The sequence below is a fragment of the Barbus barbus genome (genome assembly GCF_936440315.1).
Source record: "Barbus barbus genome assembly, chromosome: 26".
NCBI classification, from domain to species: domain Eukaryota; kingdom Metazoa; phylum Chordata; class Actinopteri; order Cypriniformes; family Cyprinidae; genus Barbus; species Barbus barbus.
The window spans coordinates 14835400-14907488 of NC_136754.1; the positions used below are offsets into that span (position 1 = coordinate 14835400).

General features: G+C 38.5%; 1 protein-coding gene across 1 annotated transcript; it reads left to right on the forward strand.

Annotated features, from left to right (window-relative positions):
• The first annotated feature begins 19308 nt into the window (after positions 1-19308).
• LOC306846277 (cadherin-6-like) lies at positions 19309-49473 on the forward strand. Its single transcript, XM_079379534.1, has 12 exons — positions 19309-19409; positions 31593-31930; positions 33989-34283; positions 35475-35594; positions 37142-37315; positions 37882-38069; positions 38228-38478; positions 40136-40272; positions 40520-40650; positions 44697-44814; positions 45049-45300; positions 47265-49473. Exons 2-12 carry the CDS (start codon positions 31718-31720, stop codon positions 47768-47770), a joined length of 2385 nt encoding a protein of 794 aa, XP_079235660.1. The 5' UTR covers positions 19309-19409; positions 31593-31717; the 3' UTR covers positions 47771-49473.
• Positions 49474-72089: the final 22616 nt, after the last annotated feature.

Genomic DNA, 72089 nt, shown 5'->3' on the forward strand with positions numbered 1-72089 from the left:
TCTTAATATTTGTATACTTTATAATTGCATTGTCCTTGGAGCGGACCTGACCTACATTTCACTGCTGGTTATACTCTGTATAATTGTGTATGTGACAAATAAAACTCTTGAATCTTGAATATATTAAGCCTCATGTTCTGTTTGAGAACTCCAAGGCCCTTTTAATATATATATATATATATATATATATATATATATATATATATATATATATATATATATATAAATATAAAAACATAACATAAGTAAATGTTGATATATTATGACTGTGTACTCTGATGAGAAGGTAATTTCAACTTGATAAGCTTCAAAATTAAAAATATTTCATGTTGTATGTTTGGAGTCTCAGATAATAAAACATGAAGCATAAGGGAGGGAGCTTCAATATCATAAGCTTACTGGGTTTTGTTTACAGTACTTCGAGAATCTTATTAAAATAAATTTAATGAAAAAGAGGTTAATTTCAAAATTATTGTTATTATTATTACAATTACATTATTATGTCTGGGTATTAATAAAAAATTCCCAATTCAATTCAAATTCAGCTCTCAGTTTGATTGTATTACGATTTAGGATAGAATAATATTATTATTTTACATATGAAAGAAATGATCTGTCAGCTAATGCTTTACGTTATACAGGGAACCATCTAGCTTTGTACATTACTAAAATATTTATAGTAATTGTAAAAAAATTAAAGATTAGGTTGCAATATGACAGCAATATTATTTAATTATAAAATCATAAATACTTTAGCTACCGTATAAACTTCCATAGACAAGTGTAGAATTTTTTTTTTTTAATGATTCATTTAAAGGACCAGCTCAAAAGAGTCATTTATTCATGAATCAGACTGCAATTTATTCATAAACTGAACTATACTAGTCATGCTATGTTTCTGTGAGCAATAGAAAGACTTCTTGCCATTATGACATGTTACACATCATAGTTTTATCTCGTAAAACAATTTAATTGAGACTGCAAAATCAAATATAAAACGATATTTTATTTTGCAGTTGGGTTTATTTTAGTATCATTGAGATACTATTGTAGTTTTTTATTAATAGTTTAAATTGTCATATAAAATGTTTATTTCTGTTCATTTCTATGAATATTGGCCCGCCAGTTTCACCATCAGCAATCACTTTGTCTTGAACCTGTTCTAATCATAGGAGAGAATGTTAAATTAGAAGTAAAGCTGACACGAGAACAACAACAATAACAACAACATCTGTCAATAAAGCAGGGAGGCCTCAGAGATTCCCTAGAGCTGAGGAAAAGGGGTGCAAATGAGTGCCGTTCCAGAGGGAACCCTCCATTTGGGAGCTTGTGCAACTTATTAATGCAAACATCTTGTCTCATGCAGCGTTTTAAATGTCACAGTCAATTTAAAGCAGGAGTGAGAGGCAGAATTCATTTCATCCCTATGCTTCACCAAGACCCCTGAGCCAAACCCTAGTGTTTGCACACATATCTGTCTCCACTAAACGACAGGAGACAGCTGACGTGCTCTGCAGAATGTAACTATGTCTCTCGTGTACAGATAGTAATGGCTCGGGCTGAGACAGGTTTCTTAACATCGCCTCATCCGCCCCCAAAGCAGCAGCACTGATCAATTCTGCTTATACTTCTCCTTCAACATTGTTACCAGGCCTAACCGCATTCGAGGTTGTGTGAGGAAATTGACTTTTGCGGTGCTGTTTTCTTGGGTGGAGAAGAACAGACGGACCTCACCTGTGGTTCTGGGCCACTGGTGCATACTGTGGATAATGGCACAATGTGCATGACAGGAACAATGGGATCAGACAGGTGAGAGCATGAGCCGACAGAAGGAAGTGTGATAATTCTCTCTCTCGCTCACTTTCACTCTGTCTCCAGCTATGACGCGTCCTCTCTCTCTCTTTCTCTCACACACACCTTTCCTTTGCATGTAGGTCAGTGTCTCATCTTCAGGAATTTTATATGTCCTGGGTAATGGATTATGGCTTAAATTGGGCCGGAACAATCCGAAATAGTGTACCAGTACCTTAGATTCAATTTGTTTGTTAATCCATTCCATTTCTCTATGCACCATTTAGTTTGTGTACTCGGTCAGAACCACCTTTAAAGTTTACTACACTAAGCATGATGTTTCCTTCAAATCAGTAACTATGACAAAGACAAGATTATTGCCCAGACACAGTTCTGTACTCTACAGCAGCATGGCATTCTGTACTCTACAGCACCTCTCTAAAACCACATTCACAGCGTCAACTTTGTCTTTGCATGTCACCATTCGCTGTACTGGTTGGTCACTTTTAGGAATTCTTAGTACTGGCTGCCCTAGAAACAGTTAGGGACATCAACCACACTAAGCTGATACAGGATCTTAAGTATGTTTTTTCATATGTGTGTGTGTGTGTGTGTGTGTGTGTGTGTGTGTGTTTCTTATTTAATTAGCCAACAGGATCACGTGAGCTTTATTTTCTTCACATGTATTGCATCAAATATGTCTTTCATAAATGTAGACTACACATCAATATTTATATATATTTATAAACTCCTAACTTGGTTACATTTTATTTTGATAGTCCACTTTAGACATTCTGCTAACTATAAGTAACTTTGTAACTACATCTTAACTACATGTCAACTAATTCTTATTAATTTGCAACGACATATCTACTAACTCTCAGTAGGTTAGGTTTAGGGTTAGTAGAATAAGTTGACATATTTGTACAGTACTTGCAAAGTTTCTCATAGTCAGTATGTTGTATGTTGTGGACCCATCAAAATAAAGTGTTAGAAGATATTAAGCAGACAGTCTACTTATACTCCAATGACTGCTAGTTGACATGAAGTTCCAAAGTTACTTACAATTAGAAGAATGTCTAAAGTGGACTATCGAAATAAAGTGTTACCCAAAACTTTAAGTTCCATTGTTTAAAATGCTTTATTGACTGACGTTTCATAGACCTTCAGTTGTTACGCTTTCAAATTCCATGCCATTTGTAATTTAACAGTATTTTCTTCTCCTAAATTACTACACTTGTGAAGTCACAATTCTATATTGGTATGGTAGACTGAGTACAGTAGAGACACTTTCTGCTTTTTTCATCACTACACAAAAACTAGATGGTGAAATTAAGTGATTAAGTGATATTCCTTTTGCTTGTGTACTATAATATCATAAATTGATAATAGACATAAGCAGTTTATATTTTCCACAATTAGCTCATAAACATGAGGTGCATTTTTGTCTCAACTGTACCCTATGGTGCACAGTTGAAACAGTAGCATACTATTTCATACAGACACCCATTCTTAATGCTGTAAAGCTGGCTAGCCATCTATAGCAAATGTTATGAATTACAAAATTACAGTTTTAAATAATTATAGTTTATAAATACATTTATTTATTTGCTTTTTAATTCAGATTCAGTTAAGCAAAACAAATATTTAACACTATAGAAAATATGTAGCAAACAGTATAAATGTAAACATAACAGTAAAAATAACAATATGCATACAGTGCCCTCCATAAGTATTGGAACAATAAAGACAAAATTGCAGAATGTGACATTCTGTAGTTTTGTCTCATATTCATCTTTTAATCATATTTGTAAATGTCTTTACTCCACAGCCAACAGAGCAATTTTGTCTTTACTGTTCCAATACTTATGGAGGGAACTGTATATATATATATATATATATGTGATAAGATAAGATAAGATAAGATAAGATAAGATAAGATAAGATAAGATAAGATAAGGTAAGATAAGATAAGATAAGATAAGATAAGATAAGATAAGATAAGATAAGATAAGATAAGATAAGATAAGATAGACTATAATACTCTTATTCCTTTGCTGGGATCATGTAGAGACCTTGGAAGCTTCATTGAAACTGCAATTTGGACTTTAAACACATTGGAGTCTACTATATGGAGAAACATCCTGGAATGTTCTCCTCAAAAACTTTCATTTCTTTTGACTGAAGAAAGATACGGATGTCATGGGGGTGAGTAAATTATTATGATTGTATTATTATTATTATTATTATTATTATTATTATTATTATTATTATGGAAGTGAACTAATTTCTTTGTAATCAGGTGTTCAATTTAGTAACTTGGGTAACAAAGCTTGGTGAAATTATGTTTACTTGAAGAAAAGAAAAAATGGAACCCATGAATAACTTTTACAATAATGTGTAAAGATGCTTTTATATTACTTAATATTATTTGTACAAAAGAATGATTAATTCATCTCTAATTACGGTTCACTTCATTAAGTAACTACATAAAATATGCCACCTTTCCTTGTAGGTAGTTAGAGGGTGCTACAACAGCTCAGGCAGCTGTTATCCATGCAACAGTGGCAGCAGCTACTTTTAGCAATTAAGCCACTATGGTGACTGTAATCCAAGAAGAGACATAAAGAAAAATCCAATCAACTGGCCATTTAGCACTTAGCTCCTCAGTGGTTTATCATCATTTCATCAGAATTATCGCCCTTTTACCACGCCTGATATGACAGTAGATTTGTGTTGGGGGTGTCATTGTTGCAACTGTAGCTCCACAAATGACAAGCAGATAAGTGGAGGTTGGGAGGACATGTTCTCTGCGACCGTGTGTCAGAACCTGCATTGTGTGCAGCTTTATCAGCCACAATGTGATCCCTCTGGCAAGAGAAGACACACAATCACAGAGTACTGACAGTTCAATTTCACACTTCATTATTGGGCTGCAGAGTGGTTGGAGTCACTCAGAGAACTAGCATTGTTTTGCTTCAGTTCTGTGATGCTGTTCATTTTTCTCTCTAAATTGATCTGGAACACAATATTATCCACAAGCCTTTGAAGAATCTATTCCAAAAATAGAGCGCCTGTGCTTTTATTTAGCTTTATGCTTTGAATGTACACCTCTGGCATAGATGAGGCAGGGAGGGCTGGTTCTGTTCACTTGCTAACACAAGCTAATATGTTATGTGTCGATAGTTTTTGACAACATAAAATCAGGGGATACAAGTTTTAAAAAGTTTCTGCAATTGCTAGAGCACAATACTGAAATGCTGATACATTTCGGGGCCACACTCACATTCTATCTTACTATTTATGTTACAGTAATGGTATCATATATGTGGAACTTACATTTTTTGCAGTAGCTCTGTATATTTCTATGGCGTCGCTGATGGAGTGGGTTTACTTATTGTAAAGTTAATGAAAGTTATGAGTATTGCAATGTTTGAAGAGAATGTCATAACAAATGGCAGTAGACCAGAACGATTTTAAAACGAATGGTTCACTCATAATATGAGTGAACTAATATGAATGTGCACATGCAATTCTAAGACGACACAACATGAAGTCATTAAACATAATATATCTGTATTTCCTCTATAGCCATCATCTTGTGTCATTCACACATTTTTCCCACCTCAAACTGAGAAAGTGGGGGTACCACTTAAAAGAATTAACACATAAACACATACATGTGAAAGTATTAGATTTTTATTATTATTATTCCATGCTATACAGTTTTACTGACATTAAGCAGTTTTTTTTAAATGAAGGGTGACAAAAGAATTTGAACAAGTACCAAACGATTTCCCTTAAATGTCATGAAATTGAATGTAAAAATAGTTATGCAGCTTGATATTTCATGTCATTTTCATGTTTTAACACAAATTATTAAGAAGCATTCAACTACCACAGAATAGAGAACACTTATTCATGATTAACTTTCACTTTTCCCTCAATAAGTTCCTAATTTGCTGCCTATTAATAGTTAGCAAGGTATTTGTTAAATTTAAGTAGGATTAGGGATGTAGAATAAGGTTGTGTAGAATAAGGCAGTATGTGCTTAATTTGTACTAATAAATGGCTAATATTCTAGTAATATGCATGCTAATAAGCAACTAGTTAAGAGGCCCTAAAATAAGGTGTTACCAAACTGTTTAACTGAAAGCAATTATTCAGTTGTTTTGTAATATCAAATTCATTCAATCATTCATTAATTCATCTATTCATTTATTTGGCAGTAAAATGTCCAAAGGAAAGGAGGCCCATCCATAAACACATTATGCTAATACTAATAGAGTGCTAAAGCTACTAATACGTTTAGAATGACCTCTTTTTCACAAAACAAGATGTAAATCTTGTTATTTTTACCAAGCAACTGATGTAAAATATTGACCATAAAATTAACATCAGTAAAGTTTCTCTCCTGACAAGCAGCTTCCTAAGAGATGTGCTTGATTAAAGCGCACTCTCATTGAACCGTCTTTTTGAAGTTTCTTGAAAGTGCCGGCTCCATTTCTGATGCTGTTGGTGATTGGCCAGCGAACCCAGCTTAGATCTACCAAGACCATCTAAATCAAACTTGCTGCACTGAATACTTTGACAGAACAAATCACACACATTGCTTCTAAAATCTGCTGCCTGGGTTTGCATTAATCTGTTAAGGGTTTATTTGAGTTAAAGTTTATTTGCTACAAGAAGTCAAAGCAATACATGTAAATTAGTTTTAATATTGGTGGATATCTGGTTGATTTACCAGTAGGGTAAACTAGCTTTTTTGGCCTAAGTGGCTAAAAAAGTAGCATTACATGGCTAATGTTTAGGTCATCCAGAAGACTTACTCTTTAAACCATACCAAACAGCAGTTCAATTTAGCTTAGGATTCATTTGGATAGTGGAGAACCCCCTGCAGTCCTAACTGTGTTTCATCTATCTTCCCCATTTTAGGGCCCCATTGTTCAGTCATCAAGTGAAGATAAGTGAAACAATGCTAATCACCTGTCAGAGAACAAAAGTACACAGACATCAGAACGCCACTACTGATAATGGTGGACATCAGACACAGAGTGTCCTCACCCAGCCTGTCTCCCGGCCTCCGTATCTACATGTGTGCAGGTGGAGGGAAACAAGAGGATCTTTCTCTGGCTTTTCCTAAACCACCTAACAGCAGATTAATCAGCCTGTCTCAACCTGGTAAACAGAAAAAAAAAGTTTAGGTTCCAAGGTAACATCAGGAAAAAATAAATAAAAAGAGTACTGGTGTCAACAAAGGAAAGGTCCATTGCATTTAAATTTATGTAAAGCACAGTCAGTACAGTAGAGAAAACTTTGAACCGTTGAGCAGTGAATGTGGGTGTTCGAATATGAACCATATATACAAAGAAATATTATTAAATTATTAATGCACAAGGTACCAAGTTAGTTTAAATGCAGTAAAAACTGCAATATTGTGAAAAATTATTCCAGTTTAAAGGTGCCATAGAATGAAAAACTGTCTTTACCCTGGCATATTTAAATAATAACAGTTCTGTACATGGAAATGACATACATTGAGCCTCAAACACCATAGTTTCCTCCTTCATATGTAAATCTCGTGATTAAAAAAGACCACTGAAAAACAGGCGAATCAGAACATAACACCGACTGTGACGCAACAGTCGGGATCACTACGCCCCCAACATTTGCATAAACCCGCCCTTGTTCTAAGCCGGCCGAACCATCAGAAGCTCTGCAGGTATTGTAAATAAACAAGCGCGGACAACAGCGAAAATAACAAAATAAATTTTATGTTCCAGGCCGTGCAGGGGGTGTGAAGTGCAGGGATGGGTTGGTGTTTGTATTCAGAAAGGCACAGAAAGCAAATAACGCGAGCCACTAAAGGGACATGGTTAGCACCTTGCTAGCGGTAGCCTGTTACAGTACATACGATTTCACTCTCAGTAAGGAGAGATGAGGATGATGGCGAATGACTTACAGATCCTGAGCACCACTGACAAGCATCTGATCTTGTGAAATGTGTGGTAAGTACTGTTGCTCCATAATGTAAACATAGTTTGTGTGATCGCGTCTCTTGAAAGTGAAACTATAACGCGATCGATGGATCGTTCAAAAGCAGTTTCAATGCCTCGCATATTAATAACGGCTCCCTGATGCCCGCGTTTTATAATACAGTATAATTACCCGACGATATAACTGCGAGAGAAAGTATTTAAATATATATTTTCCTCCCTGTGCTTCCTTCTTGCTGATGAGCCGTACTGTGAAACAGCCAATCAGAGCAGAGCTCATTATTATTCATGACCCTGCCAAATAAGCCAATAACAGACCGTTTCATTCTAGGGAGAAATCCTAGGGTTGTAAATGGACGTGTAAAATCGTTTCTGGAGATTTTTTGCCCTTACCTAAGCCACATACCTTCTGTGTAGATATCAGAGAACAATTTAAAATACTGTATCAATGCATTCTATGGCACCTTTAAAATAACGTTTCTACTGTTATGTACGTATTTTAAAATGTAATGTATTCCTGCAATGGCAAAGCTGAATTTTCTGCAGCTAATACTCCAATCTTCAGTGTCAAATGATCCATCAGAAATTATTAAAGTATGCGATTTGCTGCTCAAAACACTTTTCTTATTATTATCAATGTTTAAAACTGTCACGGTTCACTCATTCATTGTTTCCTCCTTGTCCCGAGTATTGTCATGTGTGTGCGTGTAGTACATGTGTGGGCGTGGCCGAGCCATCACCATTCACTACATTCAGCTGAGCCTCGTTAGCAGCACCAGCTGCAGCTCCTTAACTCACCCATAAATACTCACCAGTTTCTCCTCTCCTTTGTCAGATCGTTGTGGATGTCTTCATGCGTTGTTTCAGTTCCTGTTCCTGTTTCTACTCGTCCGGTTTGCTGTTGGTGTCTAAGTCCGTCCTGTGTCGGTGTGCTGTGTACGTTTGTTCCTGTCTGGATTCCACGCTTCACCACGGATACTCTTCACCAACCTCCTGCCGTGTAGTCCATCCAGTTCCTGCGTCACCTGCCATCATTCCACTCCTGCACCTGTATTATCTGTTTTGGACAATAAATCTGACTTTCACCTGCAACTTGCTTCCTCAAATTACCCTCAGCCAAGGAGACAGCGTTGACAGTCGTAAACCACGTCTTTTGCTTACATGGCCTCCCGGTGGACGTGGTTTCCGACAGGGGACCCCAGTTTGTGTCCAAATTTTGGCGAGAGTTTTGTAAAATACTGAGAGCGACTGTTAGTCTGTCCTCAGGGTTTCATCCCTAGAGCAATGGCCAAACCGAGAGAGCCAACCAAGATTTGGAAAGGGCGTTGCGATGTTTGGTCTCCAAGAATCCTTCCTCTTGGAGTCAGCAACTGTCTATGGTGGAGTACGCCCACAATGTGTTACCAGTGTCGTCCACGGGCCTATCTCCGTTTGAATGTAGTTTAGGTTACCAGCCACCAATTTTTCCCAGTCTGGAATCCGAAGTCGCGGTCCCCTCCGCCCACGCCTTTGTCCAGAGGTGTCACCGCACTTGGACTAGAGCCCGTGAGACTCTACTCCAGGTGGGGGCGCGCACCAAGGCTAAAGCCGATCGCCACCGGTCGAAGCCTCCCGTTTACGTCGTTGGTCAAAAAGTGTGGCTTTCAACCAAGAACATTCCGCTCCGTTTCTAATAAACTTGCTCCCAAATTCATTGGCCCGTTCACTGTCCCCCCCGCCGCGACTCGTAGACGAGGAACCCACATTTTCGGTAAATCGTATACTGGACTCAAGGCGGAGGAGACGCAGATTTCAGTACTTGCTGGACTGGGAGGGTTACGGTCCGGAGGAGAGAAGTTGGGTACCTGCGAGAGACATACTGGACCACTCTCTGATCGATGATTACAATCGACAGGTAAGAGAACCAGGAGGCGTTCTTAGGGGAGGGGTACTGTCACGGTTCACTCATTCATTGTTTCCTCCTTGTCCCGAGTATTGTCATGTGTGGGCGTGGCCGCGCCATCACCATTCACTACATTCAGCTGAGCCTCGTTAGCAGCACCAGCTGCAGCTCCTTAACTCACCCATAAATACTCACCAGTTTCTCCTCTCCTTTGTCAGATCGTTGTGGATGTCTTCATGCGTTGTTTCAGTTCCTGTTCCTGTTTCTACTCATCCGGTTTGCTGTTGGTGTCTAAGTCCGTCCTGTGTCGGTGTGCTGTGTACGTTTGTTCCTGTCCGGATTCCACGCTTCACCACGGATACTCTTCACCAACCTCCTGCCGTGTAGTCCATCCAGTTCCTGCGTCACCTGCCATCATTCCACTCCTGCACCTGTATTATCTGTTTTGGACAATAAATCTGACTTTCACCTGCAACTTGCTTCCTCTTCTCTGTTCGCCATGACAAAAACAGCTGCTTAGTACTTTTTTGATTAATACAAAGTTAAAGAACACCATTTATATTATATAGAAATATTTAACATTATAAATTAACATTAAAAAGACCCATTTGTTATTGTCTCCCAGCTAAATAAAAAATTAATTGGTCACACTTTATTTTAAGGTCCAATTCTCGCTATTAGCAAGCCAATAACTACAATTTTGCCTCAATAAACTCCCAATTTGCTGCTTATTAATAGTTAGTAAGATAGTTATTAATTGTATGTATTGGTAGAATTAGGGATGTAGAATATGCTCAAGTTCTAATAAACATCCAATTTGTTAATAATATGCATGCTAATAAGCAACTAGTTAATAGTGAGAATTGGTCCCTATACTGAAGTGTTACCAATTTATTTATTTTAAAAAATAAAATAAAATCTCCATTTTAAACATAAAAATTGTTCTTTTGCCTCTTTAAACCTCTAAAACACTCGAGTTTAATTCATAAATACTGTAGTGAGACTTTATTTTACATCACCACCCCCATAAATGGCAGCCAGAAACAGATGTTACAAAGTGGTATGAAGAAAGTAAACCTCAGATGTCTTAAATTTTTAATGTGTACATGTCTTTTTCCATCTTAGGAGGTTTCTGCTATCTTTTGCATGTAATGAAAGGCTTACATCTCACAATCCCCTCTCGCCTTTTTCAGGCCCTAAAGTCTTTTCAGCAGAGAGGCACATGAGAGGGATTGTCTGCAGTGTGGTAACTGGTCCTAAACTAGTGCTCATTTGTAAGATGGCTGGCTCAGCATTGCTGATCACACTCTCACTAATGAGCAGAGCCACGCGAAAACTGTGGACTTTCTTTGTATTTTCCACACTGATTTGGGGGGAAGGGGGTCTGTGGGATGTATTTTAACACGGTAAAATCTGTTAAGCAGCTCAGAGTATTAGACAATTTTTGCTAGCTGCAAGCATAATCAAATTAGCCAAAATCTTTCATAAACAAACAGGGATGTGCAGAACTTTGTGAATGCCGGCTTTCCACATCTACAGATATATTTGTGGAGTTCTGCACGCTCACATTCCTGCGAGCCTGCTAATGAGGTACCAATCAAAGAAGAAATCCTTCAAACGGAATCCGAGCAAGTAAAATCAGACCATAACATGACATTAAAATCTTTTTAATTTCAGCGCAGAGTTTCTTAAATTGAGCTCACTGGTCATCTAGTGATGCTGGTCTTTTATTTAATGAGGTCTTGAGGATTTACATCTAATTCAAACCACAGGTGTCATTTCACTGCCATCACCATAATCATACTAATTATGCTGACTATGTGTTGAAAACATTTCAATTTACCCTGACCTGACCCTCCACATCTACAAAAATACACTATTGTTCAAAAGTCTGGGGTATATTTTGGGTTATATATATATAGTTTATATACACTATGCAGTAAACTATACTGTTTTTCACTTATGATCAACTTAATGTATCGTAGCAGAATAAAAGTATTCATTTTCATATAAGAAAATTAATACTTTTATTCAGCAACGATACATTAAGTTGATCATAAGTGAAAAACAGTATAGGCGTTTATAATGTTAGAAAATATTTTGGTAACACTTTATTTTAAGGACCTATTCTCGCTATTAACTAGTTGCTTATTAGCATGCATATTACTAGAATATTACTTAATCATACCCACACCTAAACTTAATAACTACCTTAATAACTATTAATAAGCAGCAAATTAGGAGTTTTTTGAGGGAAAAGTCATAGTTAATAGTGAATATGTGTTCCTTATTCTAAAGTGTTACCAAGATTTCTATCTTGAAAAAAAAATGTATCACAGTTTTCACAAATATATAAACGGCACAACTGTTTATAGTAACAAATGTTGTAAGATCTATTAAAATAGACAACAGTTATTAACAGTTATGTAATAATGCAATAATATTTGGCCTTGGTAAAATAAATTGGGCCTTGGTGAGCATAAATGACTTCTTTCAAAAACAAAACAAAGTTTTTTTGTTTTTTTTCCTGTACAGGTTATAATAATGACAAATAAAGGAAAATATAGCCACTAAAGACTAAATCACACTAGGCTAGCTCTTCCTCAAAATCCTCCTTCAGTGAAGCAATCTGTGCCTAATACAATTCAAGGAACAGAAAATAAATGAATAAGTGAAATCTACTGTTCCTCTTAAGATAATTTCATCTAACATTTTATTAATGCTCATCTTTGTACAACTTTAATGTGTTTTAGATACAAGAAGTGTGCTACAAATTGCATGGGCAAGTGTGGTTAGTCTGTATAAAAGCATTAATGCTGAAGGTCTATAGTCAGAGGCAGCTGCTGAAGTGCTGTGGCAAAAGAATTGGAGGGTCGAGTGCACTCTCCAACCAAAGGTTGCACCAAAGTTAATTACCGTAGACTGAAGTTATTTTGTGTTCCCCGTGGGATTTCCTCAGTGCAAAAATAAAGCAGTAACTTGTGAATTCATGCCATTTCCTGAAGCCTTCCACCTCATTTTAAAAATTACCAACCTCCAGTGAATGTTACCATAGGTTTCCAGCAGTCCCTGCTCCTGCTTATTGTTGCCCTCTACCTGAACACTATTTTTGACTAATCCTTACATTGTGTTCTCTTCTGTCAAGACAAAGGCTCTGTGGGTCATCACACAAACCTCAGACCTGGTCCTTACCAGTTAGAAAAAGCAGATTCCGGGCCACTTAAAAAAAAAAAGGATTACGTCAATTGGCTTTGTAAACCACCAACACCTGAAAAGGCCTTTAAACGGGCCACACTCTGGCTAAAGACTTTCTAATTTTTGCCTTGTTAATTTGAAGATGGATTTAAACATACCTCTTGGATTAATCGACTGAACAGTCTCTAAAGCTTTAAAAATGCCAAGTGCTTAAGGGTAGTCTTCAGACAGCCGGAACCGCACAAGTGTGAAAAGTGATTTTCCTGAGGAATGGAACGGAAATATCCTTATTTGCATTTAGAGAATGCATCAACTTTATGAAATGTTTAGCAACTGTGAAGCAGCGCTTGTGTTGATGTCACAGCACAATTTGGCTTTTAATAGGACCAGAGGCTTAAGCGCGGCATTACATCTTTCCTTCCTCTTGAAATTGTCACTCCGTAATCCCTTGGCAAAGAGTAATGCAGCTAGATTAGTGGGCCAACCCCAGATTGCTGAGCGATCGTCAGAGGACCCACAAAGAGATGGCTGGACCATCTAGCCCACAGTATATACAGTACGTCGCTCCGTGTTTTTCCATTTGAAATCTACAGAATGAATGCCAACGTTATATATATGTGATCTGATGTAGATGGGGGCTGTGAAATGTGTTGATGATTTGAGTACAAAACACTTCAGGATTTAATAACAGTGAACAGGCTCTGTCCATCTGGGCCAGCAGGGGGGGGGGGCTGATTAATCCGTGGCTCTGTGCAGTATGAGGGATATTAAGAATGGACAGTTGAAAAAGGACCTGTCTAAATACAAAGAAAGACGAGAGAACTGTTTTTATTTCACATGAAACAGCTTACGGCTCAAAATATGATTGATTTGATTGCCTTCCGCCCTTCAAATGGTAATTTCCTCAACCCACATGAGATGCCTTTTCAGAATATAAACAAGATTAGATTAGCTCAACACCTCAGCGGAAAATCTCATTCAAAATACTAATGTAATCGCCCGTTAATTCGCTTTTCAACAGCTTTTATCACCTGTCAGCATCTTTATCAATGCAAGACAATCAAGGGGTAATTGATGCTAATGTTACATACAAATCAAACATATTATTAAATGAACAATGAGAATAATTTTGACTGTCATCACCATTGACTTGGCTATTAATCGTCATTAGATCTGACTATATATTTATATCGCAATGTGATGTGTGTGAATGGAAAAATATGCAATGTAAATTTATTTTACTTTATTTTACACTGTTACTCTTTACACTTTGAAATAAGGTTTAATATTAGTTAATAATTTATGTATAATGAGCTACCATGGTTAACATTCATTTAAAATATACATATTTGTAAAAAAAAAACAATTATTTCATAATAATTATAAATTTTAAATATTTTTTATATATCAATAACAGTAATATATTTGTTTTGTGATTTATTTTATGTTAATTAATGTTTGTTTGCAATACATTCAAGTTACTTCATACATCTAGAAAAGTTAAAAATATATTATTATGTAGAAATGAATGAATCTAAAATGCTGTAAAATGTTGGTATTGTTAGTGTATTATACACTAGAAAATAGAGAAAATGTAGAAACAATTTCACTTACAAGTTGCTAGTAAATTTTATAATTACTTATAAAGAAAATGCATATAAGACATTGAATTAAATGTGAAATTCTGAAGTAGAAAGCAAAAACGGACTCCAAAAATATTCCAATTATTTACAACGAAAAATCTTTTTTACAGTTTGCCCAATGCATTCATTACTGTTAACACATTGTACATTATTGCAAAGTTACCGTAATTTTTTTTTTTATTATTATTTCAAAACACACCCATGTACTTGTATGTCCTTCTAGAATTCTTTAGGCCAGTGTTTGTCTCTTTCGCTCTTGTTTCCCCATGACAGTAGCGCTATAAATGCAACATGACAAAGTCTATTGAGAAGCATGTCTAATAAATTTCCCCCCCTGCTGTAGTGATGTTGCCCTGGGTCCTTGGGATATGCTCTCTTGCTGAGAGTGGAAATCACATTCCAGTGGCGGAGACGGGTCAACCCCTGCGATTTTCTATGCTCAGCAAGAGCGCTCGGGACTACTCTCTTAGGCCTCAACGACTCACATTTGAATCCTCAGGGAATAGATACTTAACAGCTCATCTCTTAACACACCAGCCTTACAGGACATGCAAATAAGATACCCTTGAAGTTTCCACATTCATTAAAAGAAATTCAGACATTTGCATTCGGAAACATGGAGATACAAAGTCTCGGATGTGACAAGAAGTCATCAGCATAATTATGTATGTTATACAAACTGCCGTTTGCTCCGTGCACATATTTTTTTCTTTGAAATACTGAAGGCATTGCATGACATATCTGGGCTGCTTATTATTTTACATTGCGCCCATTGCTCCTTGACTCTGTCTTGGGTGGTATAAGGTATAAGCCTGAGCCAATATGCTGTTACTGATTTAAAGCGGATTATCGTTTGCTGTCCTAAACCTCAGTGAAATCCTTTAAAATATTCATATTGGCAGACCTGGATTAGAAAACGAAACAACAGACCTCTTTCTTTTTTTTCTTTTTTTTTTTACCCTTGTAGATTGGGTATATGTATTTTTTTATTTATTTTTTAAATCTGCAAAAGTCATACGAATACGCTAGTTTGGATTAATCTCAGTTTTTTTTACAATCACCTTAATGCTATTTTCATAGTTAATGTGTGATGGAGTGTGTGTTGTGTCTATGCTAGATTAGATAGCGCTTAATGCAGCATAAACATAAACATCTGTGTGTGTGATTGGCTGTTAACATAAAGCATGTGCGCTATTGTTCCATCCTCCATCACCACATTTATACTCATTTTCACATTACAGCCATAATCTCTGTTAGCATGAGACTGGAGACAGCAAGGAGGAGAATTTTCAGTATCATGCTGGTTTATTGGAGTCAAGACCATTTGTATTGTTATCAATAGTCCATATATACTATATATACATTTTCTTTAATTCACATGCATGTACAGCTTTATCAGTATATGACAGGATATATGCACTTTTCCCATTTTTCAATTTTTTTCACACATACAGTACAAGTATTTGTAGGTTTATTCATGCTGACTTGAGCAAGACTTTCTGCTTTGTCAGCAGTCAAGTAGAATGTGCATCAGCCATGTCAAAGAATACATTTAGGTCATGTCAGGATTTCAACAGTTGGAAGTTTCAATTCAGCTGGTGGGTGTAAACGCGTGGCATTTCCAGAGTCGAGCATCATGCCTGTGAGCACTCTTGTCACATTCCCGGTAACTCGAATTATTAATGCGGTGTTGGTCATTATTTTATTATTATTTGTTTTCCTCTTTTTTTTAAAAAAAAAATTGCAAAGACAATTGTTAGAATTTCTTCTGTTGTCACTAAATGTCTCAGGGTCTTGTGAGCAAAGCAAAAAAAAATTCACATCATTCAAGTCTGCTCCTAAATGCTGAGTCATAAATCTGCTGAAACAATAACTTTATTCTGTGCCCCCACAAACAGACCCACTAATGAGGCACCATCAGGCCTAGAGGAATTCCCATTGTGTTTAGGAGTGGTTGGAGTCGACAGGAAGGGGGCTTGCTTCGTTAAAGTGTGACCAGGTTTCATGGGGTGTCTGTCTGATGAATGAACATGGTATGTGGCTTTTGCCTTTAGGGCTTGACTTTTAATACATAGCTAACTATTTAAGTTATCAAAGCAAACTCAATTCACAAGTTCTATCTAATCCAAGAGCCTCAAACTATTGGGCAGAATCTGACAGTATTTATTCATTTGTTTGTTTGTTCCTCTGAGTATTATTGATTTATCACTCAATACAGCCTGTAAATCAGTTTTCACTCTGCATTTAGGTCTGGCATTTAATGTTATCTATAGTTTTCTTAAGGTTTGCTAAACAGTAACTTATACCTCTGATGTGGGGTACACTGAAAAAAAAGTTGGTGTCACATTTATTCTTGGAAAAAAAATGTTCACTCAGAAATGGAAAATTTCACAAATATTACAAAGATACAGTAAACATTGAAACAAAACAACATTTTGAAGTAAGACATAAACATGCTTCAGTAATCTTTGTTTTATTTAAAGCACTGGCACCAGTGTATACGCGTTTCATAATTCATGTATAATGACTCTTTTATGCACATTTGGATATTGTCACAGTCATTAAGGCAGAATTATTGAAATATTATATGGAGATATAGTTGTATGTTGGTATACCCACCTAACATTAAACTTTTAAAATATACTTTTACAGTATATTGCAATAATTTCACATTCACAAGTTGCACAATTTACATTTATATATTCAGACATATAACTGTATATTCAGAGTTACATTTATATATTCAGACTTATAACTATATATTCAGATTTGCATTTATATATTCAGACTTATATATATATATTCAGATTAACTTCTATATTTTCACAATTTACATTTATATATTCAGACTTACAACTATATATTCAGATGTATAACTATATATTCAGATTTACTTCTATATATTCACAATTTACATTTATATATTCAGATTTATAACTATATATTCAGATTTACTTCTATATCTTCACAATTTATATTTATATATTCAGATTTATAACTATACATTCAGATTTACTTCTGTATACTCAGACGTATAACTATATATTCAGACTTATGAGTATATATTCAGATTTACAATTATATATTCAGTATTATAACTATATATTCAAATTTACTTCATATATTCACATTTTACATTTATATATTCAGATTTATAACTATATATTTAGATTTAGATCTATATATTGAGACTTATAACTATATATTCACACTTATGAGTATATATTCAGATTTACAATTATATATTCAGAATTTTAAGTATATTTAACAATATATTCACAATTTACATTTATATATTCAGGCTTATAACTATATATTCACAATTTTCATTTATATATTCAGATTTACATCTATATATTCAGATTTTTATATAATTATTTCCTGTTATTATTTATTATTTCCTATATATATGTGTGTGTGTGTGTGTGTGTACATATATATATATATATATATATATATATATATATATAGAAACAGTTATGCTGTTAATAGAATAAAAAAGTTATGAATAAGACTCCTTGTCTAGCTGACAACAACAAACAAGACTGTACACATACACACATGCCACTTTGTAAGCTAACTATCTATTGAAATGTGCCAATAACTTTGTATGGATCAAATTTATGGTTGTGAAATGTTTGGCTCCTGATGGACAACAGTATCCAGTTAGGTGTTTTGAGTTTGAGACCCCTGATCTAATCCTTGATAGTGGTACTATTAAAGTAAACTGATTTGGCTTGCTGTCCGTAATGGAGTGCTCAAGTGTTAAGTTTCCCCCATGAATTATATAATTTATAATATTCAGTAGCGATACAACAAAATAAAGGAGGCTGGAGAACAGTTGTCACGGTGCTGAGCTGATGTAGCTTCTGATGTAGGCGGCCTGATGCATTTCACTTTATTGTGGAGTCTAACTGTACAGCTGCTTCCATAACCAGAGATCATACATCAGTAATTCTTTTATCACTAGTCAGAAAAGTGCTAGTGCTAAAGAAGTCAGACGGGGGTCTTGAGGGGGTTTTGATTCTCAGCAGAAAAATATATGGACGGTAAAACTTCAGTGAAATAGATTCAATAGGTCAATAGATTTATGACACCGAGTCTTGAGTTTGCTTTGATAAAAAATTTACTAAAAAGCTTGTTCTCCATCTCGCATAACATGTTCAGAATCCTGAAGCCTTTCAATAAAGGGATAGTTCACCCAAAAAAGAAAACCCTGTCATGTGGGCCTACTCATCCTCATGTTGTTTCAAACCTTTCTTCAGTGGAACACAAAAGGAGATGTAAAAATGACAGCTTCAGTCACCATTCACTTTCACTGTATGGAAGAAAGAAAAAAAAAAAAGATGAAAGTGAATGATGCCTAAGGCTGTTAGTCCATAATATTCTGCCTATAAACATCTCTTTTTGAGCTCTTCGGAAAAGTCACACAGGTTTAAAATAGCATGAATATGGAGAATACTGTAAATGACAGAATTGAATAGAAATAAATATTCCTTTAAAAGCAACGTAAACACAAGTTTGGTTGTTTGGATTTTTTTGAAAGCAGCCTCTGCCTTTTTCCTCCACAGCCAAAAATAGATTAATGATAAACTGAATCAAAGTAGAGAGTTAATAGTAGTGACCCAAATCTCTGAACAGACGCGACGATATCATATAACGCAGGCTTAATTTTCAAACTACTTTCGCATCCCTTAATGTTCATGATCCCTCTCAGTCGCCGCACTGCGAGTGACAGCCAATCAGCGGCTCTGTCGTTACACCGCACGAAAGAGAGAAAGAGAGAGAGAGCTGTGATGCTGTGCACAGGGGAGGGGAGAGAGAGACACAGGGAGTCCATACAGTACAGTGTCTTCACAGCGCTCAGCGGATACACATCGAAAGCAGTTCCTCAGCATTGAGGTGAGTGTGGAAATTAACTAGACTTATCTCATTTTGGCGTTTAATTAAACAGAAATGCACTGAATATGCGTGCGCTATTTGACCCCAGACTGTGTGCTTATGCCGTAGACTGACTTTGGTGGATGCGCGAGGATGATGCCTGTCAAAATTGGACCGGATACTTTTTTAAACTATTAAGCAACATATAAGTGGTTTTTACCGTAGCAAAACATTTGTATGATGTTATTTCTACGTGTTTAATGTTTATGGTTCATGTAGGCAGCTTCCTGTTTTTCAGAGCGCGTGAGTTTTAAAAGGCTCGTTGTAATACAGGATAGTGTTTATTCTTGTTTTTAAAGCTTAAAGTAATATTCGAGTTTAAAATGTTAATACTGTTTCTTGAGGGAAGTTGAAGTATTGTAGTTGCCGTTTAAGCGGCGAAACCTGCTGTAAAAATGTTTTATTTTTTTTGTTTCCATCTATCCATATAACTTGCCACAATTATAACTTTTTAATAGTGTTTTTATGGTTTTTATCAGTAATTGAATTCCAAAATAAGTAAAAAGTGCACTAAGCGCATTGTGATGTGATGATTTTACTTAATGATTTAAGGTAGCAATTAAACTTAATTTTCAGTTTTAGTGGGTTGACAATGACATTTTAAGCACTGTCCATCTGTTGTGTGGCGTGACAGAAAGTGATGTCCTTAGTTATTTACATTTCAATGCCTTTTTTTCAGAGAGAACACTGAACAATAATAGATTTTTTCAGCATGCAACATCTATTTTTTGTCAGTGCTTATTTATATTACAGACTGTCTGTGCTGCTTTGTTGAACCTTGTTACCACATTCACGTGTATTTTAGTGTCAGGCCTGTTAAAACGGAGATGCTAACTTTATTATGTGTAAGATTTGCCTATACACAGATGTGGATATGAACTGAGCAGATCCAGAAAAGCAGTGCAAGATAAAATCTTCTTTTTTTTTCCTTATGTTAAAAAATTGTAACAATATATATTAAATATTTTAAAAATAATGGCTAGACATCACTCTTTGTGAGTGCAGACTCTATGAAATTATTTTAAGAAAATCCTTATCCAGTAATCAAGGATGACTGAAAAAGTAATGGAGAAGTCATGGAAATGCAATGATCAAAAGGTGTGGGAACATGTTCAGACTGTAGCTCTGTTTGAGTCCTTTTATGTCAGGCACCTGTAGATTTCTGGGTGGATTGATTAAAGTTGCTCTACATTATGTAAATTATTCATAAATTCAGGACTTCTCCTTCGGATTTTATTCTGAGGAAGAACCACAATAGTTGCAAGTGTTTCTAAAATGTGTGAGATGGTATTTTAATTTATCAATGTTATTATTTTGTCATATGAATACAAAACAATATTAATGTTTGTTCATTCCAGTCTTTGTGGCGATTGCAGTTTTTAATCCTATAAATTGCTGGATTTAAATTGCTGAATTTGACACACTGTAATATATCTAAATGTCATTGCACTGAGTCCGAAATTTTCGTCCGAAATTTTTGCACGTTAAAAAATAAATACAACCTCAGATTGTGTCAATTATGTTTACACACTGCCTCCGAAACTTTCGTCCATCATAAAAATTTTTTTTAAAAATCGGATCTGATTCGATTTTCTGCGTGTTCGTATTCGTAGCATGCATTTTGATAGGAAAGTTTCCGAAAAATTAGAGAAATTTCCGACTCAGTGTGCAATGACCTTCAGTCTTGTAAATATTGGTTGAGCAACTGTAGTCTTCGTTATATGGATTGTTTTGTAGTGTTCTGCTTGGAATTTGATTGGATTTTAGGCCATACACGTAACTCTTAGATATGATCCTTTTTGATAATGCTGATGTCAGGAATATTTTTTTGAGAAATGATAAGGAAACTGATAGATGGGTTTATTCAAATTGATTTTAGTTAATAGAATACTGGATGCAAAGGTATGAAATTTTCAGTTCTCCTTTTAAAGGAATAACACTTTATGTGGTTCTCTATGGATGTATGTTGGATTCTTAACAGTTGGGTGTTCACTAAAGACTTAAAGAAGCCTGATCCATAATTTCTAAAGGAAGATTTGATGCAAAACAGATTTTCGATGGAAGAAAATGTAGCTGCCTACCACATACAGCATGTTTTTAAAATCACAAACTTATCATTTAAATGTTAGCATATTGAGAAATATATCACCTAATAATCAAAGGGTTAGAAAATACATGCAATTCTGTTTGGGTTCAGAATAGTTTGCCAAAGTCTACAAGATAGTGAGGCCACATGACCTTTGACTCGCTGAAATTCTTTGACAACAAGCCACATCACAATTGAATGGAGAATATCGTGCATGTTTATTGTTATTTTATCATGGGCATTTTAATTAAATCTGAGAGGCTGCCTGAGAGGTTTTTTATTTATTTCAAAACATAAAACAAAAAAGCATTTTAATGGCAGTTGTCATAGTTGTCATGTTACATTCAAGCAAACTGATTTTAAAATATGATGTTTTAGCAAACAATAGACTTTCTCTTTTTATCAAAAGTTTCAGACTTTGACAGTTTTAATAGGTTGAGATCACTCAGATTGTGAGGATACCTGTATGCAAATGTTTCAGTAGGCTCTGTATGATAATTATATCAGAACTATCTGTCACCTGACATGACAATGGCCCAGCAAAAGCTGTGTTTGCTCGCAGGAGATGAAGCAGGAAAACATTGATTAGCACATACACGTGATTAATTTCACCCAAGAGTGATTTATGGAGCTCCATCTTGCTTTTACCTCAATAATGGAACCAACCCCTCATAAATATCGCCCAAAATTAAGCACTTTCAGACAACTGAACTGCAAAATAACATGATCAAGAAAAGCGCGACTGGAGTTTAAGCCTATTTTTCCAAGATATGGGTAATTTGCTGTTCTGATGTGTAGAACACTTACAAAATCCATAGAACAGTGTTTATCTATACCCGCTTTAGTCCAATACGAGGCGATTGATTTTCTATACCAATTCATCGTCTGCTATCTGTTTTCAGTTTCCTGGATTGTTCGTGTTCGTTCATGTTGTTTACTAATTCGTAAGGATGGGGATGGAGGGAGGCGTACGAATGAAAGTGTCTCCAGTGAATCTTTAAATGGGCCCACAAAGGAAAATACATTCTCCACGGTTTCGGTCTATGATAATTAGTTTACTTCTTACAGCAGGGTGTTGTTATTTTCTTTCATCCACACATCCCTATAGGAAATATCCTTGGTATATGAAAGCTCTGGACGTCCTCCATAGCATACTCCTCACATCGTTCAGTGTGTAAGATGACAGGGCAGATCACAGAGAGTTTGAGTTGGAGGGAATTTGGGGGGAAAAAATAGCATTGATGATGAAAAACAAACTTGAAACGGAATTCGCTATGCACAATGAATATTTCTACCATTCAGGCTGGTGCTTTAGAATAAATAAGGATCTTTTTGTGCCAAGTGCAGTGTGAAATAAGAATGCTGATGACAGAGACACCATGCTGGCAGTCCTGCCATGGCTGCGTTTACGTAAGATGATTTATTTAGTCAGCACATGACTGCTCTGACCTGTGACTCCCCTCCGTCTAAATCACTGTGACCCTGGTGAATCAGGTAAACTTCAGTTCAACTTCGAGTCTTCTGAGTGGGTATGGTTAGTCAAAAGGATGATGTGCGGTTTGAATCAGACTTGCATATGGACTTTAGTCATCGCTGGTCAGATTTTAAGACATTTGCTTTCATAAAACATTCACTGTGAAATCTGTAAAATGGCAACATTTTATGTTATACAGATTGGACTTCAATTTAAAGCAAAAAAAAAACCTTTATATTTCATTAATTTAAATTGAGTTACTATACCAAAATACTAAAACTTGTATTTAACTTTAGAATATAATGACAACCATGCTTCAGTTGGGAAAGAGAAACCACATGATGAAGTTCAAAGTTCATCACAAGTGCCTTTTCCATAAATGGAGGTATAGGGGCTTAAATGCTAATATAGAAGGTGCACAGTATAAAAGTTTGAAGTTCATTAATAAAATAAACAAAAAACAAAAGATAAATGAAACTGAGCACAACTACCAAGTAACAACAGGAAACAAAACCAAAGCTTTAATTTTAAAGTCCAAAATGTAGAATATGTGATAGCAGCACAAATGTTATAATCATTCATTTACCAACATAAGATGTAACATAAAACCTTAATTTACTGACTCGAAACAAATTAAGAAACAGTTATTTCAACAAAAAAAAACATCAAAACTGAAGTGTCACAAACATTTTGAATGTCAGTTTTTACATTTTTAATTGTAAATTATAAGAATGCTTGTTCTTTTCCACTTCTAAAAACTGAAAAATCACACAAAATGTCCCTTTACATCTTTGACAATTTTTTTTTTACGATACTTCCTATAGAGTAAGGAAACTTATTGTCAATCAGTTTGGCTAACAGTTTTTTTTTTTTTTTTTTTTTTACTATAGCATTTTTACAGTCATTTACTGTTAAAATTGCTTTCATATTTAGACTTGTAATTAGCACAGAAATGCAGCTCAAATCTGTTTTCACGAGAATGGAGAGCCTTTAATCGGAAATTCTCCTCAAAGTTTTTGATTTGTGTTTGAAGTGACTTTTGATTCATGTTTGCAGTGACTTGCTCAACTCGGCTGTCTCTGCTGATGTGATCTGCTCTGGCTGGTACATGTCGAAGCCGAGTTCTCCACCCATGTACGCAGGGATACACGAGTCCTCTCGATCAATTTTTTATAGTCATATTTAAGACATCTCTAACTGTCTCCAGATGTCCACCATGTTACACTAGGAGAGAACAAGCCCCAGTTGCATGGAAATTTGTGTGTGGCTGGTGTTTGAAATAGAGCCCATTGAACTCTAGCGCTCATGTATCTCCTTCAGCATAGCCTCTTGTAATACAGTCTAGATTTGCATAACTGAGGAGCATCCTCCCTTTGGAAGTTGAAACTGTGTCCACAATATATGGAGGCACCTAATTACTCACCAGAGCTGGGTTGTCAAAAATTGTCTATCTGCGCAGGCAGCATCCAATCATGCAGTCCACTTTCAGGCACAATAATAGGCCTAATATTATTAATGTTCCTCTCGGTTGTCATGGTTCTTTCTATTGATTGCTTTCTCCTATTACGTACGAGTCAGTCCAAAACGAGGCAGAATGTGTTACAGCTCTCCAATTTTCGAACCTGCCCTGGACGTGTGTGATATGAATTACACCAGCGCCGAAAATGTCCATTCTGTTGAGGAATCACGGTTGTCTCAAACCTAGATTGGTCAGACAATCTAGCCTGGATATTTTCCGCCGGTGACATCTCGCACCGAAACTGCGATACTGATATATTTACCCTTGGAAAAACAAACTATCATACAAGCAGCATGGCCCAAAAGCAAATAGTTATTACCTGGAAGACGACACAGTCAGAATGTTGTCGCCGAAAGGGCACAAGCTCCAGAGCAAAGTGCAAGAAATACAAACCACATATAGATTACTGTATGGCTGATGTATTTAATGGTAAATGGGATGCAGTCTGTTATGGAAAGGATAAACAAACTTCTTTTGTAATAGAAGTACTGTAGGTATACACAATATTTTGGTACTTAATCAATTATCAACTTATTTTCCTTGTATTGTTTTGTTTTTTAATTATTGGCCTATTGGGTTTTTATTGGATATTTGGTTGTGCATGCTCATTCATTTTTGTTTTGTTTTTTTTACATGTAAATTAAATTTGCCATCATCTAATTCTCATTTTAAGTTAATCTTTAGAAATATTACTTTGCATATCCACTTTTCATATTCATACTCAAGGTTTTGAATAATTTAGACAAGTAATTTAGACAAACTATATAGAATTTTAATATCAGACATTTTTTATATAATTAATTGTGCATTCTGAATTCTCAAACTTATTTATTTTAAGATCATCATTCATTCCATCATTTTCATACCATCATTTAACACTCACTTGAAGTTAATCTTTAAAAATGCTAATATTTTGCTAAAACTGCTAAGTGTGATCTTTAGCAAATCTTCATTGTTACACTATATTAATAAATTTACTTGTAGCATTAAAACAGTTTATTTTTTATTTATTTAGACAAACTATTGTAGCAGTTTTGTTGTTTTTGTCCATACCATAATATATATTTATTTATTATTGGCTTATCTTATCAACATTGAAAAATCCAGGGTCGATAGAGTTGTTTTTGAGCCAAGTCCAAAGAAAGAAAATATAGAAGAAAAGAAGTCAGTTTTAATCAACAGCCTTTAACCTTTGCTCTCTGTATGCCTTTGGCATATACGGTGGTTTTTAATGTGAAGAATTTTCCAGTTGCCGCTCACAGGGTTTATTTATTTGTGGTCACAGAGCGTTTGGATTTTCAATTGTATTGCTGCACTTGTTAATGTCAATAAATGTCATTATTGATTATTTCTGTTGATATATACTTTTTCTTTCCTTGTCGTGTGGGCCCTGAACTATAATATCAACAATGAAGCAGAATAAAATGTCAGAGTTTGTTGTGATTGTAATCAAGATGACTTCGCGTGACCTTTTGAAATAGAAGCATTGTTACCTTGATTGTAAAATCCTGTCTTTAAGGCTTCTTCTACAAAGCAAGGGTTAGGGGCATAAAACAACACAATGAATTACGACCCACACCAGGAACGGTTCCATTTAGATACCTTCATGTAAGTCCCTGCTGTAAATTGAAACGTAGTCTGGGGGTTAAACAAACAACGTCACAGTCTGTCTGGAACTCAAGTCTCTTGTGTTTACCGAGGTAAAGGTGCCACACTTACAAGATGTTGTGAGTCTGAGGATGAGTTAATGGCATTGTCAAGTTGTAAAAGGGCCTTCAGGGTAGAACACGCAATAAATATCAACTATGATATGAGAAACAGTCTGTTTGACTTTGACAGCCTCTGCAAACTCTATTTAGCACAGTGTTTGTGATTTGCGTATTTGTCAGTTGTGGAAGTGACAAGTAAACAAGCACGCACGTAAACGCGCGCACACAAAACAACCAGACGTGGAGACATTTGCATTGCAATGGGAGCTGCATTCCAGGGCTGAATCACAATGCTGAAGGGAGGCTGCTGTCTCGCAGGCTCCCGCGGTGCTCTTTACACAGGCTGTAAAACTGTGGTTCCCACGGCTTCTCCTGTTCCTCATGAGGGGAACCCTAAACAAGCACCCCACAACGCTTTTACGGGATTACAGGGAAACCTTTCCAGCTCCACAGTAAACGCTAGGTCCACACTGACACAAAGGTTAACAGGTGTTTTGTGCTATCTATTTGAACAGTCTGCACGAATCGACAAAGGAAGGGCAAGCTGCAGTCTATCACGCGACGTTCTTGAGAGCAAATGAATGGTACACGGCTAAATGGAGATTTGAGGAACATTTGATTTTAGCAGGTTTGGCTAAATTGCTTCAATTCACCACACAGTATGGTCTGCTCCAGGCAATTTGTGCAGCAAAAACACACGTTCTCACCGTCATTATGGCTGACCAGGAAAAGCAGATTCGAAGTCAGTGGCACAACATTGCTTCCAGATCACATTATGGCCTCTCTCGTTACGTAATTAAGAGGACCCATCTGGTACGGGCAGCGCTCCCTGACACTAATTGTGTTGGTGTGCACATGGCCGTCCCATTGAGCAAAAAAAAGACCTCGAACATTTGAATCCATTATCTCCTACTGTTCAGATTAAGGCGCACATGTTGCCGGAGGGATTATGGTGGAGGGTCGAGCGATGCTTTTGTCTTGTAGGGTCGAGGCTTGAGGATTAAGTCTGTGGTTTGGTAACCCTATTGGTTAAGTACTTCCAGCAATCTAGTCACATGTCGGGTGTGCTGTGTCTTAACAAGTGACTCCTTTTATGTGTAGAGATGATCGGTTTTGACCAATATTCATACTTTTCAATTTAATCATATAGGAGTTCTATAACATTGGGTCTAATTGACACGTCTCTATAGAATAGCACCCAACAGCAGATAATGAAATTTTATGTATTATTTGGATATTTTTTTTTTTCACTATATCAATCGATTGTGTGCTGTTATGTGATACTCCTGTCCTTTTGGTTGTGTCAGCTGTAAAAACAGTGAAGTATTTACCTTCTCATCAACGATTTATTCCACATCCTAGCCTTTTTGCCATCAGGTAAATGTGTTATTGCTTTTAAACATCAAGTGATGTGTATAAATAGCCTTGGCAAAATGTAGGGTAGGTCAGATATGGGAAAAAATGTATGTCTAAAATTAATAAATCAATCATCGCTTACAGCCGAGCTAGAGTGTTGCAGGATAAGTGATACCTTAGCATTCGAAAACCCAGCTGTCTAGACAGCCCTTTTCCCCCCAAACAGACAAATCAATATATATTGATTACCCACTATGCCCTGGGGAATGACACGGATACGCTGCTTGGCAGGCAAGTGCACTGAACGGACCGAAGAGGAGCTCGAATCTGTTTAAGTGTGCCACCCTGACTGAATTTGTGTTCACCTGATCTCGACTTTGCCTCTCATGCACTGTTGCTCAGCGGTAGGAAGAGAACCGCAATCAAACATGGCACATGTCTCCTACCATTTGCTCGAGCAAGATGAGTACTAGCTGGAGAGTTTTCTCTTAGTGTTTTCACTAAGATGTGATGTAGCCAGAAGCTACATGAGAATTTCTTAGTGGAGGCAAAAAATAAAAATAAATAAATAAATAAGAGATTCACGCAGCTCAGAAAAATCAAACATTTATGCGATCGCTATCATGAGACGCTATATCATGTACCTTGGCTATGCAAACAAGAATGACCTATTTAAGAGCCATGGCATCTAGTCTTTCTAGTGAATGGGAGGTGGTCCGGTGCCTTATTCATTTTAATAGAGAGCCCGGAGACAGTGTGTGGCATTAGCCAGCTCCGTTTCTCTCTGCTCTGCTGATCTGTGTTCCTGCAGCAAGACTTGTTACCTGTCGCCTCCCTCCTCGCTACCCGTGGCTGAGATTCTCCTTCTCTCACTCCTAATTGCCCCTGTGGGACTTATCAGGAGCTGCTGTGGCTGTCTGCAGTGTGACAGAGCTTTCAGCGAGGGCCGTGCTCGAGGCCCCGCCTCACTCGCTTTCTCTCTCTCCCACTTCCTGCCGCCTGACCGACTCCCCACGTCCTCCACAGGTGTCGCCGGTCTTCCTCTTCCTCCCTCACCTGTCAGCCCCCGCCTCACTCGTGTTCCTGAAGGGCTTCTGGGGGGACTGTGTCTTTGAAAGAAAAATTAAAACAAAACCAAAAAAAAAAATAGGACATCAGATGTCTCAAGGTCAGACTGCATAGTAAATTGCCTGATCTGAAAATAACAGCAGATAACGTTCAGGCAGACGTAAGTGAGGTGCTATTGTGGTTCATTTGTTTTGTCTGTGTTTTGGATAGCAGACAACTTGGCCCTGTTAATGGCAGGCGCCCGGTGAGTTAATTACTTTATCGTTGCATTAATTGAAACATGAAAAATGTAAACATGCTAGTGTAACACAGTCAGTTTAATGGTGATGTGTGTAATTTATTCTACAGTTTGTGGGTTGGGTTCTCAGAAACTCTGTGGTGTGTGGTGCTTTCAAAACGTTGGTTGTTTGTGCTTCCACACCAGCCTAACACAGCAACAGTGGCTCAGCCAATGGTAAACTTTTGACCAATCGATGACAGGGAGAATGTTTGGGAAAACTTTCATAATTTTTGCAGTTACGTTTTAGTGATGCCTAGTGACAGTGAAATTACACACTGCAGCTTTAGTTAATTTTGAAGTTTGCCAAAATCTGTTTATATTGTAATGAACATGAAAAATGAAATTAAAATGTTATTTTGAGTTTGATCATGTTCATGTTATAATAATAATAATAAAATAACCAGTGGTTAGTAACATCAAATTTTCTAAATCCCAGAACATAACTTACTCATGTTTTCCCCTTTTTCATTTTAAAATACACATAAAAATAAGTCCTATTTTTAGCACTACTTTCACCATGCTGTGCCACGCAAAGCATGCTGTAAAATGGAAACAAACTAGGTAAAGTTGTATTTTCAAATAAATGTTGGGGGTATTATCAAATTTGAATAAAATCAAGGAAATTCCAGTGTCAAATTATATTTTTCCATTATTGCCACACACTCATCAAGGGAAGCAAATATTAATTAACTATATATTATAGACTGTTTGTTCTGTAAATCACAAATGAAAATATTTTAAGGATTGTTGGGGTCAAATATTCACAACCCCCACACACCCCTTCTTTTGTATTATACATAAGAAAGACAGTTATGCAGAATGCGGTTAATAGGCATTTGGACTATCACCCTCTAGTGGCACCTTTACATTGTGGTAATGGTGGGTTTGAAGCTACAACAGAAGTTCAGTTATTCAGTTTACATTTTTAGTTATTTGTGTATATAAGTGTATATACTGTAAATGATGAAAGCTTTTTTCATTTTCATCTGAATTATCCTTTTAAGGTAATCAATCACGACTTTCACAGTATAAGACTGACATAAAGAGTCCGTAGTTGTGGATTAGCATGTATCAAAATGACACAACAGTGAGCCCGTAAAATGAAGTGCTGTGTGAAACCATAGTGTCCCATTGAGTTCTCCTAGCTTTGTGCTTATATTTAAGGACAGCAGGGGAATTTTCATCCTTCACTATCCATCTCCCTCTCAGCAGGATGGACTTGTAAATGAACGAGCAGACATTTTGTGCTGGAAACTGTGTCTGTTCACTCTGACACACCATGTAACAAAACCGCTTTAGATCCAGCTGAGTTCCCCCGGCAGGACTGTGTCAAGGGATTTGCCAGGTCACAGAGCTGAGCAAAATGGCTGCCTGAGTTTGACTAATGTGCTCCAGGAGCCCGCTCTCTTTGCCCAGGAGTTTTGGGTGACTGAAATTCATTAAAGTGCAGCATCCATAAACTACAATTGTTGGACATAACAGGGCCTGCTTTTCCCATTTCACTTTCCTGTTTGGACTGAAATACACAGATAGAGTCATGCGCACACTTATATTTATACATGCGTAGAGCTCCCATGATAATTTCTAGCTAATTGACTTTGACAGCAAATCAATATCCTGCCCTATCTATTGTTACCTAATTCAATTAGGCCAATTCATAAAGCAGAACAAAATGGAGCTAATGGAAAGCGCTATTAGGGGAATAGCAGCACCATTTAAGTCACGCACGGAACTACGAAAGTCAATTCGGCATTGCAATTGTGCATTTCCATCTGAATCGCTGGCCCTCAACTGCCGCTCTTCCCGGATGAAGGGCGATGTTGACCTGATGCATTTTTACACAGACGGAGAGAGGTGCGCGAATGTCGTAAGCAATATTGTAAATCAAAAAACCAGAGGTACTTAAACGCGATTCATTGAGAGCCCCGCGTCTCCCCTTCGCCACTTTGCGCAATCACATTTGCAATCTGCTTGATAAAGTGCGAGAGGGAGCGAGGGCAGGCGTTCAGTCGCAGACAAAGCCGCTGATTGATGTGGAAACAGGAAACGTGCTGATTATTATGTTGTGGCAGGATGCTTTTGTCTCCCAGACTGTCATTCCAGCAGGTCAGTTCAGAGCCAGCAGGCTATTGTGACCGCGCATGCTGATAAAACCCAACACACTTTGGTTGTTGGGGTTTTTTGAGGCCCGGCTGAATTCAATAGCACTGCGAGTGTTTAGATCTTTAAAGCAGGGCATTTAGAGAGCACGCGTATTGATTCATTGATTACAGATTTGCAAGGGCTCGCCCATTGGCCCACTTTGCAGTATTTTAAGAGTCGGAGGTTAATGGCTAGGTGGGAAAAAAAGCCTTTCTGCCTTTTATAGTGATGGCTGCAGCACTTTGAATGGCCTCTGGTTTTATACTTCATGAATGTGGGACGCCAATTATATAGATATCAGAGCCTCGGCCACAAAACTTGCAGTGGAATTGGTGGCTTATGGAGAATGTTTCAAAGATATCTTTAATAAGGGGATGGCTGTCGTATGATACAGGAGCTCAAGTTGCCTTTAATTAGAAAGGGAAGCATTGCCAGCAGCCTTGGGATAACACTGTGAAACTTTGCCCAATAACTGATTGTTTTTCAATTCTTTTCTCTTTCTTATTACAGGTACTGTGTGTGCTCGCTGGCAGCCGGAAGGACTATGAGGGTGGCTGCCACCTGCACTGCAGAGCTCTGTAACTTTGGCAGATAGGATCATTATCCCCCTGTAAGACACCCTAAGAGCGGAAAAGATGAGGACTTGGATTGTACTTCTTCTGTGGGCATGTGCACACCAGAGTGTGAATGCAGTATCCCTTTCAAGAGGGCCAGTTCGAAGGAAAACCAAAGAAATTGAAGGACGGCAAGACAAAGATTTGCTCAGACGTTCAAAGAGAGGATGGATGTGGAGACAGTTTTTTCTTCAAGAGGAGTACACAGGAACGGAGCACCAGTACATTGGCAAGGTATGAGATCGTGTTTCTTTTCCAGGGTATAAAGGTGGTGTGAGCAATGCTGGAATAATGTTGATGGAGTCGATTGCAGAGATAGATTTGGTTTCATCACTCCTGTCTTCTAAGGTTAATAAACAGAGATTGATCAAAACTATGGCTATGCCATATATAGGGATCTCCAGTCTAGAGCCTGCTGGATTTGAGATGAGGAGCAGGGTGAAATCTGACCTCCCTGGTACCTCACACTTCATCTGAAGCTCAGAGCTGCTGAGGATCAAAGATTAGAATAAAATATAACAGCTTGATACCGTTGCTTATAGCAGAAGATCTCAAACTGTGGCCCTCAGTTGGTAGGCGACACAACTCAGAATTTACAATACTAAAAATATAAAGTCATCAGTTTAACATGTTAATTCATTAAAATATATTGTAAAACATATTCACTGACTGCGTAAACAGAACGAGGGGGGCTCAAAAAGCATCACATTACTGAAAAAAACATGTCAACTATGTACATTTAAAAATTACATCATTATTAAAAATTTGACCAAGTCTATTGTAATTTTCATTTTAAGGCTAAAATAATTGTACAATATGAAAATTTGATATTAATAAGAATACATTTAACTGTGTTATTAAATTATTCATTTTATTAAATATTAGATGATGGCAGGAGAAATGAACGTTTCGCAATTAAATATCCAGTATCAACATACCAATATAAAGAAATAAAAGTAACAATAACCAATATATTAGATATATTATGCATCCCTAAATATATAGTAACATTTTTATTTTGAAATAAATTAATACTTTTATTCATCAGAGACACATTAAATGCAAAAAGTGACTTATTAGTGAAGATATAATGTTACAAAGTTTATATTTCCAAAAATTATGTTCTTTTGTATTTTGTATATTCATTAAAGAGTCCACAAAAACATTGTTAATAAAAAGAAATGTTTGAGCACCAAATTAACATATTAGAATGATCTCTAAAAAAACATGAAGAAATCTTATTGATACCAAAGACGATTTGTATATTATACAATATTAAGTAATAATGAGTTTGAAATGGATCCTTAAAGTTTGTCTTGTAAATGCTGTTCTGCATAAGGCCTGTGAAGGAATTGATAAGAGTTTTTACAAGAATATTAATACACAGTCATCAAGCTTGCACTCCAGAGAGGAGAATTTATTAGGTGGTACTTGGATGTTCTGATTTGATCAAAGGTGCTACTTGGCCTGAAAAATCTGAGAACCCCCTGACTTAGAGACTCGAAAGCTTTGCAAAGGATCACCGACCACTGGATTATTCATGTGGGATGTTGTAAGCGCAGAATTCACAAAGCTCTCATTGTTGCTATGGACATTATGTGTCTGGATCATGTAGCAGTCAATGTGGAGTAGAAGCAGCTATTTCTAAAATGTTCAGAGGGAAAATCACGAAGAGCAAAAGAGCCATTGTGTTTGAATGGTCTTTTGTATTTTACTACCCCATTTTACTATAACAAAGCGGCTCATTCAAGTGGAAAGAAATGTCAAATCATTCACTCACTCCTCTATCAGATGTCATTGTCAAAGCTAATCACGTCACACCTTCAGCTCTGAAGTGTGATGTTCCTATCAATCAGTTCCATCATTTATTCTAACAATAGTCAATATCACAAATTCAAAACAGCTCGACACATCTCTGAAAGACGAGAAGCAGAAAAGTTGATTTACCTTATGAATATCAGACAAAAGTGGTTGCACTAAGAGATACCATGTGGCAGCATCACTGTTAGCAATAGACGTGCATTCACCTTGATTGCACATTCAGCGTGTTGTACTTTCATCTGATATGCCATCAGAATTCAGTTCCGCGAGGACTCATTTTCACATATTTACCATGGAGTACCTGTCTCTTGCTACATTCCCCTTTAGTATTTCTTCATTGTTTTATTCCTTCAAAATCAACGGATATTGAATACATTCAGAATATTGAATGCAATACATATTCATGAGCCCTATCAACAGCAGAATGAGCGGAGGTGCTGATGAAATGCTTGAATTGCTTCCTCTCAACAGCTTCACTCAGATATGGATAGAGGAGACGGCACGGTGATGTACGTTCTCACAGGTGAAGGTGCGGGGTCGATCTTTGTGATAGATGCCAACTCAGGAGATCTGCATGCTACCAAGAGCCTGGACAGAGAAGAGAAACCTTTCTACACGCTCCGAGCCCAGGCTGTCAGCAAGAAGACTGGCCTCCCACTGGAGCCAGAGACAGAGTTTACTGTGAAACTACACGACATCAATGACAATGAGCCCAAGTTTGACAAGGAGGTTTATACAGCGTCCGTGCCTGAGAGGTCACACATAGGTAAGATTCAAAAACAAGCGTTGAAAGTTTTGTGGGCACACAGGAATTATATAAATATTGTAGAAGTAATACAAAACAATCTATTGTTTTATATAGCAGTACAAAACAAAATTGTTTAATCATATTTTAGTATGTATATCATCTTTTTAAGGAATAATTGTGTCCAAAATAAAAATATATATATATTATTTACTCTCCCTCATGTCATTCCACACTGAAAAATTGACACAAAAGTTCATTTTGTCCATACAGTTCAATTAATAGTTACTGGAACCTTTTAAGCTCTAAAAAGGATTTTGTGATTTCAGTCATTATTCACTAATCATTTTACCCTGGAAAACTGTTAACTGCTGCAACTGCCCTTGTGGAAAATAAATATACTAAAATGTATTTCAAATACATTTATTTCATACGAAGTATGCTACAAATATTGATGTGCTTAATAAAAATACCCTGCAATTGTAATTTTGGTATACTGAACTGGTATACTTAAAATCTGCTAAATTGGAACAACTAATTTTGTACTTAATGCACTTTTATTACGCGGAAGTATAGTGCTGAGGTCCAGCTGAAGACATATTGAGGTATATTTGATTATGCTAAAGTGGAACTATTGCAAGTATACTTCAGGTATACTTTAAGTATCTGACTGATATTAAACCGATATTATTCAGAGATCACACAATCCTCATCAATAGTGACATCAAAACACATTTTAAGCCTAATATTAAGGAATGTGCATTATGCGCAAGTAGTACTCCAAATAAAGTTTAATTATTTGTTTTATATATATATATATATATATATATATATATATATATCAGTAAGTCTCAAACGATATGTCAGTAAATATGTTAATAGATTTGAACTATACTTAGTATGAAATAAATGTATTTGAAATATAATACATTTTTTACTTGGATGGATTAATCAGTGAGTTGAGCTTGAAAACCAAACCAGCCAGATTCATGAAAAAATTGGTTCAATTTAATTTTGTAGTCTTTTTGTAGCTTGAAATTTTCAGTCCCAATTCATTAGTCATGAACGAGTAACAAGCACATTCATATTTTCTCCTTTTGTTTTCCACTAAAGAACGAAAGTCATTACAAACGTCATGTGAATGACTGCATAATGACAGGTTTTTTGGGTTTGTAGGTGAACTCTTCTCTGAACTGATTTCTTGTTTTTCAGGCACCTATGTCACTCAAGTTACCGCCCAGGATGCAGATGATGAAATGTTTGGCTACAGTGCAAAGCTGGCCTACAGCATCAGCCAGGGTCATCCATACTTCTCAGTAGAGCCAAATACAGGTTAGTCCTGTTGAACTGTTATATCATAGCCAGAGATGGTGAGATAAACCAAGAGACACAGAGAGAGTGTGTGTGTGTATTTGTATAATTTGATATGATGCAAGGGTTGTACTGCAGCACTGTCGTTCAAGTATTTTAGCCAAGCAAATTCGCCCAGCGAGTTTAATCATTGCTAATGTGTGCCCTGGAACACTTCCCGCAGAGGTCTTTGTTTAAACAAAAGAGAAATAGAAACACAAAAGCTCCCATGGCAGATTAGTGTCCAGCTTAACACTGATATGCTTTAGCCCAGATGGGACACGAACGATGATGTCCATGAGCACACAAAATCCTAAAACCGAAAAAGGGATATTCATTAGAGGTGGGGGTTAATCTGGGAACATTTGTGCCATTCAAAGAAGCAGCAGGGCCTGGGTTCTTCTCTACATGAATTACTGGATTTGCCTTTCGCCTTTTTGGGGTCTGACGAGACATCAGGCATATTCATGTTCAAAGTCAACGTGAATCACTTGCTTGAAAGCCATTTTACTTCTGTAATGTGACATAACAAGAATTTCAATGACAAAAAATTTAGGATGGGACTGAGGGCGTTACAAACCAAAAAGTGAGATTACTAAACAATCCCATAAAAGATATTTGGCTGTTGGTTAACATTATCCATTAGTTGAGTAGTCTTAAGAGTTTTTACATTAAGATTCTGATAAGAGTTAAAATAATGTGCAATGATCAAAAACATTCACAATAACAAAAGGAATTTATAATATTTTTTAATAATAATGATAATAATGATTATTATTGTATCATATATAAATGTACAATTAATAATACAAATAAAATGTAACAATTATGCATTTTTATGTATAATTAATGCTTATGATTACATGTTTAATGATTATGATTACATGATTAAATTTGAATTTTATTAATTTTTTTATTAGTTATTTGATAATGTATTTCAAATGTTTACATATCTTTACATCATGTCTTGTATGATACTATATTTCTTGCTGTTGATAAAAATTAAAGGGATAGTTCACCCAAAAATGAAAATTCTGTCATTAATTACCCACCCTCATGTCGTTCCAAATCCATAAGATTTTTGTTCATCTTTGGAACACAAATTAAGATATTTTTGATGAAATCTGAGATGAGTAATTAATGACAGAATTTTCATTTTTGGGTAAACTAGCCCTTTAACTTCACTTCTTTTGCAAAGAATTGCTGGTCCAAATCTGTCAAGCAAGTCTAAAACTGTCTTACTCTGAAATTGCTTGTGATCAAATTGGTTTAGTTTGTAAAACACCGGTTTTAATAATCCAAGGTCTTGTTTCTTCAGAACCCGCAGCAATCTCTCAATCAGCAGCTGCTGCCTATAATAATCTCTGCGGCAAAATGTCAGTCTCAATACATGTACACAATTAGTTCTGCACTGTTCAAACACAACCAAGACTCAGCTGCCACTGCAATCTAGAGTCGTCCATCTTCTAGAGAAAGGAACTGGGCTGGATCAGATGTTAATGAATTAAAATAAACCATCTTTCCCTCAGGTATAATCCGGACGGCTTTGGGACCTTCCGATATTGACAGAGAGCAGAGGGAGCACTACCAGGTGGTGATCGAAGCCAAGGACATGGCCGGCCAGAAGGGGGGCTTAACAGGCACCACCGCAGTAAACATTAGCCTCACCGATGTCAACGATAACCCCCCTCATTTCACGCAAAGTAAGCATGCATTCAATAAATAGAAAAATATGTATGTAAATGCAGAAATATCATCAGTCTGATATTTTCACAAGACATTTGTTCCATAATTCCAAAGATTTCTGATAGGACTCATGCAAATAACAAGAAATACTTTACAGAAGCTTCAAAAAAACAAAGATGGATACACTTGTTTATCTTTGTGTGAAAGAAAATGGTTAGCGGCAATGCTTTAGCAACTGTGTGAGGTCTGTGTGTTAATCCTGATTAAATGGACAGAGTGGGCTCAGCTCACTTACTCTTTTGTGTTTCTCTTAATCTATTTTTGTGTTTTCTCTTATAATCTATTCTTTTAGCCTTCATACTAAATACCTTTGCCATTTATTACAGTAAAGAGAACACAGAGACTATGCTTTAAAAACACTTTAATTGGCTACATTGTTAGATACGGGGATCAGATTTCTGAATTAAACAATTGTGGGTTAACTATAGTTGCCGTTTATATTATAGATCTTCTTTAAAGAAAAAAGTAGACTCGAGATTTCATGGTTTCAAGCACAACCTGACATTAACATTATGTTCCCCAGGTATATATCAGTTCAGTGTTCCAGAGATCACCAAGGTAGGATCATCGGTTGGCAGGATCAGGGCTGAGGATGCCGACGTCGGCAGAAATGCGGAGATGGACTACACCGTTGTTGGCGAAGACGGTCTGGATGTGTTCGACATCAGCACTGACAGGAACACCCAAGAAGCCATACTTAGTCTTAAGAAGGTACAGAGGACTTTTCATTTCACTCATACAAGTTTGAAAAGCTTTTTTTTTTTTTTTGAATAAATCTTTATGGTTTGTGAATAAAATGCAGGTTTTTGTGCTGAAAACCCTTCCCTGAGTGGGTTGTTTATTCCTGTGAATGTGTTTTTCCGTTGCAGCCTCTGGACTATGAAAAGAAGAAATCGTACATGCTTCAGATCCAGGTCCAAAACACACATCCAGACCCACGCTTTCTGAGCATGGACTCTAAAGACATGACGACCGTCAGGGTCAGTGTTGAGGATGTGGATGAGCCCCCTCAATTTGAGAAAATCAGCTATATTTTGGAGGTGAAAGAGGATGCGGCTGTGGGCACCCTGATAGGATCGGTCAGCGCTGTGGATCCTGACATACGCCGCAGTCCGGTCAAGTAAGTGCTTTGCATTAATATCGTCCCACATTGTTTCCATCATCTATATTTACAAGATTGTGGTAAATCTCTTTAAATGCACATTTCCCAACACACAATAGCTTGGCAGAAGCCTCTTAAACATCTGCCCGTTTCTTCCAGTAACCTTTTGATAATCCCGAAACCCTGATTAATCTGTCTGGAGCTATGGCGATATGAGCTTAGATGGACTGCTTCCTCAGAGCGTTCACAATTTAATTCACATTTAATTCTAGAGGTCCTTCAATCGCAGCATCTTTATGAGATAATTGTAATAAACTACAATTATGAGAATAAATGAGGATATTATCACTGTCCAAAGCTCCATAATGATAAAGCTGATGCGGAAGGCTCAGGAGGACAATAAATGGATGTTTTTCCCTCCGGAGACCACAGTAAATAAGAACGCAGAATGGAAGCGCAATTAAGAAGCCCTCTGCAGCAGAGAACAGGACTTCAGGGCTGGTAATTATCAGGGACATCAGAAGCACAAGCAACACTGTCGCTCTGAACATCAGGAGGCTAATTAGGAAATTGAACAATCCCACTGATTGATTGCATTTGAAAGAGCAATATTGTGATCTTCTGGTGAAAGAAGAACAAATGGGAATTGGGTGTGTGTGGGCTCAAGGCAGTGGGATTTCATGCAGTTATAGCTGTGGCTCAAGCTTGTGCTTGAAAAGCATCAAGCTTTTTCAAGTGTCTCCTGCTCTAAAGGATCAGTCGCGTTAACGTTTGTGCAAACCAGTGTTGAGGAAGCTGTTTTGCCAAGTTACAAGCTAAGTAGAATTTTAAGTGGTCAAACTAGTCAACGCACACTTTTGAAAAAGTAGTAACATTCATGTTTTTTCCTTTCACTGTGTAAGGATTTCAAAAAAAACAAAAAAACATTTAATAGTGATTAAAAAGCGATTACAAAGAATAGTTGAATGATCATAGCTGGTCATAACATAAAATTACATTATACAATACATAAAAAATGCATTGTCAAAAATATGTTTTTTTTTAAATGGTTAAAAAAAATGGCCATTTTCGGGCATTTCCAGGTTTTCTTTGACCGTAGAAACTGAATTAACTGATTAATTTATGCTAAATGCAACAACATTTAGTTATATTTTTGTTTAAATAAGGAAGACCTAAACAGCCACAGTGATTTTTGCAAAGGGACTCAAATTAGCGAGTCACTTTGATAGAATCAGTTCATGAACCATCAGTACAAACTGATTCTTCTTGAATGAATTAGACTTTCCAGCACTAAACATGAGAGTGAAAGAGGCAAGAACAGCAGTGCGGATCTGATTATTCTTCCCTACAAAGACAAAACAACAATTATGACAACACTGACAAAAAAAAAAAGATTTCCGTTTTTTTTCTCTGAATTTTTAATGATTTTCACGCTCCATCTTCTCTGAGCAAATGAGCCAAACCTGTTTATCCCAGGTCATGTCTTAATTTATAAGACCCAATTTCAGTTCAAAATGTGTAGAAATGTTGTTTTACCTTGTAACACATGACATGTTTTGTCATGCTAAAATAATAGCTAATTACTGGAAGAGCTGCACATTTTGAAAATAGCTTAACACTGTCTTGTAACATACAGGAACTGTTGAGCAATTGAGCGAAATGGTTTGAATTATAGGTACTCCATTGACCGGCACACAGATGTGGACCGGATTTTTGGTGTCTATGCTGGGAATGGATCTATATTCCTGCAGAAGCCTCTGGATCGAGAGGAATTCGCTTGGCACAACATCTCAGTGATCGCAACAGAGTTCAGTAAGTAACTCCACACGGCTCACAGCCGCAGTTAATTTGGAATGAATTTAGGCTGATAAGCTCAAGTCATCCAGCATTAAATTTCTCCAATAGGATTTACGCATTTTCATTTACCATGACAACTTATATTGACTAAATATATTAGTTTACTTTTTTAAATTAGAAATCCAGTTTCCTCCTGCGACTCCAATAATGTGAGTTTCTATCATCTCAAGTAGTCAACCATCATCTGCCACATCTTTTTAAGGACACTTAGACAACCCCGAGCAGACCAGCCGAGTGCCTGTGTACATCCGCATACTGGATGTCAACGATAACCCCCCTATGCTGGCATCCTTCTATGAGACCTTCGTCTGTGAAAACGCCAAAGGCAGTCAGGTAAAGAGCATTTTAGTATACGTTTCCCATTTTATCTGCAACATTGTCAATTTCGATGTAAGATAAGGGGGAATAAGTCCACTTCTCCTGTTCGGCCGGCGGATGGATGTGTCGATTTAAAGCAGCGGCGTCTGTTAAACAGTGTGTGACCTCTACAGAACTCACACCTCCGGAGTGAGATAGAGATCAGTGATGAGTATTTCTCCTTCATGGATTAGACGGCAGAGCCTTTTTCTGTCAGGCTTGATGAGATTATGTGTCATGGTGGATGACAGGGGCTGTCACATATCACAGGCACTTCATAATAACTGTCCACCTCTCCTCCATTTCCTGACTCTTCTTGTATTCCTCGTTGTCCGTCATCACCCACCTCACTGACCCGCCCACCTCAGCTCCTGGCAGAATTGTTCAACCTGGTGTGTGCCATGGTTATTACTGGGTATAAAAAGACTGTTTATTAAGAACATACTTTTTATAGGGTAAATGCAATTAAAATATATATATAAATGAAAAGTTTAACTATTATCAAAACTATTTCTAAATAAATACAACAAAACATTTTCTTGCGACCTCACATGAAGTATTATGATAAAATGCATTATGAAGAATTGGACCTGTTCTGCAGGTTCTTAGAGCTAATATTAGCATCATGCTACATAAGACAATTTATGAGATTAATAGTACACTTTTACTCAGAACTCACTTTAAACTACCATCGAGTGTTTGTAATAACTTCCTTTTGCGATCACATGTGTATACATACACATACACTTTGGGCAGCCACGGTACATTATAAAAGTAGCCCAAAAAACGCAACCCATGGCTCTGTAATTTTTCCCGTGACTGTATTTTCAAAATAGCCCAATTGTGCCGGAAAACCGCGACCCTGGCAACACTGGTTCACTGTACCTTTATCACATATTATAAGATATACATATATCTCGTGCACTGTCGCTCTCTCTTCTCAATTCAATTCAATTCAATTCAATATTGCTTTATTGGCATGACTGTAAAAAATACAATATTGCCAAAGCTTGAAATATATGTGGAGAAATATAATAACAATGAAAATATCAAAATAATAGAATAAAAAACATTATAACAATATTAACTTAAATAAACAGTGTAACAAATAAGAATTTGTGTGAACATTTCATACAGTGTTTAACATATAAACACACACAGGCTGAGGGTCACTGTGGTGGACAGTAGGGAAACACACTGAGGTCAGACATAATACACATATTGCACACATTATGTATATTCACCTGCTGTCTCTCAGGCTGTGGCACGTCCACACGTATCTCGCAGCCAGTGCTGCTGTCTGTCCCTCTCCTAGTATAATCTTTATTTGTTCCTCTTCAGTCATGGCTGTAAAGTTCTTTTGTGAATTTGTTGATGTATATGTCTCTGATTGATTTAAATTGGTAACAGTGAAGTAGGAAGTGTGTCTCTGTCTCGATCTCTCCTGTCTCACAGTGAGCACATACTCTTTGCTCTCTGGGTACCAGCTCTTTCTGTGTCTGCCGGTCTCGATGGCTAGTCTGTGCTCACTGAGCCTGTACTTGGTCAGGATCTGTCTCTGCTTTGTGTCTCTAAAACTCTGGAGATATTCTTCTAATTCATAATTTAATTTTATAGTTCAATAGAGTTGTAATTTACTTTGTTTTTTGAAATTCTTGATCCCAATGTCCCAGATTTATATTTTTAGATTGTTTGATAATTTGATTTATTTTGATGTTTGGGTGAGAAGCAGTGCTGGTCTGAGACTGGTTAGTGTTAGTAGAGTTAGTCAGGTTAGTAAGTCTCAGAACCAGCTGACTGAGTGAACTCTTTTCTGGGTTCAGTTCTTGGGTTTGTAGTGCTTTAAAATGTAGCGATTCTGTGGGACTTGATTTTAGATGCATCCAGAATTTGATCTTTTTTGTATATTTATAATCAATGGGAAACGGCCTAATTCTGCCCTACATGCATTACTGGGTGTTCTCCTTTGTAATTTTAGAATCATTTTGCAGAATTCTGTGTGTAGAGCTTCTGTTGGATGCCTGTCCCATCTAGTGTAGCTCTGATTACTGAGTGGACCCCACACCTCACTTCCATACAATGATATGGGCTGAATCACACTATCAAAGATTTTACACTAAATTGGAAGCAGTATTTCAATGTTTTGGAATTTTTTCTTGATTGTGTATAGAGCTCTTCGAGCTTTATCTTTGAGAACATTCACTGCCATACTGAAACTCCCCGATGCAGTGATAATCAGGCCAAGGTAAGTGTACTGCATCGTATGTTCTAGGGCAGTGCTACCTAGACTGAACTGGTATCTTCTCTCTCTCTCTCTCTCTCTTGGACACACTCTCTCTCTCTCTCTTCACTTTCACTTTGACAGCCCTAATATATATTTATAAATGGAACATGTTTGAAATATTGAAGTATTAAAGTAGTATGAAGTTGTTTATAAATCTAACAGTTTAGTGAGGTTATCTACAAAGTATCTAAAAAATATCGCTTCGCGTCGGGCAGTTCTTTGCCTCCATGTCATGCATTAAAATCCTTTAATGCATGTCTAGCCGTTGTTTATCCTTTACATAAATTGCACAGTTTAGAAACAAGCATGCATGCTATCAACTACATCTGTCAAAATTATAACTATAAGTTTAGTTCAGTGAAAGCGTTCTGTTGCATTTTTTTTTCCTGAAAACGGCTAAAAGAACTTACATTGCTCTGTCATTTTTTGTTGTACAGATAAGAATAATACATCATTAAACAATTTGCGTCTCCTATTTAAGTATGTACAAGTAAAAGAGTTTCAAAACAGCAGATTTGCATGATGAAACTAAACAATTAGTAATTATTATGATGTTTATTAGCTATATTTAAGCGACGGCAGTGTGAGATAAGCCTGGGATTCTGGTTCTGTTCAGCAGTTATATTCTAACAGACTGCAGTAAAGCCCAGAGGAAAGGGAAGCCAGCCAGCAACACAAGAAATCTGGCCAGTACGTAAGCCTGGTAGAGAAAAAACACCAAGCACACAATGGATGATTACATTTTTGTCACAGCGTGTTTGCCAGTGCACCCTTGAGACATGCATTTTAAACTAAAATTGCCCTTGGTGACAACTAAAGATAACCATGAGCCTCTATCACTGAGCCAACATCTTTCCTCGCTGTAAACATGCTTATAGTGTTTACATGTAAACACTTGTAAGGTCTGAAAGATGACATTGTGAATGGGTCAAAATATGCAAGTAATAGGGTATGTGCATCCTGGTCAAGCTTGTGCATTTAAATGTTATTCATTATAACTTCACATAATTTGAGAATTAACTGGAGGCCTAACTGAATGGAAATGCAGAGCAAAAGCTAGCTAAAATGAGTTAGAAGACTGTAAAAAAAATAAACAAATAGATAAATAAATCTAACAGGGTGGAAATTGAAATTGAAAAAAAAAAAATCTATCATTGCTAATTACACAATATCCCTAGAAATCTCTTTTTTATTAGGGAAAAAGGTTAGGCATTAAAAAATGTTTGTTTTTGATATTAGAAGTTGACAAAAATGGCAACATTGTATTTTAGTTAAATAAGCTAGAATAATTAAACTTAAACTAGATTAATTAAACTAAAACTAATATGATTTTTGTTTTTAAGGCAAGACATCCCAGGTGAATAGGATAAATAAATAAATAAATACAAATATATCACCATACTTCCCCAGTGTACTGATTATATTAAGAATTGCAAACATTTTGGTAAGTTTTCTGAAATGTTGTTTAAATATGCAAACTAAGCATTATCTAGTTAAATATGCAGTAATTTGCATACATTTCTAGAACAAAATCTGAATTCATAAATAATGAATGAATGAATGAATAAAAGAATAAATGAAACACTTCATTTCATTATGTTTATAATATAATATGATAATCATGTTAATAGAATAGAATAGAATAATCATGTTAATACATTTATGATGAGGTCATTTTTATATGTTCCTATATTTTGTTAAATATGTGATTGTCAGCATGATTTGCTTCTTTGCACAGAAAATCCAGACGATAAGCGCAGTGGATCCAGATGACCCGGTTGGTGGACATCGCTTCTTGTTCTCTTTAGCACCAGAGAGCTCAGTGCGAGCAAACTTCTCAGTCCGAGATAATGGAGGTGGGTGCCCTCTCACATTGTCTGGCCTTCTAACTAGCTCACTGTCTCTCCTCATGACAACACAGACCAATCAAACAGGAGAAATCTTTAAGACACATGGCCTCTCCACGTCTAGCTGTTTAAACTGAGGCGGCTCATTCTGCAGTAGCCATAACTTTAGGTCAGTCTGGGCCCGCTGCGGTCTGCAGAGAGGCCAGATCTTTCGTTTCTTAATAAGTGCTCAACTCTCCACAGATAACACAGCCGGGATCTTCACACGAGGTACCGGATTTGGCCGAATGCACAAGAACACTCATCTAGTGGCTGTGGTGATCTCAGACGGACACATTCCCATGCAAAGCAGCACGGGCACGATCACAATTCGGGTGTGCACGTGCGACCGAGACGGCAACATGGAGATGTGCAACGCCGAGGCTCTAAGCAGCTCCGCAGGGCTCAGCACGGGGGCGCTGGTGGCCATCCTGCTCTGCATCCTCATCCTACTCTGTAAGTAGCCTTCAATTCTCTCCTTTGACTTTAACAATCAGATCACTTCTCCTACATCCATCTGTCTGATGGCCGCTTCCTCCATCTGTCTGTCTGCTGTGAATCCAACTGTTCATCTTTCGAGCCCTTTGTTAGTGAGACTTTTCAGTTCATTTTCCCACCTGTCTTCCTGTCAGTTAGCGCTTTTGTCTGCCCTGCCATTTGATTAATTACAATTCCAGTGGTCTGAAGTGTGTACGCCTGATCTGCATGTAAAATAATTTGCAATTATGTGGGAGAAAAAGGAAAGTAAAGAAAAACAATTTCTGACATGCTCAGATGGCTGAACTGATAAAACTCACTTGTTGGTTATTTAATCAGGAAATTGGGTAACTAGGGCTAGATTTCAATTAAACTCAGTCCAACCTTGGTTTAATTCAACAAAAAAAGGAATATCGCATTTGAGTTTTAGACTTGATTTTAATTGAAACACTTGTGTCTTCAAACAACTAAGATGCTTTTGTAATTGATTGATTCATTATGGATTTTTTTTTTTGAAAATGCATTAGAACTGCATGAGGAAAACTTGCTTATTTGAGTTCTGAAAACTGTTAACATCAGCTAGATCTCACCTGTGAACTGCGCGCAGTGGCTCTCTTAACGACCTGACACTTACATTAGGTGTCACCCACAGGGTGAAAGAATGCATCATGTATGAAACTCTTCCTGCTGCACTACAGTGAAAGTTCACTGATAAAAGCAACTAAATGGCACTAAGGGGGGGTTACTAAAAACAAATTGCGGCCCACTGAAAGTGTGGTTTATTTGCACACGCTGTCTGAATCACTTCTTCAAAATGCCAAAAGCATACTTCACTACACAGCACATCTGGATATATGGCCGTTTATAATGCTCTTCTTCATCATTTGATGAATATCTGCTATAACGATCAGTAACAAATTACATTTCATTTACCACCTGCTATCTCTGGGTGGTTTATCTAACGCTATTTAGCAGCACTGAGTTATATATAAATATATATATATATATTTAAAGTCTGCATATTTCAGTGTAGTGTCATATTTCCAGCTGAAACGAATATTGTAAAGAGGGCATGGTTTTATTTTTGCGCTCCTCCTCTCTGTATCTCACTTATAGCAACTTGATTTCATGCGGATATATATATATTTATATATATATCCAGCACAGTGCTGGAAATGGGTGGCAGTTCAACGAGCTCGGCCTGCTTTACTGCAGAGCGTCGCATCACATGACAGCAGCTGTATGTGACAAAGGAAGTTGTATGTGTAATTATATATGCATAATAAGTATACACAGTACACACATATATAGTTTGTAAACAAACTTTTACTTAGATTTTTTTTTCTGTCAAATAAAAACTACTGTATGGGAATATGTTACCATTCAAAAGTTTAGTAAGTAAGATTTTTTGATGTTTTCTATTACATTCACCATGTCTGCATTTATTTGATCAAAAATTCAGTAAAAACTGTAATATTGTGAAATATTATTACAATTTAAAATAACAGTTATTTTAATATATTTTAAAATGTCATTTATTCCTGTGATGGAAAAGCTGAATTTTTAGCAGCATTTACTCTGGGTTTTAGTGTCACATGATCCATCAGAAATAATTCCAATACGCTGATTAGCTTCTCAAGAAACATGCATTATTATCAATATTGAAAACAGTTGTGCTGTTTAATATTTTTGTGGAAACCTTTTGTCATAATTCATTGATAAATACAAAGTTCAGAACTGCATTTATTTGAATATTTTGTGACATTATAAATGTACTGTCACTTTTTATAAATTAATATGTGTCCTTGCTGAACAAAAAAAATTAAATAAAATCTTACTGACCCAAAACCTTTGACACATTTATGAGTATAAATAGCATTTGCAAGGGTTTTTCATTCTGGTGCATCACTTGTAATTCAATTTTCCCATCTCTCATTCTGTAGCGACCGTGGTGTTGTTTGCTGCCCTGAAACGTCAGAAGAAGAAAGAGCCCCTGATCATCTCCAAGGAGGATGTGAGGGACAATGTGGTCAGCTACAACGACGAGGGCGGCGGCGAGGAGGACACGCAAGCCTTCGACATCGGAGCGCTTCGGCATCCCGAAGTGATGGAGGAGAACAAACTGCGGCGGGACATCCTGCCCTCCGAGTCCCTCTACCCTCCGCCGCCACTCAGAAGAACCATGGTGCCGTCCCGAGAGAACGCAGACGTGCGGGACTTTATCAACCAGCGCGTGCAGGAAAACGACGGCAACCCCACGGCTCCCCCTTACGACTCGCTGGCCACCTACGCATACGAAGGTAACGGATCGGTGGCAGAGTCGCTCAGTTCGCTGGGGTCTGTGTCCTCAGAAGGGGAGCAGGACTATAACTACCTCAGCGAGTGGGGGCCACGCTTCAGGAAGCTAGCAGACATGTACGGTGGCGAGGATAGCGACTGGGACTCCTAACGGACATACTGTGGAGCGAGACTCATTTGCTGATCTGCCTCTACATGAAGACTGGATTGGCAGAATGAGGCAGCCTAATTTCTTTTACAAAGTGCCCTTTTATCCTTCTCTTTGTCCTAAAATCAGGCAGCCGGATTCCCTGTCCTGATTGGCTGACGAACTTCACGCTCTGGCGAGGAGGACGTATCTGTGTGCTGACTTCTCATCAGAAAGAGCATCTGCGGTGACATCTTCCTGCATAATCCCAGATTGTTCTGGAGTTTTTCATATCCGTAACCATCGCTGAAAACGTTCCTTTGCCAAGTTGAGCATCTAATGCAGAAGCGCTCTTCATGTCCTACTGCAAAGAACAGTTTATCAGTTAACTGTGAGCCTGTGAAACACTTGAAGTGACACTCGAGCAGGTCATTGACTAAAAAAAAGGCCAAGGCCGAGGACTTTATGAAAGTAATGAAACCACCGCCAGACTCGAGCCTCTGAATTCACCATCAGACCTCAACGTGTAGCGGGGCAGCTCAGAATCAAACAGTTCAAGATCATAGGAGATGTCTAATAACATGGAGGAATTGTCAAACCCTTACTATTAACCATTTGCATAATTTTACTAATCTACTTACACACTCAAGAAAAGATGCGTTGTCTGTAACCCGAATCAAGACGGATTGTATGAAGCCCATCTAGAAAATGGGTCAGAAGATGTTTCACGGTTGGCACTGGTTTTCATCATCCACATGAAAAAAAAAAAAACCAAGAAGCTTACAATTATCTGCTATGTCATTGGACCTAAATGTGTTTTGCTTCCTTTAGCAGTCTGACAAACATTTAGTTGCATTCAGAACTGCTTAGTATGACTTTCAGACTTTCACACGGTCCCTTAATGACGTGCTGCAAATTTTACATTCCATACTATTACTTTTAATCACTGTATGTGAGTCTTTTCATTCAGATGAGACCTTGACATGAACCGCTATAGAGTCGAACCAGCCGAAAGAGAATGAAGCGTTAATATCCATACATAGAATTACAGCTTCGTGGACCAAGAGATCGAAAGCAAAATTGTTCATTAATCACAGTTTGAAGCTGCAATTCTCACCTTTCCTCTGACAAACTTCTGCTTTTAATAGCGAGCATCAAATAACCAGGGAAGTAATAAAAGCTCAACTGATTTATTCCTCGGCTGAATGTTACCCACAACAGTATTGTATTGAGGTGTGAGTCAAATCTTAAAGTAAATCACTGCAATGATTGCATACTCTCTTCAAACCACAAAATGAGTCTGAGATTGCCTTCACCTCTTCAGTTAGGAGGGAGAGGGGGGCAGCTCTGAACGGCACTCCAGCTGGTAAATATGTGTGTTTTTAGAAGCAGAATTTCCATTCTTTGTCATTGATATGCTGTAAATAGAAAAAATGAAGAAAATGATGGTAACTCATGCTGTAAAAACGTGGTTTAATAAACAGTGCTTTGTACCAGTGGCTTGGGAAAGTAGATTGTGTCCATGTACTACTTTGCTTTATATCTTGTGAAATTTTGTACCAAATATTTATATACCACAATGATGACTAAATATTCTTGAAATATGTACATTCAGTATTATTGTTTCCGTGTTTTCAAAGTGTTAAACTGTAAATGTGAGCTGGTTGCAGTTCATTTGATGATGTGCAAATGGAATCAGACTTTCATTAAAATAAATGTTCTCTTTTAAAGAAAACCTGAGCAATTCTTTGCACGCCCAGAAACACTTATAAATGCATTACGTTAAGCTTTTGACTTATCAGAAGCAATTTGTATTTATTTATTTATTTTGCAAATGACTGTTGGGCTGTTGCCCATTTTCCAAGCAAAGATAAGTTCAATCATAGAACCTAAAATAAATGTATTTAATATTTATTTAAATGTAATCATTTTTCATACATATATGAAATATGTTTTACATATGTATGTGTCTGTGTAAAAATACAAAAAAATATTTAAAAAATAATAAGAATAATATATAAACATATCTATGATATACTGTATATTTATACTGTATTTTATTTTATTTAATCCGAAATATTTTTTCTACATATATGATAGGATGTATCTAATAGTATTACTTCCTTTGATTCTCAATATATATGCATGACTTTAACATGATTCTTAGAGGCCAAATGTCATGATCGTTATCGGAAAATTTCCAGTGTCTGTCCCAGATCGTCAGCTCATTAGGCCAATCTATAATGAAGATCTCAAAGCTCACGACTGGATTTGGAGGGAGAGGAAACAGTATTCATTTTAAATTGATTGGGGATCAGCAGTTGTGAGGCAGATGATGACATTTCAAACAATGCCCATGTTAACTCAATCACCCTGCCATCAGAGCTCTCTGCAAATATGTACCTAGACACTAGTCTCATCTGGTTTTTCTGTGTGTCTGTACAAGGCCATTAAGGGCTTAAATATAAAGCAGCACTCCAGGATTCAGGTGCAGTAACCTCATTTAGAAGGGTCAGTATGCATGTATTGGAAAGAAGATGGAAATATTGTGCTCCAGCAGAAGTGCTTTTGCTTCTAAGAGAAACTGTTTGAGGTTTATGTAGACTACTATTCAAAAAGCAGACAAATGGATACATTTGAAAACTATACAAGGCATTGTTATTTTAAAGGAATAGTTAATTATCAATTAAACAACAAAAAAAAGGATTTACAAACCAACATGTCAATTCAAACCCATATACTGTTAAATATGCACACATACAAAAAGGTTTTTCTTTGTATATGAAAAAAAAAAGATGAGGGGAACACTTCTATGGTTACCCTGCTATCATTTTATAAAAAATGGTGCTATATAGCACTAAAAGTTGTTCTTTGGCTCATAATTATAGGGGAACCACTTTTGGTGCTGTATAGCACCAAATCTTGGTGCTTCAGTGGTTCTTCAGCGGTTCTTCAGTGGTTCTTTGGCATGACTGAGGGGCTATAAAGCACCGCTACCATATACAGAGCCTGTGCTTCTGTATGATTCTTTAGCAGTTCTTCAGCACCATTGCCATACAAAGAACCTGTTAAGCCCCTTTAAAGGTTCTTTACGAGCCAAAGAACCACTGTTGGTGCTGTTTAGCACCATTTTTGTTGAAGAAATACAATTGAATATGGCATTGGAATACTCGCACTTTATTTGACATCTTGTGGACTGTTGAAAAAAAACCACCTACCCACTACAATGATAACGCTTGGAAGAGCCAGGACAATTTTTAATATAACTCCGATTGGATTCGTCTGAAAGAAGAAAGTCATATACACCTAGGATGCCTCGAGGGTTTGTAAACCACAGCTAATTTTCTTTTTTGGGTGAACTAATTCTTTAAATGAGCCTGTAGTTGGCTGGTCTTAGCTGATTTAAGCTGTAAGTAGCTGATTTTAACTGGCCCTCAAGCCTAGCTAAAGGAGTGGTCAAAACCCTTGTACAACCAGCCCGAAAAGCAGCTCTGACCAGGCTGAAAGACCAGCTAAAACCAGCCAACCGGTTTCAGCTAGTTTTTTAGCAGGGAATGGGTGAACTTTGTTTAACAATACGTGCTCAGTCATCAGTATAATGTATAATGAAAGAGCCTGAACAAAACTTAAAGAGCTTTTACCTGATAGGCATAAAACATGAAGTTTTGCTGCACTAACATGTTGCAAACTCCCTCTAGACTTGAGTTCATTACAAGCGTATATCTCGAATCAAATACAGCTGGTAATCATAGGATAAGCCCCGAAGACAAGATTACATGAACTACGCAGTAATGAAAGCAAGGGCGGCACAAAGCAGAAGAAAAAAGTACACTCAAGTGTGTTTTAATCTCTGTAACGTTAAGCCGACTAAAGGTTAACTGTGCTTGAGGCCGGCGCTGGATGTATGCTGGGGATCCGTCGCTCTCACGGCTGACTCCGAGAAGGAGCCGGCTGAATCAAGGGCAGTCAACATGTCACCGCAGCAGTGCGGCTGCTGAGGGTTGTAACTCATCATGGCCGAGGCTTAAAACGCTGCGTCGCTTCCCATTAGCCTCGCCTGTCTCTTTAGCCTTAATCTTTAATGGGCATGTCATGTAAGGGGAAATGCTAAACACCAATCTACCTCATCTTGGGCTTTGATTTCCTTCTCTTTCTACCCAACGCTTCCATGAGGTGCCGTTGCCATCATCATCATTGACAGGCGAAGTTTTCATTGTTATTCACAAAACCATGTAAAATTTGTCAGATTAAACTTTACTCCAGAGAGTTCTAAAGCACCGTTCCCACTTTCTTTTGTGCCAAAAATGATGTTTATATTCAATCTGTCAAGCTGCAAATGTTGTGAAGTGCACTGAAAGGTCTGTTGTCTGTGTTATCTAAGAGCTCCTGATGTTGTTTTGAATGCGTTGTGTCATGGCCTATTTTCCAGTCATTCACCGAATGAGTCTCATTCACTTGTACACTCATTTTGGTTACTTGTTGTAGTTCTGACTCATTTAACAAGCAATAGGCTGTTTATTTGCCATACAAAAGACATTTAGCTATGGCTCAAAATAATCTCCCGAACAGCATGTTTAGTGATACGTACACCATCGTTCAACAGTTTAAGCAACAGTGACTGTTACAATTTTACGTAGACATCATTAGACTCTGATACAGTGAGTGCTTTTGATGGATTATTCTAATTAATATGGACTCTTGCGCTTTTCTTGGAATGGTACTGATGGGAAGTCTCTCATCCCAGAGTCCAATACATCTTGTGTTTCAAAAGTGTCCAAACTTTCTGAACTTCTCAGTCTAATACAGGCCTACATTGATTAAAATAAACTCCTTTGAGTCTCTGAAGTAAAAAATCTTGTCAGCATTAATGCAACATGATCTTTATCACCCACAGTATCCTTTTCTTTTTTACATAAAACTGATTAAATTAAAAGCTAGTGGGAGAAAACTGTACAGTATGTGACTCTGATGAATTGGTAAAAATTAAACCATTTAGAAAATGTATAATGAAAATATGACAGCTGTTGCCAGTGGTGGATAAAGTCATTTTATTTAAGTGCCTTTTTCAGGTCGCCTTTCCTTTATTACAGCATTTTCACTTTGGGAAAACTTCATTCCAAAATGTAATATCTTACTTTTGACTCATTTTGACTACATTTCTTGTTCTTTTGAACTAAAGCTCCAAGACAGGATAGCAATGTCTGATGTGAGCTGATTCTTTTAGACAAATCTATTAAATTGGTTCACAAATTGAGGTAGACGATTCATTTGCAAACTCATCGAATTACATCTGTTCTCTGTCAACAACTGATTCAGTGATCTGGATGAAGCGAGTCTCTAGTTAACCATTCTAACTTGAGGGTGCAGAGGATTTGGCTTATGGCACAAAAAGACACTAATGCTGAATTTAAGTGAATTTAAGTTGTTGTAAATTAAATTCATATTTTCATTGTAACATGACTAAGTTATATGTGGACTAAATCTGCTGTTAAGGGCAAACAACTTTGAAATTCTTGAATGTTGACAACTACAGTAGTTTTCTAGTAATTTTTCCATTCATTTATAAAAAATTATAATAATGTCAGATCCTATCCTATGTGTGTGTGTCTAGGACATTAGACTCCTCTCTCCTTAGGTATTTTGCAACCCAGTCTCACAGGAAAACCTATTTAACGAGGAAGCGATTTCATGTGAATTTTTACGATCTGAAGTTCTTTTTAAAAAATACCCATGAAGGTCCACCCCTAAACATAACCGTCAATGTGTTATGAGAAATTAATATGAATGAGGTTGAATTAGCCACCAGTTTGACCAAAACGCTAACAAATTAAGAATTGGCATGAAAATGTGTAAAAATAAAGTCCATAAAAATATCTGACCAATGTACTATGACAGAATTTCCACATTGATCTTCTGCAAGTGTTGTTGTTGGTTTTTATGTACTCATATTTTGAATCATGTATTGCACCATGTTGTGTTTAAGGTTGAGGGAAATATCTGTAAACTTAACAGAAAATGTACTGGTAACGGATAACATTATCCGTTTTTCTACAGATATACATATACTGGAGAGATTATTTATTAGGGTTTATCTGTACTTTTTGTGTACTTCATCTGCCACTGTGATTTGCAAACCAAAAGTCCTAGTACCAGACAATACTGTGGCATTAGACAATTCACAGAGCCTTCTATTTTTGTCCTTTCACCCTGCGTATGTTGGTACATGACAGGTATTTGGTAATCACTGTCTGCCCATCAGAACAACACAGGGCGTTGAAGAGTGAGTGGTATGGAAGACAGCCTATGTCAAAAAGGCCAGCAAAAATTCATTAGAGCTTGAAATATCGAACCTGTAAGGCACCAAGTAACAATCTCCCACCGGGTTTCATGTCTAGTTTTTCATGTCTGTAGTGAATGTGAAGCCATGCACAGAGGATCCAAATCTGTAAGGACACCCCCTGTATATGCACAGAAGGAATCGCAGTGCTTCTCTTTTGAACTTCTGAACCTTTGCAGCCACATTAGGCAAACGCTGTTTCCTGCTAGAAAGGACATGAAGGTTCGCTTCAAAACAACGTACATCTAAGGTGCTAACATCTCTCTCCAATGGGCCGGAAAATGCAGCCTTTACCGCACACCGGTGGAAAGAAGGAACATTTATTGGCCACACAATGTCCGTCAGCACGGACCAATTCACGAAAGCAAAGACGTCATTAAATTTTTACCCCAAGTTCCCATTTTCCCACAGCTTAGCGCTCACCTGCCTCCAAAAAGCACAGCTATTGCTTTGTCATCAGATGGTGGATTATCGGCAGAATTGTGAAGCTGTTGTCAAATTGAGATTTTCTAATATGCCTCCATCTGCCAAGTCTATGACTTTATGTTTACTCGGAGGGGGGAATGGAGGGGTCCGGAGGAGAAGAAATGAAAGATCATCGGGTCTGCCGCATCTCATCCGCTTCTCTACATTTCATTTCACCCTCAGTATTCATTTTCCTGCCCCTAAAATGATCAGAATAATTCATGTGCTCCAGCATTGCCTGTAGAATGTGATTTTCACCTCTCGGCCCTCTCAGCTGAACAACCCCATAGAGGCTTTGGACTTTGAGATCACTCGGATCCAGCATAGATGATGCCCATATCTATAATTCAATGGACAGGAAAAAAGGGATGAGTACAGATCACAGACTACTTAGAAGACATACGGTAGTGTGGAATCTCCCTCGTGTCCACAAGATTGGACCCACATTCCGATGGGGGCATCTAAAAGCAAAGTCCATTAGCAGGAACCCTTTCTTTAAAATATTCCTGCCCTCTGAAATGTTTGTTTTGGCCCTTTTAACTGAACTTTTAGTTTTAGTCTATTTTAGGGTCTTGCTCGTTCCTGTTTTTTTTCAAATGTAAGTGTATTTGCGTTCTCAGTTCAATCGCCCAGATGTCACTGAATCCACTTTAGTTGCTAACACATGGCAATATGAAAATGGTTCCATTTTCATCTCAGATGCACTTAGCTTTACCAAGTTTAAAACTCCTGTGTCCTAAACAGACTTTTTGCTCAGAAATGGGAGACATAAAAATTGCACTAGTTCAAACAGGATTACAGACCTTTTCATGTGGAGTGCTAGTCCTTTCAAGTTCGATCACAAGTGGCCATTAGGTCTTCTTGCATAGCTTCCTTCTCAAGCACTTCATTGATTTAGCTCAAGGGCCTCTCTTAACCAGTCCAGTTACCTATTAATAATCCCTGTTGCGAACGAAGAACGACACAAGCGCTTCTGTAGAGTATCAACGCATTGTAAAGACCTTATATGACAGATAGAATTAAATACTGTGCCATGTGGGTACTGCCAATCATCTCTGCCCTTGAAATAGAAATAAATACAGTTTACTGAAAAAGAGATGCCTTGATACAACAACAACTGCAGCTCTTCATTGTGGATCTGAAGCGAGATTGAGTCATTGATACGATCTATATGATCTATGTTTTTAACAAACCAATTTTCTTCACTTTGCAACCGCATGATGCATATAATTGCATAAATTATGCAAAAATTGCATAAAATGGCAATAGAATGGTTAATAATGAAGCAGAATGAACCAGTAAAAGCTTTTCTTGGTCACAGTACATCCTCTAGTCAATGTAATCTCATTTTCTGGCACGATTCACCATGCAGCACATTGGTGCTCTGAAGAATTGCTCTCAGAAAAGCATTTTATTGACTTTCTACTAATTTTAGAGTCATACATTTGTATGTAATGATTAACGGCTTGAAAGTGTTTGCAATAGATACATCATTGTGCATTAACGGAGAAGTGGATGCAGCTATTTGTATTTGTAATTAACTATCTACCTTTTCACAATTTATAAAGTCAAAGTTAAAAAACTGCTATATTTTGGGCGTTGAAATAGAAATAGAATAGAAATCACTCACTATACACAATTATATTAATAATAACCCCAGGGAAAGATACCTAAACAGGGCCCTCCAAACATTTTTATTTTATTTTATTTTTGATGATAGTAATGAGTAATGAGGTCTATTTCTAATTTCTTTTACTTACCATTCCAGGCAGTTTGAGTTTCTCACATTTAGATCTACGGTTCATTTTGAGTGTCAGTGATCTAATCACTGGCACTCTCCACGCTCACCTTCATTCATGATTATTTCAAATATTGAGGGCCCTCTAAATCATCCATGGTACTTCAGCCACTTCTGCTTTGTTCTGGAGGATAGGTGTTCCTTCTCATCTTCTCCACACCACTCATTCTCAGAGGCTCTAAGACACTCTCAGACATGGGGCCGACGGCTCCTCCCGCATCACTTCAAATGAGGCCACCATTCTTTGTCTTAAGGGCTTTTAAGAAAGAGAGCGCATTTTGCTTTGTGTTCAATGAGTGCAGAATAAAATTTATTGTTTCAAGGGTTAAGTCACATGGGGTGACTATTCTCTAAATCATTATCTACATTTTTTTTTTCATCTGTGTTTGTCAAATTTAATAATATATCAGTTTTAAAAAAAAATGCTTATAGTTGACAGCAATGACATGGAGGAAGCCTAATAAAGTAGTCTGCTTCATGTGCGTATCACATCCCATCGGGAAAGGCCATAAGTGGAAAATACATTGAAATTGGCTGCCATAAAGCACGGCTGTCCCACTTTCTTGGGCACATTGTGTTAGGCTCAACATTTGAATTTTCAACTCTCGAAAGACACACACCTCATTAGGCATGCTGTGATGCCAAGAAAAGGAATGAATGGAATAAGTCCGCTAATACATGAAAACTCCCCTGATAAAACATCACCATTAGATAGCTTACAAAAATATTTTATTTTAGAGGACTTGTATGATTATTTAAGCGAGCAACCAGAAGCGCATTCTCACTGTTGAGCTCTGCTATTTTTATATTGATCATTTTATTCTGGAGAACATATACATCTATCTAAACAGGCTGGACAGACGGGCAGCTGCTTCTATATGCTGTTAACCTTATCTGGAGCAAAAAAGAAAAAAACAGATTTTCTGTTTCAGAGTAGTCCTATATCATAAATCCAGGGTAAATGATAAAATCCCAGGTGTTTTGATGAGCTGATGGACTGTTAAAAGACAGCAAAAGCCCTGAAGGGAAATCAGGCTTAAATCAACTTTAGCTGCCTCAAGTTACAGTAAATCACGGACAATTCATGAAACTGTCCAGCAATGAGACATCAAAAAGAGCAGCATGCCATGTCTGTAGTTGTGGAATACGTTGAAACACTGTTTCCAACTAAACACATGGGTAAAAAAATGCATCATATCAGTGATATGTTCAGTTGTATTTATGTCAGACAAGTCTGCTTGTTTTATGTCAGCATGTGGATAGTGCATGAACCAGGCATGTGATCAGCTAAAGACAAAAAGGACAGCATTTTCTTTTTTGAATTCAGTTTGATATGTTTCTATAATAATAATATATTTTTTTATTCAATTATAAAAATTTAAATAAATCAATAAATAAATACAATAAATTAAATAAAATATTTTATGTTCCCTTCCAGGAACTTCGAGCTACGTCCGAAGACGCTATGGGAACGCCATCAGCGTAACCGGTGCTCTGAATATTTTATACAACAGTCTAATGGATGGGCGAGGCGTCACGGGTGGGGTGACGTCACGACCAGGAAGTATATAAGCACGTGCGGCGGAGCCGGCATCAGCTTTCTGTCATTCAGCAAGCGCTCTGTGTATTGTCAGTCTGATTTGTGTCTTGTGAGTCTTATTTGGTGTTGTCTGTCTTAGAAACCCAAGAGAGTATGCCTAAAGCCAAGGCAAAGACTAGGGGCGATCCCAGATCGCGTTTCAGGTTGTGTGTTAGTCCCTGCCCTCGTTACATCACGAGTGGGGACACACACAACCTGTGCGTGGTCTGTTTGGGTGCGGAGCATGCGGCGTTGGCTCTCGAGGGAGCCGATTGCCCGCACTGTGAGCGGCTCCCGCTGCGCACACTCCGCACCCGGAAGGCTCTCTTTGAGAAGGGAGCCTTCGCGAGCCTCCCACGCGGTGCTGGCCCCGCTGCTGCCGAGGCAGAGCGGCTGATACACTCGTGGGGCTCGCAGGCTGATCTGGCTGGCGGGAGTGAGACGGGCATGTCTCTATCTCCTCCCGTATCCGCCAGATCTGGTGTCCCGTCTCTCGGGGAAGCGGTTACTTCCCCCAGAGATGAGGACTCAGCGCTTCGTCTATCTTCCTCCGAGGAGGTTGATGTGATGAGCGTTGAAGGGGTTGCGCCGCCTCTCTCGCCCCAATATGAGGAGCTTTTAGAGGTGGTAACTCGGGCAGCGGCCAAGCTTGACATCAGTTGGCCCCCCGAGAAAACAGCTGTGCCGCAGTCCAGCCTGCTGGACGAGCGTTTCCTGCGCTCGCGGCCGCCACCTCTACGCAGGAGCCTTCCTTTTTTCCCCGATCTCCACACCGAGGTGTCGAGATCCTGGGCGAAACCGTATACATCCCGCCCTTTCGTTCCCGCGTCAGATTACTACGGTAATGTGCGGGAATTGGACGGGCGTGGATACAGGGCGATGCCCCGGATTGAGCAGACGCTTGCGGGCTATCTGTCTCCTTCCACGGCGTCGTCCTTGAAGGCTCCTACCTTGCCCACTAGGCCTCTGCGCACCACATCATCCCTAGTGGGCAAGGGGTATGCGGCAGCAGGACAGGCTGGTGCGTGTCTGCACACGATGGCTGTGTTGCAGGCGTACCAGGCCGAACTGCTGAAGGAGTTAGATGAGTTCGGGGATATCAGAGCCGACGATATCTCAGAGCTCAGGAGAACCGCCGACTTGTCTCTCCGCGCCACCAAGGAGTCGGCCCGTGCAATCGGCCGCTCCATGGCAGCTATGGTGGCAGCGGAGAGGCATTTGTGGCTGACCCTGTCCGACATCAAGGAGAAGGACAGGGTCTGCCTCCTCGACGCCCCGCTTCAGCCTTCTGGCCTGTTCGGCGACGCTGTGAGCACCGTCGTCGACAGGTTTCAGGAGGCCCGCAGGCAAGCGGAGGCGTTTCGGCGGTTCCTTCCCCGCCGCTCTCTAACTCTGGAGGCTGCTGGGCGGGAGCAGCCTCCTCCGCATACCAGCTCCTCGCACAGGGCTGCGCAGAAAGAGAGCGTCGCCTCTCGTGCTCCCCCGAGACGGAGCCGAGGGCAGCGGCGCTCCGCGCCGGGGACTTCAAGGCCCAAGACAGACCTGAGGGATGTCTTGGCGGCCAAGAGGTCCGCGGCAAGGAAGTCCTGATGGGCGAGCCCCAGGACTTCGGAGGACGACCCCTACTGGGGTGGAGCGGCTCACACCGCGGCTCACGGTGACCGTCTCCCCTCGGTGCCCTCCGGGGATTTGTCTGCCAACCCTGCAGTTCCAGGGCACAGCAGGTCCCAGCGAGCGTTATTCTCAGGTTCTACCGCCTGTGATTTCAGCGGGCCTGAGAGACTCGCCTCAGCCGCCAGATTACGCGTCTCCTGTCGGTGCGCCGCAGCAAGACAGCGGTCTGGCCGCTTCTCTAACACCAGAGGTCAGTCTCGAGAGACTGATTCCCTTAGTAGATCGTTTGGCAGCCTGGCAACGGCTGCCGAACGTGTCTCTCTGGGTCCTGCGGACAGTACAGGCTGGCTATTCCATCCAGTTCGATGGGCCACCCCCACGGTTCAACGGGGTCTGTGTGACTACGGTCCGCCCCGAGCAGGCTCTGGTCCTGGAACAGGAAGTCAACACTTTGCTGAAAAAGGAAGCCATAGAGTTGGTTCCACCTCACGAAGTGTACACCGGCTTCTACAGCCGATACTTCATTGTTCCGAAGAGGGACGGAGGGCTGAGGCCCATACTGGACTTGCGTCTCTTGAACCTCTCAGTCAGATCGCTGAAGTTCAGGATGCTGACGGTCAAGCAGATCGTATCTCAAATCAGGTCCGAGGACTGGTTTGTCATGATAGACCTCAAAGACGCCTATTTCCATGTGTCCATCCTTCCCTCTCACAGGAAGTTCCTGAGGTTCGCTTTCGGGGGCAAAGCGTACCAATATCGGGTTCTTCCCTTCGGCCTAGCACTCTCACCCCGCACCTTCACCAAGTGTGTGGATGCGGTCCTGGTCCCGTTGCGACTGCAAGGCATCCGCATACTAAATTATATCGACGATTGGTTGATCCTTGCTCAATCAGAGCAGTTGGCTGTTCGGCATCGAGATGTCGTTCTTGCCCACATGAAAGATTTGGGGTTAAGACTAAACGCCAAAAAGAGTGTGCTTTCTCCAGCTCAGAGAACCACTTATCTAGGCGTGGTGTGGGATTCGACCACGATGCAGGCTCGTTTGACCCCTGCTCGGATCGAGTCGATCCTCACGGCAGTTAGGAGAGTGCGAGAAGGCCAGCCATTCACTGTCAAGCAGTTTCAGAGGCTGCTTGGGCTCATGGCAGCTGCGTCCAGTGTGATCCCTTCTGGCCTGCTGTACATGAGGCCCCTACAGTGGTGGCTCAATACCAGGGGGGTCTCCCTGAGGGGAAACTCGCTCCGCGCTGTCAAGGTATCACGGCGCTGCATCCGTGCCTTAAACATGTGGAGGAAACCCTGGTTCTTGTCCCAGGGCCCGGTGCTGGGAGCTCCTTGTCGCCGCTTCTCGCTAGCGACGGACGCTTCCCTCACCGGTTGGGGTGCAGTCATGAGTGGCCACCCTGCCCGCGGTCTGTGGAGTGGTCGCCACCTGACGTGGCATATCAACTGGCTAGAGATCCTAGCTGTGTTCCGTGCTCTCAAGCACTTCCTCCCAGACCTGAGAGATCGCCACGTGCTGGTCCGCACCGACAGCACGGCAGTGGTCTCTTACATCAACCACCAAGGAGGTCTGCGATCGCGCCCCTTGTACAAGCTGGCACACCAGATCCTTGTGTGGTCCCAGGGCAAGCTCCTATCTTTGAGAGCTGTGCACATCCCTGGGTATCTCAACATCGGAGCAGACGTCCTGTCGAGACAGGGGTCGAGGCCCGGGGAATGGATGCTTCACCCCCAGGTGGTGAAGCAGATCTGGAAGGTTTTTGGCCAAGCACAGGTGGACCTCTTTGCGACTCGAGAGTCGACGCAATGTCCCCTTTGGTTCTCTCTAGCTCCTCCAGCGCCTCTGGGACTGGATGCTATGGTACAGACCTGGCCGAGGCTTCGTCTGTACGCCTTCCCCCCGATCGCTCTGCTCCCGGGAGTTTTGGCGAGAGTGCGCCGGGACGTGGTAAGCCTACTGTTAGTAGCACCGTTCTGGCCGGGCCGAGTATGGTTCTCGGATCTGATTTCCCTCCTCGACGGCACCCCGTGGCCGGTACCGATCAGGAGCGATCTCCTCTCACAGGCCGGGGGCACCCTTGTGCACCCCCGCCCGGAGTGCTGGAGGCTGTGGGTGTGGCCCCTGAGGGGGCACAACTCATAGCTTCCGGTCTGTCAACCGAGGTTGTCGAGACCATCCTCCAATCCAGAGCTTCCTCTACGAGGAAACTGTACGCCTTGAAGTGGAAACTCTTCACTTCATGGCGCGGGGACCGCCAGCTCGACCCAGTCAACTGCCCGATCCGCGCAGTTCTGGAGTTCCTGCAGGCCCGCTTCTCCGCAGGGTTAACCCACTCCACTACTAAGGTCTACGTGGCAGCTATCTCGTCGTACCACGCCCTTATCGGTGGCCAGTCAGTGGGCAGACACCCCCTGGTTACACGTTTCCTCCGCTGTGCGCTGAGGCTGAGGCCGCCTGTACGACCCCGTGTCCCCACGTGGGACCTGGCTGTGGTACTAGAGGCTCTGGGCAGAGCACCCTTCGAGCCTCTCGGGGAGATAACTGATAGACTCCTCACGATCAAGACCGTCTTTCTGCTGGCTATCACCTCTCTGAGGAGGGTGAGTGACCTCCAGGCCCTATCTGTGGCCCCTTCGCATATCGACTTTGCGCCCGGTTCGGCGAAAGTCTTCCTCTACCCCCGTACGGGGTACATACCGAAGGTTCTGACGGTCGTACCACAGCCGGTCGTACTCCAGGCCTTTTGTCCTCCTCCCTTCAGGGAGCCCGACCAGGAAAGGCACAACTGTGTGTGTCCAGTGCGAGCACTGGACGCATACATCCACAGAGCTGCCCTGTGGAGAAAGACGGACCAATTGCTCGTGTGCTTTGGTCCGCCTAAGAGGGGTCTTCCAGCTTCGAAGCCCACTCTTAGCAGGTGGATAGTGGATGCCATCAATCTGGCATACGAGACCTCTGACCTTCCCCCGCCGTTGGGAGTCAGAGCACACTCGACCCGAGGTGTGGCGGCCTCCAAGGCCTTCTGGGCAGGTGTCTCCATGCAAGACATCTGCAACGCTGCTGGGTGGTCCACGCCCCTGACATTCGCCAGGTTTTACAACCTCGACATCAGAGCCACTCCAGGCTCCTCCGTCCTTTCAGCCTGACACCAGGCAGGGACTTGTCAGTCTGGCGGCGTTGGTATTGCGTTCCCATAGCGTCTTCGGACGTAGCTCGAAGTTCCTGGAAGGGAACGTACCAGGTTACGTATGTAACCCAGGTTCCCTGAAGGGAACGAGAGCTACGTCCCGAGCCACACTTCCGGCATCCCTGCCAGCGCTTGCTTCATGACTTGAAGCTGATGCCGGCTCCGCCGCACGTGCTTATATACTTCCTGGTCGTGACGTCACCCCGCCCGTGACGCCTCGCCCATCCATTAGACTGTTGTATAAAATATTCAGAGCGCCGGTTACGCTGATGGCGTTCCCATAGCGTCTTCGGACGTAGCTCTCGTTCCCTTCAGGGAACCTGGGTTACATACATAACCTGGTACGTTTTTTTAATGTTAAGATTTATGTAGTTCATACTTTTTCAGGCCATGATGGGGAAATCTGTATAAATAAGAAAAAATATCGCAATTTGTTTTCATTGAATCAAAGACTCACTGAAATGGAAGCTGCACTGAGACCTGTGTAGTCAAAAGACTGGAATCCTCACATGGTGGGGAGTTACCAATCTGAAACACCAAATCACAGTGAGTTCAGCGACTGAATCCACACATATTCACTGAACTGCAATTTCCATGCCAATATAACTGCCACAAAGAAAGCAAAAATACAGAGTATTCCCTCTTTATCTGTATAATTCAGTCTTGTGTATTCTCATTTTATTGCTTATCATAGGACTCCATGCAGTGAAACTGATAACTACTGATAAGTAAAATCTTACTTTTTCCTATATTTCACTCTAAAAGTTTAGGGAGCTACCCTTACGGAAATTTACCATGGTTTTATTGTAATAACAGTGTAGTAAACATGTTTTGGGGGGTTTGATTACCATTTGTGACCCTGGACCACAAAACCAGTCATAAGGGTGAATTTTTTAAAATTGAGATTTATACATCATTTGAAAGCTGAATAAGTAGGCTTTCCATTGATGTGTGGTTTGTTAGGATAGGGCAATATTTGGCCAAGATACAACTATTTGAAAATCTGGAATCTGAGGGTGCAAAAAAATCTAAATATTGAGAAAATCGCCTTTAAAGTTGTCCAAATTAATTTATTATCAATGCATATTACTAATAAAAAATTAAGTTTTGATATTTACGGTACGAAATTTAATACATGAATATCTTAATGGAACAGGATCTTTCTCTTAATATCCCAATGATTTTTGGCATAAAAGAAAAATCGGGAATTTTGACCCATGAAATGTATTTTTGGCTATTGCTACAAGTATACCCATGCTACTTATGATTGGTTTTATGGTCCACGGACACATTTGTATAACTACAAATTGACTACAAATACAATGGTTAAACTACTGTTAGTGTAGTAAAACCATGGTTTCATTTTCGTAAGGGCATTGCTCAACACCAAGTGTTTTCAAAAATAATAAATTATTATTGCTATTAGTTTGTAATGTAAAAACAAACAATGTGGATTTATCAGCCTGATTTTTACAATGCTACAATACAATGAAGATGTCTGAGTTACTTAATTATGCTATTTCAAAAGACATGCATTTGTCCATTACTAACCCTTCATGACCCTGCACCTACAATTCACTCCCTTCCATATAAACGTACACAGCATTGCCAGAGTTTTATTTACATCCTCGTCTGCCATCATTGAATTCAATTTGAGGTCGGATACCGGTAACGGATAGCTTAATAAACCCGCTCCTCTCCCAGTGCATCGCTGCTATGGGCCCGTACGAGCAAAAGAGGGGAATGAGGAAAAAATCTTCTCTCTCTCTATTACCCCGGAGGACCACTTAAAACATCTCCTATAGTAGAGGAAATAAATGAGGGCACCAATCTCTCATCTCCACAAAAGCTCAATGCACAGGCAGGGCTACGGAGCCTGGGGTAACGGGGGGGTTGGCGAGGTGGAGGCTCAAAGACAGCAGAGGAGCACCTATCAATCTACTCTGACAACCTGTCCTGTTTTCTTCCTTTATGCCAAGCCAGAGAGCATCCCTCATCCGTGTCCACTCCACCCTGGCTCCTATACTTTTACTTCCCTCCTCTATGCCGTTCAGTCTCTTTCTCTCACCCAGAAGGGATTCTGTCATCTACTATCGGCTCTGTCGTTAACAAGAAAGGAACACATCAAAGTGAAGCTGAAACCTCAGGAGGGGAGAGATCAAAGTTTGGCTCTAATCTCATCAGGAATGAGGCAGATTGATGAAGATTTGAAGAAGGGTGGTGGTCTGCTCAAAGACAGGAGCGCGGTGGAAGGAGGCCGAGGTGGGGAACCGGAGATCTGTCTTTCAATCAGCCAGATGCTTTATATGGACACCGAATACTGTCAGGAAACGAGACTGTGTCCTAAAGTTTTCCTGCTCTTTGATTATTTTATTACCATTTCAAAAGAATATATGAATGACTGCAGGTGAACCGAGAAGCAAAAAGTCAATTTAACCTGCATCACCTTTTATATCGCAATCTTTATACTCCTCCAGAAGCCTCAATCTAGTTTTCCATCGTCTGTGCCAAACTGTTTCGTGACATTTGTGAGGGTTAGCACAGCTCAGTTGTGACTACGCTGCTCTCTGAAAGCGTCTTTTGCAGCAATGATATTTGCAACTCAATGATATCTCTATATGATTGTAGCACACTCTGCTGGCTACTGCCGCAACGTGTTGACACACAAGCAAGTGTGAGATACAGCTTATCAGCCTTTAGCCAATATATCAACCACCTTAAAACTAAGAATAAATACAAATTCAAAATATGCAGATCTTAGTCTGTATATTTCATGATATCATGATATAATCATGCAGCTAACCATGATGGCATGTGACATTTAGTCTTAACGAGTCATATATAAGCCCATGCGCCTTTTCTCAAGCTGTTTAAAGTCAACTTAGAGGTGCTGAACTGTAAAGAAGGGGTTAACGTACTGTCAGGGGTAAAGGGTTTGTGCCAACAGGCAAATTGAAAGGCCTCATGTTGTCCTAGCAACAGATGCAAAACCTCAAAATGCATGAGAACATGCAGGAGAACATGATTGACACATCTTTTTAGTGCACTCATAAAAATTCAGGAATATCAAACATGCCTTTCTCAGTGAACGCTGAAGTGGATGCTGTGTACCGTGTACAAATAAATCTAGAAAGGAATGATTATATTGTGATCTGTGGCATTGAAATCTATTGTGCAAAAAAACATTGTTTGTCTTCATCGGAATTTATTTCTAATGCAAATCAAATCTTTATTTGGACTTTGTATATTTTCATGAACATATTTGGTGAATGTACTGTACTGTAGGTCACTCTGGATAAAAGAGTTTCATACATGTTTTGAATTGTTTGTTTTACATGTTTTCAGTTCCTCAGAATGGTGCTTGGTGTAAAAAATACAATTACAGCAATTACAGTTATTGCTAACATTCATATAATCAAAGAAACTTTTCAAATATTTTAAAAACGGGACATTCTAAATGTAAAATTTGAAAGAAAAAAAAAATATATATATATATTTTTTTTTTAACTCAGTAAGTTATATATATATAACTTACTGAGAATGTCAGAACAACATTCATAGAAATTGTTTGCTGAAATGTAATTTAGGGATGAACCATTTCTGGCTGATTACAGATAAATAGCCTATATTAAAATTCTTGTTCAACCAAAAAAGGAAATTCTGTCATCATTTACTCAAAATGTAAGTTTTATCGCAGATCCTGCGCATGAATTTCTTTCTTCTGCTGAACACAGGAAAATATATTTTGAGGAATGCTGGTAACCACACTGCTGATGGTAGCCATTGACTTCCTTAGTATGGAAAAATACTATGGAAGTCTTGGTTATTATGAACTGTTTGGTATTTTCACTCAGAAATGACTTGTAAATTTTAAAAACAATTACAAAGAAATGGCAAATAACACACTGAATTTTAATACAGTTGTATTCTCTTTTAAAACAAACTGTATTAATCCTTGTTTTATTTACACCTTTGACAAATTATTTTAACAGTGTATAATTTACTGTATGGAATTTTTAGGTTTTTTTTTTTTTAATATAAATTAAATTAAAATGTTATGTTCATTTTGAGATTTGCTAATGATACTTTTAAGAGTTATTATATTATATATTTTTAAGTTAGATCATTATATGGTATAGCAAAGGTAATCTAAAAGTAAAAATAGGGGAAATTATCATTTAAAAAAAATTTAATTAAACAAAACGATACTGATACATTAATAAAATCTATATTATTGGCCAATAGTACTGATGCATCCCTAATTTATTTGCCGTGTTTTAAATTCAATTCTGTTTTATCTGTTGACACTCTCCCCTAACAATTACAATGAGAAACAGATCACAGACTGTCGCTGAGCCAAAAACGCTGCATGTGGCACTCATTTGTCATCTGTTGATTTGTGCACAGCCCTCAATAAAAGGCTATGACTTCTGGGATTAGATAAAGAGGGATGAGCATGGGTGGTCACCCGCAGATGACCATGCCAAACACTAACACCCCTTATTTCTCTCTGTACATTGCTACCTGAACCTGCTGTTGCTCACATCTCCCCCTCCATCACTGTCCGGATGTTGGTCCACCCCCAAAGCCTCATCCATCAGGACCCTCACATATCCTCTACGGGGCTAAATGTGCTCTTGGCATCACATTCGCGTGTTTTTATCATCTCCGCAATCTATCATCAGCAGCCCAGTGCAGTTCAGATGCCCTCTGTTCTTGTTGGGATAACGCAAGGCTTGGACAAAAGGATGTTGGATACTCACACGGTCTGAGTCACCCATCACCTGGATTCATGAATCCACTCTGGGTTGGTGAAACAAGATAAAGTGTGTCCTTACGGATAGCCTTGAGTGACAAAACCGCATCTTTCAATAGTAGAACCCCCATCAAATAAACATCTCGTATAGCCATTGAGTGTGAAATGACCACTCAGTGGCAGAGCTACACCAACAACACAAAAGGAAGAAGTCTACAGCAGAGTTCATTTCTAAATTGAGCGGTTTTGCAAAGAAAAAATATAACTGTGCTGCTGCAGATTGCCACTGGTGATCCACATATAAAGGCTAAACAGCTGTTTGAAAGGCCATGGCCCCTATAATCTTACCCAAGGCATTGCAGAACAATATTGCAAATATCACCACTGCCATATGGGGCATCATTCTTCCGCAAGTGTGGGCTTACAAAATCCTTATTATCTCTGACATTAACATTCATCCAAAAGCATTTCCTCTTCTCGATTTTTCCAACAACATGACTCCTCTAGTTTCTAATAACCCCATTTATAAAAGTATGTAATTTCCATCATTTGTTTTAATGGCATTTTGACTTATGTAGGTCAGCGGCTTGGTGCGAGTCAGTCAAATTTGAACCGCGGAGTTTATGTAATCAGAAATTAGTCTTGCACATTAAAAGGGCAAATGAAGCGAAAGGAATTAATTTACCAAAGGGTGGTATTTGGATGGGAGATGAAAGCGGCAAGGGCTTCTACAGGGCACGGCGCACGCAGACTCTTTGACTCGGGATCTTGTTCCGACATTTTGCTGCATTAGAACACTGAGGGTATCTGAGTTAAAATACTTTCAGTTTGGCTGTTCAGGTACGAGCGGTTAATTCAGCTGACCTTGCAGCTTTCTTTTTGTAATGTTTTAGAAAGTACAGGGATCATAATTAGTCCTTCCCTTTAATGCACTGTGCAAAAATGTTCTGTGGATGAGTTCCATATTGTCTCCTCCAAATGCTGCTGAGGATTTTCATGAGGGCATCTGGTTTGGCCACCCACTTTTCATGGGGCAGTATAAAAGCCTCATTCTAGTGAATAATGTCAAGGATTAAATCTTTATTTAACAATTTTTACAATATTTAGGAAATTGCAGCATGGTAAAAGCTCATAAGGTTATTTGTCATTTGTAGGGTTGGGTCAACTACAGGAAGTAAATGCATGTGTAAAATATTTTATTTGATTGTCATATTCTATTGTGAGGTGTGGTTATTTAATATTACTTGTATTATTACTATTATTATATTATTATATTATATTATATTATTATATAATAGTGGAATTCTTCCCTTAAATACTTAGTATTGACATTTAACTTGCATAGTTCAGCCTAAAATGAAAATTATGTCGTTTATTCATCCTTATGTCACTGCTATGCTGTATGACTTTCTTCTGAGAAACCCAAAAGATGATATTTTGAAAAATGTCCAATGATAGTCAACAAGGTCCAATGCTGTTTTGGACCTCATTGTACAGACAAAGTAACAGTTCTTCAAAACATCTTCTTTAGATGAATATGAAATATAAATATGCAAAGGGACTAATGCATAAGGCAGAGAGCACTTTATTTTAGGATCTCTTAACTAGTTGCTTATTAGCATGCATATTACAAGAATATTAGCCATTTATTAGTACACTAAAAAATGCTGGGTTAAATATGGACAAACCCAGCGATTGCGTTGTTTTCATCCAAGAGTTGGGTTAAATGTTTAAACCAACCTTCTGGCCAGTAACCCAACCACTGGGTCAAAGCAACAATCGCTGGGTTTGTCCATATTTTACCCAGTGCTGGGTTGTATTTAACCCAGCATTTTTTAGAGTGTAGTAAGCACATATTAATGCCTTATTCTACATCCCTAATCCTACCCAATACCTAAACTTGACAACTATACCTTACTAACTATTAATAAGCAGCAAATTAGGAATTAATTGAGGGAAGTGTTCCCTATTCTAAAGTGTTACCGTAATTTTTCATTTCATGCAAATAAAAATGTGCCTGTGATGCATAGATTTACAACCCATTCAATTGTTTGTCAACAGACTGCACATCAATCTTTCACAGTCTAGTTTGATTCACATAATTTAAATATGGCATCTATACCCTGACTATGGTCTTTAGATGGAAGTCTAGAGAGAGATGGAGATGAAAAATGTAACAGGTGTGCTATAAGGATGATGAAGGAGGCTGTTTTAAGTAGCCCTTTTCCCCCTGCAGCTGAGCAGCTCTGAGAGCGGATTTTGCAGACTGAGAAACGCATTATTTATTTCAAATCATGTGTATATTTTTACCAAAAAGTGTACTTAATGTTCATCCAGTGGTTCATCTTTCACTGCAAATGTGTGAGAAAGCGCTTCATTTATGATGTGTCTCTAAATAAACCCACCGTGCATTTAGCCAAAACTCAACAAGCCTCAAGAGACCATGAGAGACAGAAAGAGAGAGAGAGGACATACAACGCTGATTTACAGTTACAGAGCCGTAAAAAGGTTTCTGCCCCCTTCCCGTTTTTGTTTTATTTTGTTTGTTTTGTTGCACATTTGTCACACTTAAAATATTCACATCATCAAACTAATTGAAATATTACACAAAGAAGTGCAAAAAGTAAATACAAAATAAAAATTTTAAATGATGATTTCACTATATCTTTCTGTAATATTAAAGTTTATTTGATGATCTGAATCTTTTAAGTGTGACAATATGCAAAAAAAAAAAAAAACAGAAAAGGGGCAAAAACCTATTCACAGCACTGTATATGGAAAGATAAAATAATTGTTTGATTTCTTCATATGGGTGAATTCATTAATTAAATTGCAGAAATGATTATGTCAAGTGTCGGTTTCCTTTTAGTTCTGTTTTGCCCTTATTTGGTATTTCCTGTTCTTGTTTCCAGTCATTAGTTAATCATTGTTTAGTCCTTTCACCTGTTTTGTGTTAATCATCTTGTTTGCTCATTAGTTTGTATGCTTTATAAGCCTTCTGTCCCTTGAGTTGAGTGTCCAGTCTTAAATTGTAACTTGAGTTTGTATACGGTGTCTATCACTTATATTTATCTTAAAGAGCTCGTTTATAGTGCCTTTGCTTCCTGGACTTTCCAGAGGAGACGTTACCGTTACATATTAATCCTGTAAAGCCTGACATAATAGTTAAAAAATATATTTTTAAAATATTTACTATCCCACTGAACCTTTACACAAAATACAATTTTTTTTTTACATTTTTATTATTATTTTTTATAATAATAATTCCTTTTATGTGTATTATTGTTGGCCTAATGGGCATTTATCACAATTTTAATGCTCACAACAGAAATATATTTATTCATTCCATTTACTGAACATAATGGTTTACCTTTTAATTTTGTTTTGCATTAGTCAGAGTTTAAATGGCAACCCAATTACCAAACTAGGTTATAAATCAATGCTATAAATTTAATTTATATACATGTATAATATTTATTATCCACAAAATGCTCATTGTTAAATGTCAAAACACAATATAAAGCTACTTTAAAACATAAGTGCATTGGGAAATGGGCACGTTGAAAATCTATTAAATGGCCATCTAATAGGGCAGGTATTATCCACCAGGGGGCAGAAGACATAGATTGTACACAAAAGTATTTTGGTAAAGAATTGATTATGTAAATGAGGGACTTAGAGGCCATAGAAAGCCATGCTATTTCATATAATACATATGGCTTTATAGGGTTAGAACTGAATGCAGTCCCTTGAATCCCACAGCAAAATGCAAGCCCTGTTTGTTGTGTACTTCTTCACTTATATATCTTTTACTTTCCTGATGGATCCCCTATTGGTCATGGGTACATCTGCGCTGCCTATTTGGCATCTACCCATGAGTACAAGCATGAGTGATGCTTTAATACTTCCCTTCACCTTCTCCTCAGAATGTTTCCACCTCATTGGTGCTTATCGGCTCTGACTTAGTGACAGTGAATATAAAAGAGAACATTTACGGGAACTGCACATTAAAAAACCTTCTCGCTATTCACTTCTTGTCTTTCAAACTAATTTCCTTTTTTTTCATTTTTGAAACCTCACAACCTGGATGGTGCACTTCTTATGATCACAGAAGTCCCTTTGGCTATTGCATGAGATCCAGGGTTTCCTACCAGGGGTCCCTGAAGGTACTCTAGAGGGGCCATGGAGAAGATTTCATATATAAAACATGTTGAATTTTCATTGCATTTTTAACTAATGATCCAGTAAGAATTATAGAATGTAGTAATGGTAGTTGATATTCTGAATGAAACCTTATATATAAGCTATTATATTCAGCTGGGTAATGCAGACTTTGGGATTATAAAGGTTGAAAACTTCTCCATTAGACAGATGAATAACACACAGATTGAGAACCTGTCTTAAAAAAAAGATAAAATATCATAACAATATTCAATACTAGGGTGGTAATCCTGTATTCTGGTCTTTTTAATAGGAAGAGATTAGAAAGGCATACAAAGCCCCACCATCTGCTCCACAATGGTGGGTGGCTCAGCTAGACTATAATCCACAGATCAGCTGCACACAGAAATTAGGGACATAAAGCACAGCAGAATGGACTTCT

What these genes read in the sequence shown, in the direction of transcription:
- LOC306846277 (XM_079379534.1), top strand. Translation starts at nt 31,718, where the DNA reads ATGAGGACTTGGATTGTACTTCTTCTGTGGGCATGTGCACACCAGAGT. An exon ending in CCCCCCTCATTTCACGCAAA is followed by an intron (nt 37,316 to 37,881) that starts GTAAGCATGCAT and finishes TATGTTCCCCAG; the next exon opens with GTATATATCAGTTCAGTGTT. An exon ending in CCATACTTAGTCTTAAGAAG is followed by an intron (nt 38,070 to 38,227) that starts GTACAGAGGACT and finishes TTTCCGTTGCAG; the next exon opens with CCTCTGGACTATGAAAAGAA.